This window comes from Rosa rugosa, chromosome 2, assembly GCF_958449725.1.
Source record: "Rosa rugosa chromosome 2, drRosRugo1.1, whole genome shotgun sequence".
In the NCBI taxonomy this organism is placed as follows: domain Eukaryota; kingdom Viridiplantae; phylum Streptophyta; class Magnoliopsida; order Rosales; family Rosaceae; genus Rosa; species Rosa rugosa.
This window is the reverse complement of record NC_084821.1, coordinates 26,804,477-26,876,565: the sequence shown is the minus strand read 5'-3', so window position 1 is coordinate 26,876,565 and position 72,089 is coordinate 26,804,477. Positions and strand designations below refer to the sequence as shown.

General features: G+C 39.4%; 3 protein-coding genes and 1 long non-coding RNA gene across 9 annotated transcripts in view; 2 read left to right on the top strand and 2 right to left on the bottom strand.

The window, feature by feature from the left end:
• The first annotated feature begins 21,756 nt into the window (after nucleotides 1-21,756).
• On the top strand, nucleotides 21,757-41,473 carry LOC133731550 (uncharacterized). Of its 5 annotated transcripts, XM_062158918.1 has the most exons (4): nucleotides 21,757-21,990; nucleotides 22,083-23,497; nucleotides 23,587-24,773; nucleotides 25,480-28,959. In XM_062158918.1, exon 4 carries the CDS (start codon nucleotides 27,826-27,828, stop codon nucleotides 28,726-28,728), a length of 903 nt encoding a protein of 300 aa, XP_062014902.1. In that variant the 5' UTR covers nucleotides 21,757-21,990; nucleotides 22,083-23,497; nucleotides 23,587-24,773; nucleotides 25,480-27,825; the 3' UTR covers nucleotides 28,729-28,959. The 5 variants fall into 5 exon arrangements, 3 of the variants coding, with proteins under 3 accessions (XP_062014902.1, XP_062014901.1, XP_062014900.1); XR_009856711.1 differs by lacking the exon at nucleotides 25,480-28,959 and adding an exon at nucleotides 41,126-41,473 and having other exon boundaries at nucleotides 22,083-23,878; XR_009856710.1 differs by lacking the exon at nucleotides 25,480-28,959 and adding an exon at nucleotides 41,086-41,473 and having other exon boundaries at nucleotides 22,083-24,314.
• Nucleotides 41,474-41,569: 96 nt separating this feature from the next.
• LOC133731549 (uncharacterized) lies at nucleotides 41,570-45,937 on the bottom strand. 2 transcript variants are annotated; one of them, XM_062158914.1, is made up of 5 exons: nucleotides 45,794-45,937; nucleotides 44,990-45,051; nucleotides 42,901-44,892; nucleotides 42,688-42,784; nucleotides 41,570-42,428 (listed from the first exon to the last, which is right to left on the bottom strand). In XM_062158914.1, the coding sequence occupies exons 1-5, from the start codon at nucleotides 45,903-45,905 to the stop codon at nucleotides 41,776-41,778; spliced, it is 2,916 nt and encodes a 971-aa protein (XP_062014898.1). In that variant the 5' UTR covers nucleotides 45,906-45,937; the 3' UTR covers nucleotides 41,570-41,775. The 2 variants fall into 2 exon arrangements, with proteins under 2 accessions (XP_062014898.1, XP_062014899.1); XM_062158915.1 differs by having other exon boundaries at nucleotides 41,570-42,422.
• A 627-nt stretch (nucleotides 45,938-46,564) lies between these two features.
• LOC133731551 (uncharacterized) lies at nucleotides 46,565-47,187 on the top strand. Its single transcript, XR_009856712.1, has 2 exons — nucleotides 46,565-46,663; nucleotides 46,737-47,187. It is a non-coding gene; the product is annotated as an uncharacterized LOC133731551 (long non-coding RNA).
• Nucleotides 47,188-67,654: 20,467 nt separating this feature from the next.
• Nucleotides 67,655-72,089, bottom strand: part of LOC133731181 (nuclear transcription factor Y subunit A-1) — a 5,333-nt gene continuing 898 nt past the window's right edge. The window contains exons 2-6 of the mRNA XM_062158617.1: nucleotides 71,517-71,806; nucleotides 71,334-71,440; nucleotides 71,124-71,195; nucleotides 69,413-69,577; nucleotides 67,655-68,421 (exon numbers count right to left, since the gene is read on the bottom strand). Coding sequence (XP_062014601.1) covers nucleotides 68,005-68,421; nucleotides 69,413-69,577; nucleotides 71,124-71,195; nucleotides 71,334-71,440; nucleotides 71,517-71,787 — 1,032 coding nt within the window. The 5' untranslated portion in view covers nucleotides 71,788-71,806 and the 3' untranslated portion in view covers nucleotides 67,655-68,004. The remainder of the gene's footprint in view (nucleotides 68,422-69,412; nucleotides 69,578-71,123; nucleotides 71,196-71,333; nucleotides 71,441-71,516; nucleotides 71,807-72,089) is intronic.

Below are 72,089 nucleotides of genomic sequence, written 5' to 3'. Positions count from 1 at the left end.
TTTTTCTTAAGAACAATTTTTGAGGCATTATATAATTGCTTGCATTTTTCATTTGTTTCTTCATCAAAAGTATCATCTTCTAAATCAGAAACATCAGATAATTCAGAATTAAAGGAGGAAGTAAGAGCAAGATTTACCTCTTCGCCATCGGATTGAGTGTTTTCATCACTATCACTCCAAGTAGACTTTAAAGCCTTATTTCCACGCAAATTGTACCTCTTGTTGCCACAATCGGCAGCAAGATGTCCAATTCCACCACACTCAAAGCATTTAGGTTTGTTAGGAAAATTTTTCGATGGGTTTCCAGAAGAGTTTTTGTTTTTTAAAATTTTTTTGAACTCTTTAGTCAACAAAGCTAAATCCACAGAATCATCAACAATATAATCTTTCTTTTTAAGAGAAGAGAAAGCAATATTTTTTACCTTTTTCTCGGGCTTGATCCTCATCTCAAATGTTTTCAGATTACCTATCAGTTCGTCAAGAGAATAGGTGTCCAGGTCTTGAGTCTCCTCTATAGCTGTCTGTTTGGATTGAAACTTCGATGAAAGAGACCTAAAATTTTTTTTGACAATCCGATGCTCTTCAAAAGGATCACCAAGACTGTGACACTAACTTGTCACGTTCATAAGACGAGCATGAAAGTCATCTATTGATTCATCCTCCTCCATTTGCATGTTCTCAAACTCCAAGATAAGTCTCTGAAGCTTCTGACCTCTAACTTTTTTATTTCCTTCATAAGTGACCTGAAGAAGATCCCATGCTTGTTTAGCGGTGTCACAATGGCTGATTCTCACCCTTTGTTTCTTGGATAAAGCTGTGTATAATGAATTTTTAGCCTTAAAATCACAATTTCGGTCATGAACTTCCACTTCAGTCCACTCCTTCCTAGGTTTAAGAATTCTTGCAGATGACCCTTCCACTTTCTTTGATTCTTCTGCCTTTGTTGGGTGTTCCCATCCATTCTCAACAACATTCCACATGTTTTCATCGTGAGAGTAGAGAAAAGCCCTCATCATAATTTTCCATTGTGAATAGTCTACACCATCAAACAAAGGCGGGCAATTTATAGAACTAGAGGCTCTGTTATATTCACGTTCCATCCTTGACCACGGATCAACTAAAAAAAACTTTAGAACCCGCTCTGATGCCAAGTGAAAATACAAGGACAGAATGTGATTTTCTGGAGAACGGGGATTGCAGTATATGGATCAATCCCTACTGGGCAGAAATCAGAAATAACGAACCAAACTCCAGATTTTTGGTTACGCAGTGAAAATCTCAAATATGAGATTAAAAACACTGCGGGGCTCTTACTCTTGAGAACCCAAAATAATAATGATCTTATTCAAAAGGATATGTTCTTGTACAAACTTGTATAGCACTTGCTCGGCTATAAGATTTAGACAAAAGCTAACTCTAAGTTTGTCTTCCTTCTAGAACTCCTTCCCTTGAATGATCTTCAATTCTTGTTCTTCTTTCTTCACAGTCTCTCTACTGATCTCGAGAGAGTATTATGCATATGAAACTATGATCATAAACACTTATACATGGACCAAGTGTTTTGACCCTTTGTGAAGACACAAACTCAAACAAATATGCAAGACCCTATCACCAATTCTTGCATTTCTGAATCCCCCTTTTTGCCGTGCATATTTTCTGAATATATATCAAGCACCAACGGCAAAACCTCTATCCCAAGATTCTGACCTAATTCCTCTTTAATTAAGAAATAGACTTTCCATATAAGAAATACAATAAATCTTAAAGGAAATCAATTAGGAGTAGACAAATCCTAAAAACCCTAGGGAATCAATTACACAATAGAAAGTTAAACCTCAAAGATATTTTCCCGTTTTGTATGGGAATGCCAACACACCAAGTTGATCAAAACTTGTACCTACAAAAACCTTGGTAGAGCCAGTTGCTTTTGTTCTTCACCATCTTCATCTTCGTCTAGCAATGTGATCCGACTTTTCCTTTGGGAGGTGGTCTGTGATGCCCCGGAAATTTGTAACTATTTTCCGAGGAATTTCCGGAATTTATTTTATGTTTATTGGACGGTTTCGTGGCTCGTGGATGGAGCGGACGTGTTTCGAACGAATTTCTATTCAGAAAATGGGACTTTAGGGGTGGCGTAAAGGTTGACTTTTTATTCGTTGGGATTCTCCGGAAACTTCCTTCACAAAAGTTGTAGAGCGCGTCGATACGAGTTCGTGGATATGTGGAACGCGGAAATCGGAGTTAGTATGAGAAAGTTATGGCCATTGGAAGGAATTTCCATTTTGGTATAAATAGAAGTTTCCCGAAGGAGAAACTTACTATTTTCATAAGTTTCCTTTTCCGGAAAAACCATTTCCTTCCTCTCTCTTTTCTCTCGGCTGCTACCTTCAGAATCGAAGATATCCGGCTGACCCGACCCGGACCCGGTCGATCCGACCCGACTTTTCCGGCGAGCTCCGGCCATCTCCGGCGACGAGACTTTCCAGATCAGTTCGCCTCCTCCGTGCGCTCCTCCCTGTGGTGTTCTCTAGCGCCGATTCTCGGTGGTGACGGCGATAGAAGGCAGTGCAGATTGGAGTTTTCGGACCCGACCGGAAATCCCTATTCCGACGTCGGCAAGGCTTCGAGTTTTCTTGGTTGAGCTCAGAGCAGCCTCGCCGATCGATCCTTGGTGTTTTTTTGGATCGATTCACGTGAAACTTCGATCAACTCAGTTGGGATTACTGTTCACGGCTTGTGAGGTAGTTTTCGATCCCTTAAGCTTGTTTTCTGACTTCGAGCTAGTTATGAGAATCCACAAGCATGCTTAGATGAAGCTTTTTGATGTTGGGAGTTTTGTGAAATAATGAGTTTTGGCCGGTGGCGGTGCTCCACCGTCTGTGATGGCGTTCTGGCTGTGTTCCGGCCACTTAAGGAACTGTTTGTGGTATTATATATGCTCTACTCGTTGATACGAGCGTTTCGATATATAATATGCAAATTTTGGAGTTCGTATGGAATTGTTATGATTTTTGCAGTTTCATACCGATCGATTTATTCGATCCGTGAGGATTCGAGCGTCCGGTCGACATGTGGTTTGGTCACATCGATCATGGACGTATTCCGGAGACTTTGGGAGGTCTCGGATGTGGTTTTGCCTCGATTGGCACCACTTTGGGGATTTTAGTTCAAAACAGGGGTTTCGGACTTAAATCGTTTGTGAATCGTTACTGATTTGAGGTCATTGGTGATTAGGTGCTTCTAAAGGTGAATTGGACGAGTTGTTGGTGATAGTTTTGGTTCGGTTCTGAATAGAAGACGCAGCGGGAGTTTCGAGGTGAGTAATCTCACAAGGTTCATTTTGGAACGGAACACCTTATCGTTTTGTGAGTTATTGATTTAACTGCAAATTATATGTTTTAGTGGGTTGTGGATTTATGGAAACAATAGGCATGAATGATGCGTTTTATTGTTTTAGGTTGTGGCTTTTGGAAAACAAATGACTTGGAATTGTTGATTCGATTTGTTTTGAAAAGCGTTGAGATTTGTGTATGAAAACAATATATTGTTTTGTGGCTTTTCGGAAAACAATGATTATGGAAATGTCGATTTCGATTGTTTTGAAAAGCGTGAGATTTGTGTAATGTTTTTGAGTCCTGTGCGACTGTTTTAATGATTTGCTCCAAGGGACTGTGCGGCCCGAGGAACGAAGGTCTATGACCTTGGGCATAATATCAGGTAATCACGTCTTTGGCCGGGCGAGTGGTTACGTTCAGTTAGAGCTCTAGTCTGTCTGCCATCTAGGTAATTCATGGGGTAACGGGAATTGGTTATTGATAACTCATGACATTACGTGTTTTTAGGGAATAAAGTGTGAGTTGCTTCCTTATTAACGGTTTTAAGGGGACAAGGTGTAAGTTGTTTTCCTTATTAACGACTTGGTACGAATTGGTACGTTTTGGTACGTTATGGTACGATTGATAGAAATCAAGGTGTGAGTTGCTTTCTATGTTATTTTGATAGAATTCAAGTGTGAGTTGTTTTCTATGGTACGTTATGGTACGATTGATAGAAATTAAGGTGTGAGTTGCTTTCTATGTTATTTTGATAGAATTCAAGTGTGAGTTGTTTTCTATGGTACGTTATGGTACGATTGATAGAAATCAAGGTGTGAGTTGCTTTCTATGTTATTTTGATAGAATTCAAGTGTGAGTAGTTTTGAGAATAATGTTTAAACTGAGATTGTTTGTTTTAATGTAATCTCCTGAACTAAATTTCTATGCAGGGATTACTATGATTTTATCGATTGTTTTGATGTGATCTCCTGAACTAAGTTTCAATGCAGGGATTATTGATTTTACTTAATTTGATTTTTTTAAGTGTGGTTGTGGTTGTGATTTGGTGTGAGTTGTTTCGAGTTACTCATACGGGCTTGCAAAAGCTTACCAGGTTTGTTGTGTGACAACCCGGTGCACCATTCCAACGGTGTAGGGGTTAATCCTGCAGGGTAGGATAATCGGGGCTGAAGCTGAGGTAGCTTGTTGGCAGCAGAACTGGTAGGAAGCAAACTTGTTTGGTTTTGCCATTGTTATGACTTCCGCTATGTAGTAAACTCTGAGGAGCTTTTGCGTTTTATCTTGTTGTTGACAATTTAATTCGCAAGCTTATGTAATATATGACTCTGTGGGCGGGTCAATATTGACATAGTGGGTTCAGGGCATCAATATGTATGTTGTATAAAGAAAAAAAAAGTTTTCCAGGTATTTGGTATTGATGGCTGAACGTTCACGAATGTATAATTATGGGGTTATATATCGATTTTTAAATGTGTTAAAAATCAGGGGCGTGACAGAATGGTATCAGAGCGTAAGGTGCATATTTGGTGACAATCAATACTCCTCGAGTGATGGCCCGTCTGCAGCGGATCCCCATCTGATGCTCTTCGGTATTGATATAGTCATTGGGTATGCAGTGAGAGTTGGAATGTGAGTCTTCAGGGTAGTGTTGGCTCAGTGAACAAAGTGTAGGAGCTTAGAGTAGCTTCTAGGAGTTAGAATCTTTTGAGGATTAAGGACCTTTAGATTTAACTCTGGTTTGACATGAGGGATGGGATTGTTCCTCTGACGTGGTGTTGTGGTTGATTTAGTCATAGCGTTGACTTATACTTGCGTTTGGAGATTTTGCAAGTATTAACCAAGTGTGCTATGCTCCTTGGGTGATGGATTACCAGGAGGCAAAGCTAGGGGTCGAGGTAGACCCAGAGGTAGGGGTAGGGCCCGAGGTAGGGGCAGGATTCTTCCTCTTGTTGAGGAGATTTTTGAGGATGAGGTGGAGGCATCGCACGTTGTGCAGCCTACTACACCTATTGTGAATGATCAGTGTGATGACAGCTCGGTAGCGGAGCTGAATTGTTATTAAGTTAACAATAATCGAGATGACTGCTGTGATGGTCGGGGCTACCTACAGACGTCAGAGTGTGGGATTACGATGACTACTTTGACTTGAATTGTTTGACCTAATGTGACTTCCTGAACTAAATTTGCACGCAGGGGTTACTAGGAATTGTTTTGCTTGTTTTGCTGTGACTTCCTGAACTAAATTATACGCAGGGGTTACTATGAATTGTTTTGCTTGTTTTGCTGTGACTTCCTGAACTAAATTTGCACGCAGGGGTTACTATGAATTGTTTTGCTTGTTTTGAATTGTGATTGCCTTGTTTTCTTCTTGATTTGATTGATTGTTGGCTTGACTTATCTTGAAGATCATAGTGATGACGATTGTACTCTGTGTGAGGATAGGAAGGTGATTTATTGTTTTCACCTTTGATGTCATGTTGATGACAAAGGCTCTTAGTGGGGAGGAAATGAGCGTGGATTGGGATTCGCCGTAGGGCGTTAGAATGGCATCAAACATTGCTTGAGGAAGTCTTGTTTGATTTAAATTGTGTAATGGAACGCTAGTTGAGAATCTAAGCATGAGGTTGTAGTCACCAGTCGACTTATGTAGGCACGATATGGAAGATTATGGAATTGATGGCCGTAGGTGTGAGCTATGTGTATATCGTGTCTAGGTTGAGGTGACTGATCACAGATGGTGATATATTGAGTCACAGATGGTGACTGATCACAGATGGTGATCGATATTGAGTCACAGATGGTGATTGATCACAGATGGTGATATATTGAGTCACAGATGGTGACTGATCACAGATGGTGATCGATATTGAGTCACAGATGGTGACTGATCACATACTGATCACAGATGGTGATATATTGAGTCACAGATGGTGACTGATCACAGATGGTGATCGATATTGAGTCACAGATGGTGACTGATCACATACTGATCACAGATGGTGATCGATATTGAGTCACAGATGGTGACTGATCACATACTGATCACAGATGGTGATATATTGAGTCACAGATGGTGATCGATATTGAGTCACAGATGGTGACTGATCACATACTGATCACAGATGGTGATATATTGAGTCACAGATGGTGACTGATCACAGATGGTGATATATTGAGTCACAGATGGTGACTGATCACAGATGGTGATCGATATTGAGTCACAGATGGTGACTGATCACATACTGATCACAGATGGTGATATATTGAGTCACAGATGGTGACTGATCACAGATGGTGATCGATATTGAGTCACAGATGGTGACTGATCACAGATGGTGATATATTGAGTCACAGATAGTGGCTGATCACAGATGGTGATATATTGAGTCATAGACGGTGACTGATCTCAGATGGTGATCGAGATTGAATCACAGATGGTCACAAATGGTGACAAAGGCATGTTATCGGTAATCACGTCCTTGGCCGGACGAGTGGTTACAATGTCAGTCAGAGTTATTGTCTGTCTGCCATGATAGTTTATGGGAGTAACGGTCGAGGTTGCTGGGGACTCATAAGTATGTAATTATAGGAGAATATCGAGAGTATTCTTCCTTTATTGTCTAGATGAGACTTGAATTGCTTCTTGATGGTTAAGTTAGCAAATAGAACATTGTCACAGCGGTGACTTATGTTGTCCTTTCGGTGGAAAGGATATGGAGGGTTAGAAGGTACCTTATCTATTTCTACTTGGGTTGCTAGAATGATGTGTGATAGTTGTGTACTTCTTTCCTTGTGTTGGGTTTTCCCTGATGTCTATAGTTAGACTTTTGTGTGTGGCTTCCTTTTGTAAAGTACTGTTTTATGTGGTAGGTTGCATGATGCATTTTTCATTGTTGTAATAGAGAAGTCTTTTACAACTTTGTTTGTATGTTCAATACTATGTGACAATTGATGAGTAGTTCGGCTGAGGCTGAATCTCATTTTGTTGTGTTTGGAGATGGTTGGAATGCTTATTGTGATTTTGCAAATAGTTGACTATGGCAAGACCTAGAGTTTATCGATTGATTTGAAATGAAATGTCATTTTAAATTTAGCAATGAGAGTGTTGCAATAGATGATATATCGATGCAGATACTGTGAGGACAGAACTTTGGACTCTTAGGTGGTTGTGCATAGTGCTGTAGTTGTGCAGAATTGTTGTTGCATTGGTTTGTGATTGAAGCAGGTGAGATGTTTGGATTATCTCCAAGTGGGATGGTATGGTGCATTTGAATTGCGATATTAGGTAAGGTACCTATATAATTTGTTGAGCGAGATGCATGTTGTACCTTGGGGTGTGGAGAGTCGATGTTTAGGTCAGCTTTATCTCCAAGATGTTATGTGGTGCGGCATATTTTATTTTGTTTATGCCGATGATGAAGTTTACGATGAGTCCAGTGTGGTTGATCGTAGTGTTGTTGAAACAGAAGATGTGGAGATCATGGTTAGTGTTTGGATTGTTTTTGTATGGAGTACAGGGAAACTTTGATCGGGGATAATTGACTAGTTCAATACCCTATGGAGGCTTGGAATGAGTTATTCGTACTTGTTGGTTTTGTACGTTTAAATTTCGGGACGAAATTTCTTTAAGGGGGGTGGAATGTGATGCCCCGGAAATTCGTAATTATTTTCCGAGGAATTTCCGGAATTTATTTTATGTTTATTGGACGGTTTCGTGGCTCGTGGATGGAGCGGACGTGTTTCGAACGAATTTCTATTCAGAAAATGGGACTTTAGGGGTGGCGTAAAGGTTGACTTTTTATTCGTTGGGATTCTCCGGAAACTTCCTTCACAAAAGTTGTAGAGCGCGTCGATACGAGTTCGTGGATATGTGGAACGCGGAAATCGGAGTTAGTATGAGAAAGTTATGGCCATTGGAAGGAATTTCCATTTTGGTATAAATAGAAGTTTCCCGAAGGAGAAACTTACTATTTTCATAAGTTTCCTTTTCCGGAAAAACCATTTCCTTCCTCTCTCTTTTCTCTCCGCTGCTACCTTCAGAATCGAAGATATCCGGCTGACCCGACCCGGACCCGGTCGATCCGACCCGACTTTTCCGGCGAGCTCCGGCCATCTCCGGCGACGAGACTTTCCAGATCAGTTCGCCTCCTCCGTGCGCTCCTCCCTGTGGTGTTCTCTAGCGCCGATTCTCGGTGGTGACGGCGATAGAAGGCAGTGCAGATTGGAGTTTTCGGACCCGACCGGAAATCCCTATTCCGACGTCGGCAAGGCTTCGAGTTTTCTTGGTTGAGCTCAGAGCAGCCTCGCCGATCGATCCTTGGTGTTTTTTTGGATCGATTCACGTGAAACTTCGATCAACTCAGTTGGGATTACTGTTCACGGCTTGTGAGGTAGTTTTCGATCCCTTAAGCTTGTTTTCTGACTTCGAGCTAGTTATGAGAATCCACAAGCATGCTTAGATGAAGCTTTTTGATGTTGGGAGTTTTGTGAAATAATGAGTTTTGGCCGGTGGCGGTGCTCCACCGTCTGTGATGGCGTTCTGGCTGTGTTCCGGCCACTTAAGGAACTGTTTGTGGTATTATATATGCTCTACTCGTTGATACGAGCGTTTCGATATATAATATGCAAATTTTGGAGTTCGTATGGAATTGTTATGATTTTTGCAGTTTCATACCGATCGATTTATTCGATCCGTGAGGATTCGAGCGTCCGGTCGACATGTGGTTTGGTCACATCGATCATGGACGTATTCCGGAGACTTTGGGAGGTCTCGGATGTGGTTTTGCCTCGATTGGCACCACTTTGGGGATTTTAGTTCAAAACAGGGGTTTCGGACTTAAATCGTTTGTGAATCGTTACTGATTTGAGGTCATTGGTGATTAGGTGCTTCTAAAGGTGAATTGGACGAGTTGTTGGTGATAGTTTTGGTTCGGTTCTGAATAGAAGACGCAGCGGGAGTTTCGAGGTGAGTAATCTCACAAGGTTCATTTTGGAACGGAACACCTTATCGTTTTGTGAGTTATTGATTTAACTGCAAATTATATGTTTTAGTGGGTTGTGGATTTATGGAAACAATAGGCATGAATGATGCGTTTTATTGTTTTGGGTTGTGGCTTTTGGAAAACAAATGACTTGGAATTGTTGATTCGATTTGTTTTGAAAAGCGTTGAGATTTGTGTATGAAAACAATATATTGTTTTGTGGCTTTTCGGAAAACAATGATTATGGAAATGTCGATTTCGATTGTTTTGAAAAGCGTGAGATTTGTGTAATGTTTTTGAGTCCTGTGCGACTGTTTTAATGATTTGCTCCAAGGGACTGTGCGGCCCGAGGAACGAAGGTCTATGACCTTGGGCATAATATCAGGTAATCACGTCTTTGGCCGGGCGAGTGGTTACGTTCAGTTAGAGCTCTAGTCTGTCTGCCATCTAGGTAATTCATGGGGTAACGGGAATTGGTTATTGATAACTCATGACATTACGTGTTTTTAGGGAATAAAGTGTGAGTTGCTTCCTTATTAACGGTTTTAAGGGGACAAGGTGTAAGTTGTTTTCCTTATTAACGACTTGGTACGAATTGGTACGTTTTGGTACGTTATGGTACGATTGATAGAAATCAAGGTGTGAGTTGCTTTCTATGTTATTTTGATAGAATTCAAGTGTGAGTTGTTTTCTATGGTACGTTATGGTACGATTGATAGAAATTAAGGTGTGAGTTGCTTTCTATGTTATTTTGATAGAATTCAAGTGTGAGTTGTTTTCTATGGTACGTTATGGTACGATTGATAGAAATCAAGGTGTGAGTTGCTTTCTATGTTATTTTGATAGAATTCAAGTGTGAGTAGTTTTGAGAATAATGTTTAAACTGAGATTGTTTGTTTTAATGTAATCTCCTGAACTAAATTTCTATGCAGGGATTACTATGATTTTATCGATTGTTTTGATGTGATCTCCTGAACTAAGTTTCAATGCAGGGATTATTGATTTTACTTAATTTGATTTTTTTAAGTGTGGTTGTGGTTGTGATTTGGTGTGAGTTGTTTCGAGTTACTCATACGGGCTTGCAAAAGCTTACCAGGTTTGTTGTGTGACAACCCGGTGCACCATTCCAACGGTGTAGGGGTTAATCCTGCAGGGTAGGATAATCGGGGCTGAAGCTGAGGTAGCTTGTTGGCAGCAGAACTGGTAGGAAGCAAACTTGTTTGGTTTTGCCATTGTTATGACTTCCGCTATGTAGTAAACTCTGAGGAGCTTTTGCGTTTTATCTTGTTGTTGACAATTTAATTCGCAAGCTTATGTAATATATGACTCTGTGGGCGGGTCAATATTGACATAGTGGGTTCAGGGCATCAATATGTATGTTGTATAAAGAAAAAAAAAGTTTTCCAGGTATTTGGTATTGATGGCTGAACGTTCACGAATGTATAATTATGGGGTTATATATCGATTTTTAAATGTGTTAAAAATCAGGGGCGTGACAGAATGGTATCAGAGCGTAAGGTGCATATTTGGTGACAATCAATACTCCTCGAGTGATGGCCCGTCTGCAGCGGATCCCCATCTGATGCTCTTCGGTATTGATATAGTCATTGGGTATGCAGTGAGAGTTGGAATGTGAGTCTTCAGGGTAGTGTTGGCTCAGTGAACAAAGTGTAGGAGCTTAGAGTAGCTTCTAGGAGTTAGAATCTTTTGAGGATTAAGGACCTTTAGATTTAACTCTGGTTTGACATGAGGGATGGGATTGTTCCTCTGACGTGGTGTTGTGGTTGATTTAGTCATAGCGTTGACTTATACTTGCGTTTGGAGATTTTGCAAGTATTAACCAAGTGTGCTATGCTCCTTGGGTGATGGATTACCAGGAGGCAAAGCTAGGGGTCGAGGTAGACCCAGAGGTAGGGGTAGGGCCCGAGGTAGGGGCAGGATTCTTCCTCTTGTTGAGGAGATTTTTGAGGATGAGGTGGAGGCATCGCACGTTGTGCAGCCTACTACACCTATTGTGAATGATCAGTGTGATGACAGCTCGGTAGCGGAGCTGAATTGTTATTAAGTTAACAATAATCGAGATGACTGCTGTGATGGTCGGGGCTACCTACAGACGTCAGAGTGTGGGATTACGATGACTACTTTGACTTGAATTGTTTGACCTAATGTGACTTCCTGAACTAAATTTGCACGCAGGGGTTACTAGGAATTGTTTTGCTTGTTTTGCTGTGACTTCCTGAACTAAATTATACGCAGGGGTTACTATGAATTGTTTTGCTTGTTTTGCTGTGACTTCCTGAACTAAATTTGCACGCAGGGGTTACTATGAATTGTTTTGCTTGTTTTGAATTGTGATTGCCTTGTTTTCTTCTTGATTTGATTGATTGTTGGCTTGACTTATCTTGAAGATCATAGTGATGACGATTGTACTCTGTGTGAGGATAGGAAGGTGATTTATTGTTTTCACCTTTGATGTCATGTTGATGACAAAGGCTCTTAGTGGGGAGGAAATGAGCGTGGATTGGGATTCGCCGTAGGGCGTTAGAATGGCATCAAACATTGCTTGAGGAAGTCTTGTTTGATTTAAATTGTGTAATGGAACGCTAGTTGAGAATCTAAGCATGAGGTTGTAGTCACCAGTCGACTTATGTAGGCACGATATGGAAGATTATGGAATTGATGGCCGTAGGTGTGAGCTATGTGTATATCGTGTCTAGGTTGAGGTGACTGATCACAGATGGTGATATATTGAGTCACAGATGGTGACTGATCACAGATGGTGATCGATATTGAGTCACAGATGGTGATTGATCACAGATGGTGATATATTGAGTCACAGATGGTGACTGATCACAGATGGTGATCGATATTGAGTCACAGATGGTGACTGATCACATACTGATCACAGATGGTGATATATTGAGTCACAGATGGTGACTGATCACAGATGGTGATCGATATTGAGTCACAGATGGTGACTGATCACATACTGATCACAGATGGTGATCGATATTGAGTCACAGATGGTGATATATTGAGTCACAGATGGTGATCGATATTGAGTCACAGATGGTGACTGATCACATACTGATCACAGATGGTGATATATTGAGTCACAGATGGTGACTGATCACAGATGGTGATATATTGAGTCACAGATGGTGACTGATCACAGATGGTGATCGATATTGAGTCACAGATGGTGACTGATCACATACTGATCACAGATGGTGATATATTGAGTCACAGATGGTGACTGATCACAGATGGTGATCGATATTGAGTCACAGATGGTGACTGATCACAGATGGTGATATATTGAGTCACAGATAGTGGCTGATCACAGATGGTGATATATTGAGTCATAGACGGTGACTGATCTCAGATGGTGATCGAGATTGAATCACAGATGGTCACAAATGGTGACAAAGGCATGTTATCGGTAATCACGTCCTTGGCCGGACGAGTGGTTACAATGTCAGTCAGAGTTATTGTCTGTCTGCCATGATAGTTTATGGGAGTAACGGTCGAGGTTGCTGGGGACTCATAAGTATGTAATTATAGGAGAATATCGAGAGTATTCTTCCTTTATTGTCTAGATGAGACTTGAATTGCTTCTTGATGGTTAAGTTAGCAAATAGAACATTGTCACAGCGGTGACTTATGTTGTCCTTTCGGTGGAAAGGATATGGAGGGTTAGAAGGTACCTTATCTATTTCTACTTGGGTTGCTAGAATGATGTGTGATAGTTGTGTACTTCTTTCCTTGTGTTGGGTTTTCCCTGATGTCTATAGTTAGACTTTTGTGTGTGGCTTCCTTTTGTAAAGTACTGTTTTATGTGGTAGGTTGCATGATGCATTTTTCATTGTTGTAATAGAGAAGTCTTTTACAACTTTGTTTGTATGTTCAATACTATGTGACAATTGATGAGTAGTTCGGCTGAGGCTGAATCTCATTTTGTTGTGTTTGGAGATGGTTGGAATGCTTATTGTGATTTTGCAAATAGTTGACTATGGCAAGACCTAGAGTTTATCGATTGATTTGAAATGAAATGTCATTTTAAATTTAGCAATGAGAGTGTTGCAATAGATGATATATCGATGCAGATACTGTGAGGACAGAACTTTGGACTCTTAGGTGGTTGTGCATAGTGCTGTAGTTGTGCAGAATTGTTGTTGCATTGGTTTGTGATTGAAGCAGGTGAGATGTTTGGATTATCTCCAAGTGGGATGGTATGGTGCATTTGAATTGCGATATTAGGTAAGGTACCTATATAATTTGTTGAGCGAGATGCATGTTGTACCTTGGGGTGTGGAGAGTCGATGTTTAGGTCAGCTTTATCTCCAAGATGTTATGTGGTGCGGCATATTTTATTTTGTTTATGCCGATGATGAAGTTTACGATGAGTCCAGTGTGGTTGATCGTAGTGTTGTTGAAACAGAAGATGTGGAGATCATGGTTAGTGTTTGGATTGTTTTTGTATGGAGTACAGGGAAACTTTGATCGGGGATAATTGACTAGTTCAATACCCTATGGAGGCTTGGAATGAGTTATTCGTACTTGTTGGTTTTGTACGTTTAAATTTCGGGACGAAATTTCTTTAAGGGGGGTGGAATGTGATGCCCCGGAAATTCGTAATTATTTTCCGAGGAATTTCCGGAATTTATTTTATGTTTATTGGACGGTTTCGTGGCTCGTGGATGGAGCGGACGTGTTTCGAACGAATTTCTATTCAGAAAATGGGACTTTAGGGGTGGCGTAAAGGTTGACTTTTTATTCGTTGGGATTCTCCGGAAACTTCCTTCACAAAAGTTGTAGAGCGCGTCGATACGAGTTCGTGGATATGTGGAACGCGGAAATCGGAGTTAGTATGAGAAAGTTATGGCCATTGGAAGGAATTTCCATTTTGGTATAAATAGAAGTTTCCCGAAGGAGAAACTTACTATTTTCATAAGTTTCCTTTTCCGGAAAAACCATTTCCTTCCTCTCTCTTTTCTCTCCGCTGCTACCTTCAGAATCGAAGATATCCGGCTGACCCGACCCGGACCCGGTCGATCCGACCCGACTTTTCCGGCGAGCTCCGGCCATCTCCGGCGACGAGACTTTCCAGATCAGTTCGCCTCCTCCGTGCGCTCCTCCCTGTGGTGTTCTCTAGCGCCGATTCTCGGTGGTGACGGCGATAGAAGGCAGTGCAGATTGGAGTTTTCGGACCCGACCGGAAATCCCTATTCCGACGTCGGCAAGGCTTCGAGTTTTCTTGGTTGAGCTCAGAGCAGCCTCGCCGATCGATCCTTGGTGTTTTTTTGGATCGATTCACGTGAAACTTCGATCAACTCAGTTGGGATTACTGTTCACGGCTTGTGAGGTAGTTTTCGATCCCTTAAGCTTGTTTTCTGACTTCGAGCTAGTTATGAGAATCCACAAGCATGCTTAGATGAAGCTTTTTGATGTTGGGAGTTTTGTGAAATAATGAGTTTTGGCCGGTGGCGGTGCTCCACCGTCTGTGATGGCGTTCTGGCTGTGTTCCGGCCACTTAAGGAACTGTTTGTGGTATTATATATGCTCTACTCGTTGATACGAGCGTTTCGATATATAATATGCAAATTTTGGAGTTCGTATGGAATTGTTATGATTTTTGCAGTTTCATACCGATCGATTTATTCGATCCGTGAGGATTCGAGCGTCCGGTCGACATGTGGTTTGGTCACATCGATCATGGACGTATTCCGGAGACTTTGGGAGGTCTCGGATGTGGTTTTGCCTCGATTGGCACCACTTTGGGGATTTTAGTTCAAAACAGGGGTTTCGGACTTAAATCGTTTGTGAATCGTTACTGATTTGAGGTCATTGGTGATTAGGTGCTTCTAAAGGTGAATTGGACGAGTTGTTGGTGATAGTTTTGGTTCGGTTCTGAATAGAAGACGCAGCGGGAGTTTCGAGGTGAGTAATCTCACAAGGTTCATTTTGGAACGGAACACCTTATCGTTTTGTGAGTTATTGATTTAACTGCAAATTATATGTTTTAGTGGGTTGTGGATTTATGGAAACAATAGGCATGAATGATGCGTTTTATTGTTTTGGGTTGTGGCTTTTGGAAAACAAATGACTTGGAATTGTTGATTCGATTTGTTTTGAAAAGCGTTGAGATTTGTGTATGAAAACAATATATTGTTTTGTGGCTTTTCGGAAAACAATGATTATGGAAATGTCGATTTCGATTGTTTTGAAAAGCGTGAGATTTGTGTAATGTTTTTGAGTCCTGTGCGACTGTTTTAATGATTTGCTCCAAGGGACTGTGCGGCCCGAGGAACGAAGGTCTATGACCTTGGGCATAATATCAGGTAATCACGTCTTTGGCCGGGCGAGTGGTTACGTTCAGTTAGAGCTCTAGTCTGTCTGCCATCTAGGTAATTCATGGGGTAACGGGAATTGGTTATTGATAACTCATGACATTACGTGTTTTTAGGGAATAAAGTGTGAGTTGCTTCCTTATTAACGGTTTTAAGGGGACAAGGTGTAAGTTGTTTTCCTTATTAACGACTTGGTACGAATTGGTACGTTTTGGTACGTTATGGTACGATTGATAGAAATCAAGGTGTGAGTTGCTTTCTATGTTATTTTGATAGAATTCAAGTGTGAGTTGTTTTCTATGGTACGTTATGGTACGATTGATAGAAATTAAGGTGTGAGTTGCTTTCTATGTTATTTTGATAGAATTCAAGTGTGAGTTGTTTTCTATGGTACGTTATGGTACGATTGATAGAAATCAAGGTGTGAGTTGCTTTCTATGTTATTTTGATAGAATTCAAGTGTGAGTTGTTTTGAGAATAATGTTTAAACTGAGATTGTTTGTTTTAATGTAATCTCCTGAACTAAATTTCTATGCAGGGATTACTATGATTTTATCGATTGTTTTGATGTGATCTCCTGAACTAAGTTTCAATGCAGGGATTATTGATTTTACTTAATTTGATTTTTTTAAGTGTGGTTGTGGTTGTGATTTGGTGTGAGTTGTTTCGAGTTACTCATACGGGCTTGCAAAAGCTTACCGGGTTTGTTGTGTGACAACCCGGTGCACCATTCCAACGGTGTAGGGGTTAATCCTGCAGGGTAGGATAATCGGGGCTGAAGCTGAGGTAGCTTGTTGGCAGCAGAACTGGTAGGAAGCAAACTTGTTTGGTTTTGCCATTGTTATGACTTCCGCTATGTAGTAAACTCTGAGGAGCTTTTGCGTTTTATCTTGTTGTTGACAATTTAATTCGCAAGCTTATGTAATATATGACTCTGTGGGCGGGTCAATATTGACATAGTGGGTTCAGGGCATCAATATGTATGTTGTATAAAGAAAAAAAAAGTTTTCCAGGTATTTAGTATTAATGGCTGAACGTTCACGCATGTATAATTATGGGGTTATATATCGATTTTTAAATGTGTTAAAAATCAGGGGCGTGACATGGTCATATGTTCTGAAGCTTCCTGCAGGTTCACAAGCATTCTCAAGGACTCTTCCAAATCCATGGCCCCTTTAAACAGTTCCTTCCCGATCTCTATTTTAAACTTATCAACATTAACACCATTGGAGCAAGCTCTAAGGATCTGGTTTAGTTTCTGTGCCCCTCTGGATATTTCTTCTATATGGAAATTTGAAAGGTTAGGGAACTGACTACTTGAACCCCAGTACATGTTGACATTTCCCTTTCTTTCAATTTTTTTGAAGTCCATGGATCCCAGTACTTGAAATTGTGGTTGAGGTGATTCTTTCAAAGTTGGTTGAGGTGGGAAGTCCATTCCAAAACTAAAGTAAACAGTGTTGGAAGATTCTTTTATCATATCATAGAAAGATTGAAGTGAACGTTTAGCTCTCATTCTCTCTATGTTTGTGATCGTGTGCCTGACTCACATTTCAATCTAAGTAAGGGCAGGGTTTTCAAAGTGCTTCTCTTCCAAGCTTGTCTATGCGCAACTTTTGCTTAGTTTTCAATGAGTATCTTCGTCTTTCGATGGACAGAAGTCTCTGCCCATTTTGTGTTTCCCTCACGATTTATGATGATTCATACAATCCACATTTCAAGTTATCGGTAAAAGATGATTGGAAGACCTGCTCCAAATGACTGATAGTAAAAATGTTGACTCTATTTTTAAATATTTTTAATGATTTCTTGGTTTTTAAATTTTAAAAATTATGAGAAATAAAAAATTCAGTTGAGATTTTTGAGTTGTGTCAGTCAGTCAGTGTCAGTTCTAAAATTATTTAAAATCTTCATTTTTTTTAAATAATCATTTAGTGGTGGGGAGATTTTTATGAGAAAATAAGTACATTCCATATTTTGAGTAGGGAATCAGGGTCTTAGACAATTTTTGTTTTTAGAGAAACATCCGAGGTTTGAAACAACATACGATATCTTTTGGTGTGTTTAATCACTCTTAAGGAGGTAGCGTTAACCTCATTAGACATGAATATTATGAGTCTTGCTTGCATAGATGTGAGCATACTCACTATTAGCCTCACTTGCCATGCGGCCCATGCCCATGTTAGTCTCGATCACATGATTTGCCCACATTTAGCCTCTCTTGCCTTTCCCACCGTATTTCGTCAATAATGTAAATGTCTTTACCCTACTACCTCTACGGAGTCTACGGTGTCCAAAAACTAATAAATAAATAAAAGTTAACGTGGGCCTGTATAGAAACTTGCTGGGAGGCCCAGCCCACGAAATTTTTGAGAAAAATATTTGTCTAATATCCAGAACGTTCTTCGCATAAGATCCGTCGATATTTCTTAGGCCAAGTCACAATCAAGGTTTTAAATATCTGCGATATTTCCGATATCTCCTTTTTTCGACGGACCGATATATTTATGGGGGTAAATATCTTATCTTTTATCGTTTCTGCGAAATTTCTCCGACATCGTCAAATATCCCCGATATATTAGATATTTGCGATATATTCCCGATAAAGTGAAGAAATATATATAAAATTTGAGATAAAAATAATAAAAAAAACTTAGTAATTCTCTAAATGAAAATCTGTGTGAAGAGAGATCTCCTAAAGGCAAATCTGAGTGAGGAGAAATCCCCTAAAGGTGAATCTAGGTGAGTAGAAAATCTCCTCAAGGCGAATCTAGGTGAGGAAAAAAAATCTCCTCAAGGCGAATTTAGGTGAGGAGAAATACCCTCAAGGCGATTTTGGGTGAGAAGTAATTCTCTAAAAGTCTAAATGCAAATCTGTGTGAGGAGAGATTTGGTACTGTGTAGTCTGTGACTATGTCTATAACTCTGTATGTAATTTGTAACTCTGTAGTTGAATAATAGAAAGAAGATAAAGCCATAAAGGTTCAATTATTCAAATGATCAGGCCAAATGACATTGCAGAAGGAAGCTGCGGCTGCGAGATAAACAGGCAAAAAATAATATGGTCAATGAAAACAACTATATAGATCTACTTCATGTTGCAAGCGAGCCGCTTGATAATGGCATTGATCCACTTCATGATTGGATTATGCATGCACACCTCGATGATGAAGCTGGAAGACCTCTTCCACAAGTTGTAGAAACTGCAACTAATGCTGGAATCAACGTAGAGAGAGTCTTATCTGAAGAAGTTGTTAAAAACCCAAAAGATAATTCAGATAGTGATGATGCATGGGGTGGTACAGCAACTCCAGATAGTTCTGATGGTGGTGGAGAGGGTGGAAGCGGAACAGGTGGTGGAGGTGAAAGATATGAATATGGACAATCTTCTATGGATGGAGGATTTCAATTTACCTGTGAAGGTAATTTTGATCATACCACCCAAGATGAAGACCACGGAGTGAGAACAGCTGGTCATGGTGCTCAAGAGAGGACTCGATATGGGAGGAGGACTAGAGGTGCAACTGATGATCAAAGTACCCCATTTGATGTTTCTTCAATTGCCTTAAGTTTTGACTCTATCAGTTTAGACACAGAGCGCAGTAGGATCTCAAATGAATCTCATGAAGCCAACAATCAATTTGGTTACGATGCTTATGGATATAATCAATCTGGAGAAGTATATGATCAGTCATCCAGTTGGGTTCATCCTTATTATCCGCTTATAGGGGAAACAGTAGTCGGCAGCTCTAAAGAGATCTATAACTATCATGTTCATCACTACAATTCGCACTATATGGGTCATATGTCTTGGTCTGATTATTGCATTTTCGTAGACCAGCGAGCGGCTTTTCAACCGCCTAGAGTCTCTTTTTGGATGTGGATTGATGTAGGACGAGATTTTAGCCAATTTCAACCAAAAATCTCGAAAAGAAAGAAGCGTCTTTACATTCAGAAGTATAATTTGAATATTGGAAATTGGTATTCAAATAGGCTTCTTAATGATGAAGTTAATCATAAATTACTCTTTTGGATATATCGGGATTCTCGAGCAAAATCTTGATTGGGATTCCAAGCGTAATATTATTTAGTATCTAGGATTTTATTTTCGATTTTTATTTAATCAGGTTTAATTGGGTTTCCTAGTTTTAGTTTACAATAAATTCTTCTTTATGTTTTCTAGTTGTATTAGGTTTATGCTTTGTGCCCTATATATGGCACCTCTTTGATTGTAATTTTGATTCAAGTTATCAATAAAAAAACCAAATATTAGAGAAGTTTCTCTATGTTTCTTACGGCTGTGCCAGTAATTGCTAGTGGATTCTAGCTCATCTCATATGGCTTTCGACGCTTGACGGAGCCTCTTACTATCGTGTTCACGCTTCCCGCATCATTTGGTATCAGAGCGGGTATCGCCCGCTCCTTAGCAGACGACGATCCAAGGGAGAAGTTCACTACCACCAACCTCAACGACGCTGGTCGTAGAGTATCTATCAAAGAAAGTTTCATTGAAGAGGAACATGCCAAGGGATTCGCCCTAGGACAACCTCATCAATCCAAAAAAAAGAAGAAGAAGAAGAAGAAGACACATGGAATGTTGGATCTTCACAACACCAGATTACGACGACTTCCGAACTACATGTGTCATCAAAGACAAGGTATGCTCTGTAATAATTGACAGTGGTCTACGAGAGAACTTTGTAGCAAACAAAGTTGTGGATTATTTTCAATTACCGACAGTGAAGCTGAGTGATCCATACTGGATTCCATTTGGGGAGGATGAATATGCACAAGTAACAGAGGTTTGTAAAGTTCCTGTCTCTATGGGAAAATTTTATAAAGAAGAGATTACTTGTCATGTGATTGACATGGACGACACTAATGTGCTTTTTGGAAGATCATGGCATGAAAGCGTCAAAGGTGGTTATTGCAAAGACAACACATATTTATTCAGGTGGGAGTCACACAAAATTAAAATCAAGCCTGGAAGGAAGAACATCAAGAATGACCATCCTGAGGTATGTGAAATGGAACATGAAGAAGTTACTTTGAAGATTGAAGAGAAACTCATTAAAGACAAGGAAGCTGATTCATTCATCACATCGATATCCATGTCATGCATGCCTAATTGTGTTCAAGATCAACCCAAGGAGAAGTCAATGCCCATTCCTTTTCAAGTGGAGGAGTTCAAGTTTCAAGATGCTTATTCTAAACTTGTACGTATACGGTATTGGATTCATGGTGATACCTTTTAATTTCGAGAATATTGAAGTTGATGGCTTATCATGTTTTATTCCTACTAATGATCGAGCTGCATACAAGAGGAACTCGAGGTCGAGTTCTTTTCAAGTGGAGGAGACTGATGTAGGACGAGATTTTAGCCAATTTCAACCAAAAATCTCGAAAAGAAAGAAGCGTCTTCACATTAAGAAGTATAATTTGAATATTGGAATATTGGTATTCAAATAGGCTTCTTAATGATGAAATTAATCATAAATTACTCTTTTGGATATATCGGGATTCTCGAGCAAAATCTTGATTGGGATTCCAAGCGTAATATTATTTAGTATCTACGATTTTATTTTCGATTTTTATTTAATTAGGTTTAATTAGATTTCCTAGTTTTAGTGTACAATAAATTCTTCTTTATGTTTTCTAGTTGTATTAGGTTTATGTTTTGTGCCCTATATAAGGCACCTCTTTGATTGTAATTTTGATTCAAGTTATCAATAAAAAAACCAAATATTAGATAGAGAAACTTCTATGTTTCTTACGGCTGTGCCAGTAATTGCTAGTGGATTCTAGCTCATCTCATATGGCTTTCGACGCTTGACGGAGCCTCTTACTATCGTGTTCACGCTTCCCGCATCATAGATGAAGTTGACATTCATATGTATTTATATATAGTTCTATATTTCTAATAAATTGACTTTTTTCAAAAACTACATTTTGTTACTCTGTATCCCCGATATTTCCGATATCTCCCTTTTTCAAAATACTGATACATATAAAGATACCGATATTTAAAACCTTGGTCACAAATAACAGTCGATTTTTTCAATATAAATAGATCAACCCCGCCCTTCTCAAACCAACCCGCTTCTTTTTCAGGCTCATCTAACCTTCATCGCCTTCTCGTTTCTACATCTCTTCTTCTTGCAGCCAGCTATTTCCTTCTCCAATTCTCCCATTAGAATTCGACCCGACCCTCTTGTCTCAGGCTTGGAGTTTCGGTACCGGATCTCTTCTGATCCAATCGTCGTCCTCGTCTCGTTGTTTCAGGCCAGAAAGAATCAAGAATCTTCACCTCATGAAATCCACAAGGTAATGGAAATCTCATTACTTTTCTTGTATTCAAATTGATTCTTAAGCTTGTTGATCTCGTTCTTAATTTTTCGCATCGTTTTTAATTTCAGACAATTAGCCTTCGCTAATCGCCTGCGTTCGTTTAATTGGATCGGCGCGGCGGAGCAACGGTGGATGTTGATTGATATGATGACTGGTTTGTAGAATTGTATGGTTGTTGCAAAATCTTGTTTCAATCATGTAATCTTGAAGATGATGGAGGTAGGATAATCGAAGGAAGGTGTAGGAGACCTTTGCCATGACAGGTGCGCTTGCATGGCAGGTCCTAATAAATTTACTTTTTTCAGGTTTTAGGGGAGGGAGATGGCACGGAGTTGTTGATTTTTTTGGCTCCTCTTCTGCGTGCTCTCTCTCTCTCTCACACACACACACCACATTTTAGTCTATGGTTGCCTTAGTATATGAGAAGCCAAATAGGATATCAATTTGGCTATTGAACCGGCGGCACTAACTGCAGAATTTGACTGGCCATCTCGATTTCAATGCAGGAGGTATTAAGTTTCATTTGTTACTCCATTGAAAACCGGTTAAGATTCTTTGAACGCCTGGCATTTAAGATATTAATTCTATACTTGTAAACCCTGTGTGAAGCTATAGGAATTGGTTTGATCACTGCAAATGCTGCATTGGTAACTAGCATTCCAATGTCACCTTATAAAGTTCTTGCGCAGAAAGATCACATAGTTTTTCCCCTCCAATGACATGAGAAAGAAAACATTTGACTCTACCAGCATTTTAACTTGCTTGCTTTCGTATCCAATAATACAATATAGTGAACCTGCTACCATGCGCTCGAGCGCCTTTTCCCCATTCTCAGCTCTATCACTTGTTCACGATCAACAGAGAATCATAGTTGAGATCCATTTGATTCTAGTTTGCAATTCTTTCATCAATGATAGTTAATTGATTGGTATCTGAGCTAGAGTGCCTTTGTCAATTATTTGCATTTTGATGAGTAATTACTGTAGCTGGTAGTTTTTGTTTTGTTGTGAGGATGTGGAGGCACTAGGTGTTGATGTGTAGAGAGTAGTACTCAGAGTAGTGATATGTTCCATGTTATTTGGGAAGGTAGGGTTGTAGTTTGTTTCATATGTTTGTATCTGAAGCGATACTCTTATCAGCCAATTTGAAGCATCAATGTCTGTAAGCACAGAAGAAATGGTTGATGGAATATTGAAGTAATATGGATGTGCAAGATTCTGTTCTCATACTTGCTGTTGGTTCTTGTATGTTCCTCCTGTCAATACCCCTTTTTTTGTGTGGTTTGTATTGAGTGAGGATGAAGAATTATAAATTGGAAGGTTAGACAGTTGTAGAATTTCGCTGTACAGTTTTGTTTTGATGATTTGTGAAATCTTCATTAAATGGGTCCTGCAGGCAGACACAAGGACTAGAAATGTAATTGTTCATGTTTGCGTCGTTTCTTGATCTGAGGCTATCTCAGTTGTTGGACGTTATGTAATCGGTAGGTAAACTGCTAGTTTATTCTATTTGGAACGGCATCCCGATTTTCATATTGATCTATACTAAGTTTTGCCGCATTCTACTTGTCAGTCCTGCAATTGCTCTGTTATTGAGATATATTACGGAAGTATATGCTACAATTGCACTGGTGCGAGTGACCCTTATAGTTGGTTTTGAGCAAACATTTTGGGGAAGGTTCAGGGCGAGAAAATCTTTTCTATATCTTCTGAAGTCGTTTCAGTCTGCAATGTGGTCTCTGGGGGAGATTGCTTAGAGTTTTTGAGATCTCAATGTAAATGGCAATAAGTTGTAGCTGTACTCATGTGTACTCATGTGGCTTGTCACTTTATCCATCTGAAGGTTTTCTCATGCTTCATATAAGGTGCTTGCAATATCAGAATAATAATCACCAAGTAATTAGAGTACTATTTAGTTTGAATGACTTGTCCCTAATAAATTTCCAGAATAGATTTTGACTGACAGCATTCTTACTGTGGCTGTTATAAGAATTTTGAAGTAATATCAACATTCTTACTGTCATTGTTATTACATACAAACTGATATTACATACAAACTGATTTTGACTGCCTACATTTTTGGGTGGTTATTGCGTATGCTGAGTTATTTGCTTGTGTTCAAATTGTTTGGCTTGTTACTGCTGTTTTCAATCCATGGATCCAAAAGCTTATCCTGAACTTAGAGCATTGGGCGTGTGGTGGTTCGAGTCCACGTGGATCCCTTTATTGCTATGAGCATTACTGAATTGTTCCAAGAATGATTTGAATTGTCAATTTTCTGAAGAATTTATTGAAATGTGGGTGTTGTAAATCATTATGGCTATATCATGTAAATAGATATAGGGTAAATCATTATGTTGTTATAGGCTTACCCTTTCCATGTTTTATGGATGACTTTAGGAATCCTTGTTTTATGGAGGACTTTAGGGGTCCTTGTTTTATGGAGGACTTTAGGCTACATGTTCCCTATCTTCCACTATATGTAGTCCATTTCTCATCCATGTTATGAGGAGAATACAGAAAATACTACACTCCTTCTCTGCATCTAAACTCTCTCTCTCTCTCAAGTTCTTTGAAGCAAAGCTCTCTCCATTTTCTGCATGAAACACTTTCTATGTTCGTTTTACAACACGTTATCAGCACGACTAGCTCTAGGATTCGGATTGCCGATCGACAAGAGAAGAGGTGAATAACTCTTGGGTTGCAGAAAAGAAGAGGTTCATCATTCAATCAACATCAATCTACCAGCTCTACAACCAAGTATGTTTTTCCAAGCAAAAACAGATTTTACTGTTTCAGTTTACCTTCTGTCCTCTGTGTTCCCGTATTTATTTAAACTAGTAATTCAACTCCAAAATTCACCAAATTTTGTATGTTAGAGCCTCTGTGTGTTTACTGCATCTCTATAATTTTTCATATTTTTCTGGGTTGTTTTAGTTGGGATTTTGGTTTGTTTTTCGACTGCTATTCAGTAGAAGCTGCAATCACGATTTATGACTTTTATTGAAGCATCTAGTTTAACTTAATCATCTATGAGAGACACTTATTTCTCTTGCACTATAATTGGCATAATGGAATGAGTAAAAGGAAAATCAATAGCTTTTTAATTTAGCTATTAATTCATGTATATTGTGACAAATATCTATAAATACTTGTTTGGACTTTGTGATAATGATACATCTTTCCTTCATTATTTATTATGATAATGTTTTGTGGTGTTACCTGCTCATATTAAATTTAAATATTTTACCCGCTTAAATTCTTTGCATTAGAATATATATGTGCGGAATGCAGGTACTTAACGAACCGGAAGTTCACACACAGTCACACATAAACATTGAACCAAAATTTCATACATAAATATTGAACCAGAAGTTCACATATAGTATCGAACCTGTAGTTTTGACAACACTGAAATATTATGAATCTTTCTAAGTAGGCTCACCCAATTCGATGTGATGTCTAGGCAAGATACAATGAGGCTGTGTACTTAAGAGAGCCTCGCTCCACCCAAACCTCATACTCTTACCTGGTCGTATTTAATTGGAGTTACCAAAAGGGTTGAGTAATAACTTTTCATTCCTTGGCAGACCAGCTTGAGCCCAGCAGGCCCACTCTCCCTCTGCGGGACCTAGCAGCCTAGCAGGTCTCACACACCATTTGAATTACGCATGAAAGGTCGGGTCACAAGCCCGCAGACTAAGCCCGATAGGCTTCACTATGAAGCCCACTCCTTTGGTCCAGCAGAATCAAATAAAAGGAAAAATGATTTGATATTGTAAATAGATTCACCATATTTAATATGTGTAATTAATTGCCAGAAGCATTTATTCACATAATTGTGTGATAATTAATATGTTATTTTACTAGCATGCAATTAATATCTCAATTGATTTGTGATTTCCATTTATCCAATTTGTGAGATTATTTCAATTTGCTCAATTCAATATTATTGTGTTACTTGTCTAAATTTTCGCACTAGAATATATGTGTAGAAAATGCAGGTACCTAATGAACTAGAAGTTCTAAATGAACCAGTAGTTCATTCACATATCGAACCTGTAGTTTCGATAATGCCATTTAAGAAACTTGAAGTTTCCTTCATAAATTCACCACACATGATAAAACCAGTAGATTTTACATGTTTAATCCGATTTTCCATACCATGTTATAGAACCTGAAATTCCTATTAGTTGCTTATGGACGATACTACCCAAAGCACTAAGATTATTTGTTCTTTTCCTGTAAGAAATGCCAAATCTCAACAAACTTGACTTTGTTGCTTTGGAGGTTTCCAGAAGAAACTATCTAAAGTGAACTCAAGATGTGAAAATTCATCTGATTGCAAAGAAGATGAGATCAACAATCAATGCTAACAATGTCGTCATTGAGGCTTTTAATATGAGTGCCATAATTTTCAAAGGAAACATATGGAGAAAACACTCCAAGTTGAGTATCCGATGAAGAGGATACACAGACTCTTTGGGTCGCTCTAGAAGAGCACTTTCACCATCAAATGACCATTTTCTTGCTTGAAGCAAGACATGATTGGCAGAACGAAATTAGCCCATATGACCGTCTGCCACTTGGCCAAAGCCCAAGAGGCCATGTAATCAGGCTCCACGTGGCCAAGGCCCACGTGGTAGGAACCATGATTCCATAACTCAGCAAGCCCAAGTTGAAAGGAACACTGGTCCGGCCCGCTGCCACCAGAATCAGCATGATCTTTGTTATCAATGTGGAGGAATTGACTGCTGGTCCCGCACCTGTTGTGCGATAGCCTAAGCAGAAGATGAGTATTACGCCGGTCGCGGAACTCGAAATACCAACTTTATTAAAGGGTCATTTTCTATCGATTCCACACTAGAGATCACGGATTTTCAGGCAGTTACTGAACATACCGAGGATTAGAACTCAAAGACATGGGTATAATTGGCCCCTTGTGCCATATCTATTTCATCTTAATGAATGAAACATCTTCGGATTTTGGTGATTTATGTTTTCAATTATTTTGGATTATAGAAATGTGGTTATGTTCGAATATATTTAATTCAATAAACTTATTCATACATGTGATCCATTGAATTAAATAAATGAATAGGCATATTCTGTGGGGAAGTTTGTTGTCTGGTTAAAACTGCTATTACGCACACCATACTCCCAGATCGGAGATATTTTTCAAACTTATTATCTATTCATACCTCTGTGACAACCGTATCAGGCCAATCCAACCTGATAGAGGGTTATGGCAAAACCCACTATATGTTGTCCAATGGTACTGAACCTACCATTAATGAGGCCTTATAATCTCCACGTTCCAGAAGAACGTTATTGAGTATTAAGGATATTCGAACCAACGGTTATCACGCTGAAACCACTGAGAAAAATGAGTGTAATATCTTTGCATAACCTCCAAAGTGTGTGGCCAGAAGCGTACATTGGAGAAATTGGAATCTGTTAGCTAGATGCTAACTAATTTAAGCAACTACTTGCTATGGCATGACCGTTTGGGACACCCAGGTCAAAGTATGATGCACCGTATCCTCAATTCATTGCAGGTGCATCCCCTTCTGAATAAGGGTCTTGTATATAATGACACGCTATGCCATACTAGACCGTCATATGCAAAGACTAGTACATACACCACCATTTTTCTGCACAGAATGCAAGGGAAATTTGTGGACATATATATCCAACCACCATGTGGACCAGTTAAATATTAATGGTTTTGGTTGATGTATCGACAAAGTGATCACATGTTACACTATTGTCCACAGGAAAACGCTGCTTTTGCTAAACTCTCACCCATATCATGAAATTGAGGGTTCACCACTCGGATTATCCCATAAAGTCTATAAGACTTGATAATACCGGAGAGTTTACATCGAAGTCTTTCGATGATTATTGCATATCCCTTGGGATTGATGCTGAACATATAGTTCCCTATGTTCACACCCAAGATGGTCTCGCAAATAGAATCTTGGTAATGCGCACCAAGCTTCTAATTTTTGCGTGGGGCTATGCAATCTTGCATGCAGCTATGTTGGTCCCGTTGAGGCCCACTGCTACCCAACCTTACTCCACGTTACAGTTGGTAACTGGGTACGAACCTGATGTTTCGCACTTACTCGCATTTGGGTATGCAGTCCGCGTGCCAATTGTGCCGTCACAACGTACAAAATTGGGTCCTCAACGAAGGATGGGCATATATGTCGGTTATGAATCCCCATCCATTATACGCTTTTTAGAGCCCTTGACAGGCGATCTCTTTACCGCTAGATTTGCGGATTGTCACTTTGATGAGACAGTCTTCCCGCCGTTAGGGGGAGATAAGAACGTTACCGTTCCTGATGAACGACGTGAATTGACGTGGAATGTCCCCACTATGTCTCATCTTAATCCCCGAACCGCACAATGTGATAATGAAGTGCGGAGAATTCTAGATCTACAGAGTGTAGCCCAAAATATGCCAGACGCTTTCTCTGATCTAGCTAAAGTGACGAGATCACATATACCTGCTGCAAATGTGCCTGCAAGGATAGATGTCCCTGTAGGACGCGTCGTCCCAGATGGACGAGGTACGACCATGGCGGCTAACCAGTCACATATCCCTGCCCAGAAGCTAGATAGACCACTAGGTTCGAAGGATTCTTATCCCCAGAAGAGGGTAAACTCGGCACAAATGAATCTTCTTGACATCGCAATCTCAAACTGATTCATCTCACGAGATAAATCCGGATTATGGGTCCGTCCTAGAAGAGACGACGTTGGGGGACGCTCCAACATTTGAACCCACTCCCGAGAATAGAGAAATCTCGGTAAATTTTGTGAGATTTGGAATTTGAATGAGATTATCATCGATGATATATTAGTATTTGCGGTGGCCACCGAAACTATAATATGCGATGATCTCGAACCTTGCTTTGTTGATCAATATCAACGAAGAGACGACTGGCCAAAAAAAAAAGGGAAATAAACAATCCAGGTCAAATTAGATTCCTTGACAAAGAGAAAGGTGCTTTGAGCCTGTTGTTCCTACACCTTCCCATGTTAAACCTGTAGAATTTAAATGGGTATTTTGATAGAAGCATTTTAATGTGATATTTTAATAGTTAATTCCTCACATTTTGCTTAGTTAATTCCTTAACGAATCGATTTTTAATTCAATTTTTATTTTTAGGTACATTGGAGTAGATGATGATGAAATAAGTGTTAGGTCCATAAAATGATGGAGAAAAATGGAAATGCACTAAAAAGGTCAACTTTACACATTTTCCTACTCCGGCTAGGAGAAACCAAGCCAAGCAAGGAAGAAGGAGCGACCACCTGACCAAATGAACTTCAAATGAGCTGAAACCTTCCAGATCCATTCTAGACATCCTAAGAAACATTTCTTATGAAGAGTGCAAGAGCCAAAAAGAAGTGGAAGGCCTTCAAACAGTCAGCCCAATGTTCTGCAGAAGCAAAACTGGAAAACTGGACCTGTAAGGAGTCCAGCAGAAATTCCGGCCCAAACACATGGAGATAAATTCTGAAAATTTTACAGAATGATCTACACTCATGATGGATCATTTCATATGAAGAAGTCACGGGCAAAATCTGAAGTCTTGGTGGAGAATTAATTGAAGGAAAAATGAGTAGAAAGTGACTCAAACCTAACAAATTCCATTAGTGTTTAAATATTCAAACCTAATAAATTCCATTAATGTTTAAATGCTCAAACCTAACATATCATCATTTGTTTAAATCCAAATAGTTTTGCTTGGTAGCCTATAAATAGAGGTTACAACAAAGAAGAAAGACATTCCTTCATCCATTCCATTTTCTTTGTCTCTCCATTTCCTTTCCATTTTCCTTTCCATCCTCTAGTTTCAAGTTTAGTCATCTCCACGAGTTCAAGCAAGGCCAAAGAAGAAGAAGAGAAGCCGTGAGCACTTCCATCCATAGCCATCCTTGAAGCTTGCTTTCGAGTTTCAAGAATCCACAACGTGAATCATCCATCTCATCTTCATCCACGGTGTAATCCTATTCTCCTTTGTAACCTTTGCTTTGAATTTCGTTGGTTATGAACTAGTTGACATATATGTTTGAACAAAGTATTATTTCTGGAATTTTTATGATTAATTGAGAATTTTCAGATTCATATATTGTGATTCGAGAGTTGCTTATGTGGGTTTGTTTAATTAAATTTGCGTTATAGATAACTTTTGTATTTTAATCTTATGTGGTTGCAAACACTTAGGGTTTCGATATGAATGGTGCTAGGTTTAAGAACATGAAATCGACTTTTCGTTTTGTGTAAACTTGAATCAAAGTAGTAAAGGTTTTGTACAAAGATCGAATTTAATTAAAGAGAATTGCAATTAGGTGGACTTTTCCATACTAAGTTGTACACTTGAGTTGATAGCCTTTCTCTATGTGTAATGCGTTAAACATGACATGATTGACTAGCTTTCTAGGGTTTGATTGCATGTTTGATAGGATTAATCTAGGTGCTTTCGCTTAGGTTAATTAGCATTGAAAAGTAAAAAATGGGAATTCATTTGCTTTCGAATGTTTCACATGATCAACTCCTTTCTCATGACTTAGATGAACAATATTAGGGTTTGAATCAATTTTAATCATAAGTTTCGGTTTTGATCTTTGTTCCTTCATTCCATTCGTATTTTTATGTTTTTGCATTTTAATTGTTTTTGTTAACTTAGTTTCATTTTCGAAAAAACCAAAAACAAAATCCCCCCTTTTCGTGTAAAATGTTTATATTTTGTGAATACATTTGTGAATATTATACTTTGTTTTAATTTTAATTGTTTAATTGTTTGACAATGACAGGTGTACCCTCAATCCCCGGAATAGAACGATCCCTATTTGCTTATACTACTAACGATCTTTTCAGGGTTAAATTATGCGCTTGCTTTGAGGATTAATGCTTGTAGTTAGTTTTTGTCATAAAAAGAAAACAAAATAAAAAATCAGAAAAATCAGAAAATTAAAAAAATTAAATTAAAAAAAAAAAAAAAAAAAAAAAAAATCGTTAACTTTGTTTTAGGTTTTATATTCATGTTTTGGTTTTTGTTTATCTTTGTTCTTTAGTTTGTTTGTTTTGTTTGTTTGTTGTTAGAGTCAAAATGAATTTTGGGTAAATATCTTCTTCATCGTAGGCGCATCCAATGGGATGTGATGTCTAAAGGTCTAGTTTGGATATGAGAAGTGCTGACAAAGGGTCTCATCCCCTGTCAATCAAGTGAGCTGAGCTCCGCCAAAATCGTTCCTCTCTTCACCTGGTCATGTTCCAAAGGAGTTACCGAAAGTATCAATTTTTGGCGCCGTTGCTGGGGATTGAAAAATCACTTGTTTTTGTTTATAATTGTTGTATATAAACTGTTTGATACTTAGTTTAAATTAACTAGGTTGTTTTTTTTTATTGTTGAATACGAGTTTAATTGTGAGTTGTAAATTAAAGAAGGAATAGGTGAAGTCGTGTTTATTAATATTGGCCTAAACCCCTTATTGGTACCTAGTTCAGGTCCCTTAAGGTTGAGGGCGGTCTTTATTAACATTCATTGAACTGTCTAACACACTTAGGACCTTTTACATCCTAGTAAGAATATCCTATGTGAGATGGTGTCTAGGAAGGGGACAACGTTCATGACGGGTTTTTGAATCCAGAAGTGCTTATAAATGGGCTTAGCTCATGCCAAAATGGATTTTTCCTCTCGTGTTCACCCTCCCCTACCTGGCCATTTCAGTAAGGTTGCCCAACGGATGTAGGAGGGACTTTGTGTCTAGACGACTATACTTGGGCCGCACGTCCACTTGATTTACCGCTTGGAATTAGATTTGATATCAATAATGTTTATAACAAAAGAAATACTTGTGCATACTCTTTACGTGTAAATTATTTTGTTGTTTCACACTTTATACTTGTAAAAATACTTTTTACGTTTTATACTCACTTGTGTACTTAACTTGTGTCTTATGTACAAAATACTTGTTAATTATACTTGTAGTTTGTAATTCATAGTTACTTGTTTATTATTTTTTTTTTTTTTTGTATTTCTTTGTTAATATTAAGTTACTAACTTTATTTAATGTAGGTACCGTCTGGCTGCAAGACGTAAAATACAAGCGCTGCTTGGGAGGCAACCCAATTCAGAATATAATCAGATTTGCTTTCTCTTCCCCTTTTACTCCTCCATTTTCTTTTTGTTTTAGTAGTTATTTTCGTAAATTCCATCCCTATATGCTTACTTATTTCATTGCATGCTTTTAATTGATTACATTGAGGATAATGCAATATTTAAGTGTGGGGGAAGGGATTTATATTTTTGTCTTTCATTTTGAATCCTATAAATATTTTTGTCTTTATTTTTGAGTCCTATATTTTTTAATAATAATAAAAAAAAAATTAAAAAAAATAAAAATAAAAATAAAATAAAATGCATTCATTCAGTCTTATTAAATTCAGCTTTTTACAAAAAAAAAAAAAAAATAATAATAATAAAAAAAAAAAAATTAAAAAAAAAAAAAATAATAATAATAAAAAAAAAAAAAAAAATGCATTCATTCAGTCTTATTAATTTCAGCTATTTACAAAAAAAAAAAAAAATAAAAAAAAAAAATAAAATAATAATAATAATAATAATAATAATACTCTATACTAAGCCATGTCTGCATCTCTGTAGGAGTTAAGGCTGAGCTCAAGGGAAATGTGAGAGCCACCGCCATAACCGCTACCTCTCTCGGAAGTAGTCTTCATGATGCCCAAGATGTCCTCACCATGCATGGGGAACAATGGAAGGGTTTCAATCTCCTGGTGATCTCCTCCTCGTTGTTGCAGGGATGTTTGTCCTCCTGTTGTGCCAAAAGAGTTGTACTGGTATTAGTGTTGAAGTGTGAGGAAGAATATGAAACAAAATTTAAATCAAGAAATCCTTCATTACCAGTAGAATCAGTGGAACCAAAGTTGAGATTAATGGATCTACCATCATCAGTAGAACTAGTGGACCCAAAATTGATGTCAATGGATCCACCAGCTGGCCCAAAATTGATGTCGATGGATCCACCAGCACCAGTAGAACCAGCTGGCCCAAAATTGAGATCAATGGATCCACCAGTACCAGGAGAACTAGTTCCCATGGGCACTTGAGCAGCCTGATTGCACCTCTTCATCTGCTTCTCTCGAGCCCTGACATTCTGGAACCAAAAATAAATGTTCTTGCCCTCAACATGTCCATACTGGTTCAGCTGGAGACAGATCTCGTGAATATGCTCTGTAGTTGGGCGCTTAACTCCCTTGTCGTAGTAAAGATCCTTGAGGATCCTTATTTGATCTGGAGTAGGAACCCACCTGGCACGGCTTCGCCAGAAATCTGTGTTGGCACTACTCCCGGCTGCTTGGTTGTTTCCTCCATCCTCGATTTGTTGCTGGGTTTGTAGCTCCATCAGTTGCAGAGTTCGTGGTTCCATGGTGATGGGTTGAGGGGATGTGAAGATCGAAGAGTAAAGTTGTCAAGTGTTTGAAGGAGTTGTTGTTAAAGGGATTAAGGATGATGATGGTGTGTTGGAGATCTGAAAGTTCAGAGGAAAGATGAGATTGAATCAACTAGATGGGAGAGAAGATCAGAAGAGAAGGATTGAATCGAAGAAGAAATATTTTGAGTTTTGAAAGAAGAGGAAAAGCTGAAGAGTTGGGAGAGAGGGGCTGGAACTCAGGAGAGATTTTCGTTCCTTTGGAGTGAACAGTTGCGCCCTCAGAATGCACCTATTTATAGAGCGAGGTGAGCAGATCTCCACCGTTGGATGGACGATTCCTGTGATTCATTCTACGCGTTGGATTAAAGTCGCCCTGAAACCCGGAAAAGTTGTTGGCGCGTGGAGAGCGTGTAAGGGGACCGAGGGAATCTCGAGGCGCTGTGGCAGACAGCTGTAGCCGAAAGCAGATTTGACTGCCATAAATCACGGAAGGGATAAGCCGTGACACAAGTGGGCCGTACTTGGGCCTGTCTCGGATCAAGGCATCACTGTAGCTGTGGGTGGAGGCCTGATGGGCCGAGTTTCAGAAACAGTTTTGGATGAGTTGGGCTGGGTTTCTGCAACAGTCTTGGATGTTTTGTGCCGAATTGTTGAAACAGTTGAAACAGTTGGTTTAAATAAAAGGATTGGTATGGATAATAACGTGAGCAGCCGTGCTCGAGTGGTTGAGTGTAAAGTTCGTGTACAAGAGGTCTGAGGTTCGAACCTCGCCTCTCGTTTATTTTTATTATGTTCGTTTATGACATAATAAGTATAAAATTTGTACACATTATATTAAGCACAGCTTGTGCTCCAGTGGTTGGGGACAAAGGTTTCGTGCAGCAAGTTAAGGTTTCGAACCTTGCCTCCCCCGTTTTTTTTTATTTATGTCACTCCATCAGAACCCTCCTCCGAAGGCTGAAACCAGCAAGAAGGCTGCCACTCGCCCGCATACCGCTCCTCCAAAGGAGTAAATGGAGGTACAAGTCTAGGCTGAAAGACTTTAAACATTAAGCGCTGCATGGGAGGCAACCCATTTGAACCGTAGCTGTGGAGGAGCCATCAACGCAGATTTGCTCTCTTAAACTCTATCTCCTCTATTACTATTTTCTGATTGTATCTTTGTTATTTGCATTTTTAGTTTTTGTTTTTAGGTTTTCTTGAGTTAATCATTCCATTCACATGATAATTGTTCATTGCATGCTCTAACTTGTTTAACATTGAGGACAATGTATGATTTAAGTGTGGGGGGAAGGATTAATGCTTGTAGTTAGTTTTTGTCATAAAAAGAAAACAAAATAAAAAATCAGAAAAATCAGAAAATTAAAAAAATTAAATTAAAAAAAAAAAAAAAAAAAAAAAAATCGTTAACTTTGTTTTAGGTTTTATATTCATGTTTTGGTTTTTGTTTATCTTTGTTCTTTAGTTTGTTTGTTTTGTTTGTTTGTTGTTAGAGTCAAAATGAATTTTGGGTAAATATCTTCTTCATCGTAGGCGCATCCAATGGGATGTGATGTCTAAAGGTCTAGTTTGGATATGAGAAGTGCTGACAAAGGGTCTCATCCCCTGTCAATCAAGTGAGCTGAGCTCCGCCAAAATCGTTCCTCTCTTCACCTGGTCATGTTCCAAAGGAGTTACCGAAAGGAGAAGAGAAATATCCCTAAGTCCAAAACGTTTTTTTTTTTTTTTTTTTTTTTTTTTTTTTTTTTTCTTGTATGTTGCGTCACTTTATGTGTTGTTCTTGTTTTTGTTTTGTTTTGAGTCATAGGATGCCTTTCAACTGTCTGGGATGATTCTATATCTCTGAAATCATGACTAAAAGAGGATCACAATATTGAGATGATTTTAACATGGTATTCTTTGGTTAATTGAGATATATGAAAAATATGTGCTTTGTAGTGGATATGGATTGCATGACCTTGGTACAGAATATAAGCATGTTAAGATGAGTTGTGATTCATAAAGCCCATGTGAGATAATTGAGCCATGTCCCTTTTTCTTGGAGTGAAATGAAAATATATTCTTAATTTCTTGGCGATGTTTTGATGATCTCATTATTCTTTCATCTTGATTGACTGCTTGCCATAGATTAAGTTTAATGGACTAGAGAATGCTAGAATTCGCTCTTGTGCTTGTTGAGACGTGATATCAATACATGGCCCTGATTCTGGAAGGGATAGAGGTTCTCTAGGAATTACCACCATTGCCAAATAAACTTGTGTCCCCAATTGTGCCCGTCGTGGGACCCCTCTAGTTAAGCCCCTTTGAGCCTACATTAAGCCTTTTCGTTCATCACCCTTAAAATCCTTAACCATGAAGCTTAGTATAGTTACAACTCTACCCTTTGTTCTAAGAACTTAGTGGAGCTAACTTTTGAGACATATTACATGGGTTTGGTGTTAAAGATGAAGATTGAGAAGAGGTGAAAGTTCAAGTGTGGGGGTAGAATTGTCCATAAAGAAAAGATATGTGAAAGCCGTGAAAAATGAAAATAAAGAAAAAAATATATATATATATATATACGGCTAAAAAGAAATAAAAAGAAAAGTATATGGACTTTAATACCCCATACTTAGTGATTTTGGAGTTTGCTTTGAATTGAAGGCCCACTACAGAAAAATTTGGCCTTTGTCCATTTCACTAGATTCAAGGGAAGTTTACATTGAAGATTGGGCCCAACATGAAGACATTTGGCCCTCTTATATTACCACTATGGGGAAGTGACGTTTTTGCAATGCCTTGGTGGAATATTTCGAAATCTCTACATTCATATGAGCTCTACTAGGTTTTTAGGACACTTTGATAAATCCTTACCTTTCGTTTCTTTAAACCTTGAGCCTGAGCCCCATTACAACCCTTGAGAGAGGACCTTCTTGATCCTTAAGATGGGACAGCCATTGATGTGGAGATAAGTTACAAGAGTTGAACCTATGGCAGTCCATTCGTGCAAGTAGTTGATATCCTTCATGAGATCTTTAAAAGAAAAATTATGTGCTTTTGTTTCTATACATATGTGATCTACTTTGTTTATCTTTCACATGTACTTGAGTGAATAAGCTTTTAAGCATTGCCATGATCTGAGAGAAGAAAGAGGGATATACTTGTGAGATTTGAATCATACTTGTCTGAAGCATGCTAAGCTTAAACCCATCACCATTGTTACAACCAAGTCCTACTTGTGTATGTGTGGATTACATGTTTTAATTAACTCTCGAATGCCTAAACATTAATTCTTGGTTGAGTGCTAATCTTGGTGTGGTGAAAGTAAGAGATTGCTGAGACAAAAAGTTGAAGGGCAATAGAGTCATTGTATTTGTAGAGTCTTTAAATTTTCGTTGAGTCTTAGTTGTGTCTGTGTTTTGATTTTGCTAAGGGACTAGCAAAAGCTAAGTGTGGGGGAATTTGATAGAAGCATTTTAATGTGATATTTTAATAGTTAATTCCTCACATTTTGCTTAGTTAATTCCTTAACGAATCGATTTTTAATTCAATTTTTATTTTTAGGTACATTGGAGTAGATGATGATGAAATAAGTGTTAGGTCCATAAAATGATGGAGAAAAATGGAAATGCACTAAAAAGGTCAACTTTACACATTTTCCTACTCCGGCTAGGAGAAACCAAGCCAAGCAAGGAAGAAGGAGCGACCACCTGACCAAATGAACTTCAAATGAGCTGAAACCTTCCAGATCCATTCTAGACATCCTAAGAAACATTTCTTATGAAGAGTGCAAGAGCCAAAAAGAAGTGGAAGGCCTTCAAACAGTCAGCCCAATGTTCTGCAGAAGCAAAACTGGAAAACTGGACCTGTAAGGAGTCCAGCAGAAATTCCGGCCCAAACACATGGAGATAAATTCTGAAAATTTTACAGAATGATCTACACTCATGATGGATCATTTCATATGAAGAAGTCACGGGCAAAATCTGAAGTCTTGGTGGAGAATTAATTGAAGGAAAAATGAGTAGAAAGTGACTCAAACCTAACAAATTCCATTAGTGTTTAAATATTCAAACCTAATAAATTCCATTAATGTTTAAATGCTCAAACCTAACATATCATCATTTGTTTAAATCCAAATAGTTTTGCTTGGTAGCCTATAAATAGAGGTTACAACAAAGAAGAAAGACATTCCTTCATCCATTCCATTTTCTTTGTCTCTCCATTTCCTTTCCATTTTCCTTTCCATCCTCTAGTTTCAAGTTTAGTCATCTCCACGAGTTCAAGCAAGGCCAAAGAAGAAGAAGAGAAGCCGTGAGCACTTCCATCCATAGCCATCCTTGAAGCTTGCTTTCGAGTTTCAAGAATCCACAACGTGAATCATCCATCTCATCTTCATCCACGGTGTAATCCTATTCTCCTTTGTAACCTTTGCTTTGAATTTCGTTGGTTATGAACTAGTTGACATATATGTTTGAACAAAGTATTATTTCTGGAATTTTTATGATTAATTGAGAATTTTCAGATTCATATATTGTGATTCGAGAGTTGCTTATGTGGGTTTGTTTAATTAAATTTGCGTTATAGATAACTTTTGTATTTTAATCTTATGTGGTTGCAAACACTTAGGGTTTCGATATGAATGGTGCTAGGTTTAAGAACATGAAATCGACTTTTCGTTTTGTGTAAACTTGAATCAAAGTAGTAAAGGTTTTGTACAAAGATCGAATTTAATTAAAGAGAATTGCAATTAGGTGGACTTTTCCATACTAAGTTGTACACTTGAGTTGATAGCCTTTCTCTATGTGTAATGCGTTAAACATGACATGATTGACTAGCTTTCTAGGGTTTGATTGCATGTTTGATAGGATTAATCTAGGTGCTTTCGCTTAGGTTAATTAGCATTGAAAAGTAAAAAATGGGAATTCATTTGCTTTCGAATGTTTCACATGATCAACTCCTTTCTCATGACTTAGATGAACAATATTAGGGTTTGAATCAATTTTAATCATAAGTTTCGGTTTTGATCTTTGTTCCTTCATTCCATTCGTATTTTTATGTTTTTGCATTTTAATTGTTTTTGTTAACTTAGTTTCATTTTCGAAAAAACCAAAAACAAAATCCCCCCTTTTCGTGTAAAATGTTTATATTTTGTGAATACATTTGTGAATATTATACTTTGTTTTAATTTTAATTGTTTAATTGTTTGACAATGACAGGTGTACCCTCAATCCCCGGAATAGAACGATCCCTATTTGCTTATACTACTAACGATCTTTTCAGGGTTAAATTATGCGCTTGCTTTGAGCGTATCATATTTGTAAGGAAGCGTTATGAGAAAAACGAGATTGTGATACACAAGGCTCGTCTAGTGGCGCAAGAATTTTCTCAACGCCCTGTGATTGATTACGAGAAGGCGTATTCTCCCGTAATGGACGTCATAACGTTCCGCTACCTTTTCAGTTTGGTAGTTTCTGAAAAACTGAATATGCAGCTTATGAATGTGGTCATAGCTTATCTCCATAGGGATCACAATACAGAGATATACATGAAAGTTCCTGAAGGACTTATGATACCCGATGCAAATAGTTCTAGACCACGGAACACGCTCTCCATTAGTTTTGAGGCGTTCACTTTATAGATTGAAAAAATCTAGACGGAGATGGTATAACTGTCTAAGTGAATATTTGATCGGGATGAGATATGTGAATAATAAACTATGCCCATGCGTGTTTATGAAGGAAACAAGTTCCGGGTTTGCAATTGTGCGGTCTATGTCAATGACATGAATTTGATTGATATTCCTGAAGAAATCAAAGAAACCGCAAAGCACCTGAAGTCAGAATTTGAGATGAAAGACCTTGGGAGAACAAATCATTGTCTCGGAGCCCGAGCACAGTGCAGATGAATTTTTGGTCCATCAACCAAATTACATCCAGAAGATGTTAAGACGCTTTAATGAAGATAAAAGCAAGCACACCCATGGTCGTCTGAAGTCTAGAGAGAACCGTATCATCCTGCAGATGATAACGAAGAGATATTGGTGTCAGAAGTCCCATATCTAAGTACAATAGACCATGGGTACTTGGCTCAATGCCCTAGACAGGACATCCCATTCGATGTGAACTTGTTAGCTAGATATAGCTCTGCGCCAACACGCCGCCACTGGAATGGCCTAAAAAGACATTTTTCGCTACCTTAGAGGTACGGCGGATATGAGCTTATTCTATCCCTATGCATCAAGGAATGGATCAAACCCACTTGATCCTCAGAATGATGCTCGCCTTGTTGTATATGCTGATACAGACTATCTATCAGACCCGCACAAGGCGCGTTCCCCAACTGGTTATGTCTTTGCCATTAGGAATACTGCAATTTTCTTGGAGGTCTACAAAACAGACCCTTGTTGCTATCTCTTTGAATCATGCTGAGATTCTAGCTCTTCACGAAGCAGTACGTGAATGTATATGGTTGAGAGCCATCACAAAGCACATGTGGGCTGCATTCCACCATTGATGAACCAACCACTATCCACGAGGATAATGCTGCTTGCATCAAGCAAATGAAGACGGGTTTCATTAAAGGAGACAACACCAAACATATTGCACCAAAGTTCTTCTTCAATCAGCAACAATAGGAGCATCAGAAAATTAAAGTCAAGCAGATTCGATCTGAAGACAATCGTGCAGACCTCTTCACTAAGTCACTACCAAAGTCTACATTCCAGAAGCATGTATAAGGTATTGGTCTACGTAAATTATCTGAATTACCTAACATGTAATTTTCAGGGGGAGTTGAAATCAGGGGGAGTATCCAGAAGCATACCCACTTGACCATCGTGTACTCTTTTTGTCCTTCGTCCAGGGTTATTTTGTCCCACTGGGTTTTGTTACCTGGCAAGGTTTTAACGAGGCACATCTTTAGCATGGTCGCTCCACTTATACTACATCCTGAAGATGTTTTGATTCAATATATATGCATTTGCTCATCTTTTCCCTTCGACCACGGGTTTTTCCCACTGGGTTTACCGGGCAAGGTTTTGGTGTAGCAAATCTAAATGCATCCCTCTCGTAGACATACTACCTACTTATGATGCTAATAAGAAGACTCCACTTATCTCCGAAGCTGTGATATTACTACTCCACACTCATGCGCGTTGTGCTCTTTTTCTCCTTCGACCAAGGTTGTTTTTTTCCCACAGGGTTTTTATTACTTGGCAAGGTTTTTGATGAGACAACTTAGAAGCGCACAACCCATGCAACACTATTGACATGAAATATCCAAGGGGGAGTGTTGTAAATCATTATGGCTATATCATGTAAATAGATATAGGGTAAATCATTATGTTGTTATAGGCTTACCCTTTCCATGTTTTATGGATGACTTTAGGAATCCTTGTTTTATGGAGGACTTTAGGGGTCCTTGTTTTATGGAGGACTTTAGGCTACATGTTCCCTATCTTCCACTATATGTAGTCCATTTCTCATCCATGTTATGAGGAGAATACAGAAAATACTACACTCCTTCTCTGCATCTAAACTCTCTCTCTCTCTCAAGTTCTTTGAAGCAAAGCTCTCTCCATTTTCTGCATGAAACACTTTCTATGTTCGTTTTACAACAGGTTTTAGTTTTTGTTAAATGGTTTCTTTTGCTGTTAACAGCCTGGTTACTCAGTCTCTTTGCTCTGCAGCCTCTGCCCTGCTATGCTCCTCATTTCCTCTTTGTGGTACAAGCTGTGTCAATGCCAGTCGCATGAATCTTCGTGTTCTTCATTACAGCCAAAGCCAAGCCTTCGATCATCAGTTCAGTGGCAGCACGAATTCTGTTATAGTAGATACTTTGAGTTGATTCTGAGTAGTGTAGACCCAAATCAAGATTAGAAGATTGTTTCAGGGACAAAGCAGCCTAGAATTCTGGTGCTTAGTTTACGTAAGGGATATACTTTGCTACCTCTTTCCCGTTTCTATTTGCAGCAAGGCTGTTGTATTCTGTTGAGAAAGGAATCCTTTTCTGGTCATGTGGGTTTCTCTTCACTGTTGCTACCTCTATTATTTCCAAGTTGCCGTGAGGAGGAGAAATCAAAGTCATCCATATAAATAAATATATGAATCAAAGATTTCTCATTTTTAATTTATGTCGACTAACATGTACATGAACCCAATAGCAGGGTTACAAAATCAATGTATATGAACCAGAATTCCAGCAAACTGAGGATTTTGAAATCCTTACTGCTATCGACAATTACAAAATCAATGTATCCGTTACAAAACCAAATGCATTGCTGCTGCTCATTTTGCAGTAATGGAAATTCTCACATATGAAAGAGGTCTCTGGTAAGCTCATCAACAAGTACACTGAGCACACCCCTCTCCAAATCCCTAACAACTTCATCCACTTCAACAAACCCAAACATGGTCACATCCCAACCCAAATCCCACATACAATTCAGCTCAGGCTCCCTGTTATTCACGTCGAATTCAAGCATTCTAGGCACATACTCTTCAGCCCCACATTCCAGTTTTCCATTCTTCCCATACAGTTTCAGCTTATCAATGTCTTTACTCAACTGCTTAACCAGCTCATCCAGAGACTGGACTTGAGTGAAGCTTATGGATACCTTCACAAAATTGGGATGCACAGCGAGCTCTTGCCTTTTACCTTTTCTTTTCATTATCTCGTAGCTGCAGTCTAATGTGAGCTTAATGTCTTCGGGATGAGTGATGTACTTGTACTCATGATCGTAGTCGCTACTACTAGCGTGGAGAATTCCGAAAGGGATTTCGAGTCTGAAAAGTGCCTCTGCTGTGTTGAGGAACAGTTGGCTCTGGATCACTATCTGCTTGAGAAGGATTTCAGTTTCTGTAAGTGGCTCTTGTTTTCTCCATTTGAAAGGCTTCTGTTGCTCCAATTGCAATGTGGATGAAATATCCAAGGTGTCTTCATGGGTTGATTGGGTTCCTGCAACTTTAATTATTAACTTACTGAACCATTTGTTGCCACTTGCATTGATTTATAGGTTCATATGTAGAAATGTAGTAACTTTTGTTGATGAACTGCATGGATTGACACTTGGGTTTTGAAATAGATATAGAAAAATCTGTAATCTCTCTATGGAGGTATAACTGTTCTTGAAAAAAAAAAATGGTTTTTTTGAAAGGGAAAAAGAAATTGTTTTTGTTTATGTGAGATGGGGAATTCAGTTGAAAGCAGAGGTTCTACTTACCATTAAGTGCATTTGGTGATGTAATGCACTCATCAGCTCCAAAGATTGGTACTTGATCATGTTGATCGTTAGGTACTACTGAGACTGAATTTTGACGCTGCATAACAATCAACAAAATTTTGAGTTGGTTCCCACCAAGGTTGAATTGATGAACAGAATCTTGCTTAACTCTAATAGTTAGAACCTTTCGGGTTTTATGGAAGATGAACTTACACTGTCATGTGGGACTAGAGTTTTTGGTTCTCGGAGGCTTCGGAATTCGTCTTCATTGTGACCATAGAAAGTAGGAGCCTCAGCTTCTTTCTGTAGGTTCTGTACCAAATGTAGTGGTCGAGTGCTTTCTGTTGATTTGTTGGACTTGACTATGCGTGGCTCTGCTTGTTTCAACCTGCTGGCTCTACCCTTTTCTGCTCCACTGTGGCCACTGACTTTATCATGGGTTCTATGTGTCACTTGCTCCAAAATAGATTGTTTTGGTGGCCTTGTCAACTTATTCAGCGTTCCATTTCTTCTGGTCACTACTTCATCCACTCTTCGAGGAATTTCACTTTTATTCACTCTTCTAGTTTTTGCCTTCTGTAAGGGTGCTACATGATGAACAGCTTTCTCTTTCATAGCTGGTGGAATGCCTAAATTTTCTTGATCTGAGTCCTTTTGAGGAAAATCATTCATATGGATGTTCAATTCAGCTGAACTTTTTCTTCTCACCAGATTCTCGTGGTAAGTGCCATTTGGAACTCCTCTGGGTTGCACGGCATTAACAACTTCTATCATACTGTTTCTATTTACCCTGGCTTGGCTTGTGTGAGGCTGCTTTGCTGCCTTGTTGGATGTACTCTTGGATACCATCTCAGTATCTTGTTGTTTTCTTACCTGCAACTTTTGTTCCCCATACCTCATAGTATCTTGCTTTCTTTCTCTTTCGTGATTATCCTTACTGCTGTTCTGTCTGAATTGGGCACTTTGCTGCTTATCTGTTTTCATGGTGGTTGTCTTTCCTGATCTTGTCACAGGTTTTATTCCCATCAAGTCTTTTGAGGATTGTTTTCCATCATGAATAACCATCTCAAGGCCAACATTGTTGTTGGCAGGCAGGACCTTTTCTGCTTGCAGAAGAAAAGCAGTGTTTTTCTGCATCAATGGATTCTTATTGCCTTCTACCACTTTCTGTCTACTTGTGGATACCAGATTCTCACCATCTTTGGTCTTAACACCAACAATCTTATTGCTTTCCTGCGTTGTGTGCCCTATTGCAGCTCCCCTTTCTCTTGGTTTCTTGGGGATGTTGTCTTTCTGTGTGGTAGTGGATTTTGCGTTTTCATTTTTGGGAAGCTCATCCAGGCCCATCAGCTTTGCAATAACATTTGGAATCCTATCTTTTTCTAGTTTAGACACTTTCTGGTCTGACTGTTTTGATGGATTTTTGACATCAGGGATATAGCTGACTGAATGCCTGCGAGAAACTGAGGTTGCTGTCTCTCTGCCTTGCTTCTCATCCGTACTACCTCCTGTGGGGTAAGTCAAAGCTGCCATCTTAGGCTTGAGGGCCATCCTTCCTACTTCTTGGATTTTACGAGCATGTCTTGTTGATTTGTCAAAGGAAAACCTTGGCAGAGCCAGTTGCTTTTGTTCTTCTATTTGGTCTTCACCATCTTCATCTTCGTCTAGCAATGTGATCCGACTTTTCCTTTGGGAGGTGGTCATATGTTCTGAAGCTTCCTGCAGGTTCACAAGCATTCTCAAGGACTCTTCCAAATCCATGGCCCCTTTAAACAGTTCCTTCCCGATCTCTATTGAAAACTTATCAACATTAACACCATTGGAGCAAGCTCTAAGGATCTGGTTTAGTTTCTGTGCCCCTCTGGATATTTCTTCTATATGGAAATTTGAAAGGTTAGGGAACTGACTACTTGAACCCCAGTACATGTTGACATTTCCCTTTCTTTCCATTTTTTTGAAGTCCATGGATCCCCTACCAATTTGATTCAGAAACCCCATCACTGAACTTTTGCTTGATGAACTTGTTCTGGTGAGTTTTGTGGCTCCATTCTCAAGTGCAAAAGCCAAGGCCATGGAAAGATCTACTATTTGTCCTGAGTTACCACCTCTCCCATAAGCAACCATCTGGTTTGAAGCTTCTTGACGAATAGGTGTTCTACTACTTCTAGTTGACCTGCTCTGGGGGTTCCCAGTTCTGGAACTAGTCTACAAGAGTGGAAAAAACATTTTGAGACAAAATTAATTTCATTCCATCTGCTTTAATAATAATCATATTGCAGCAATTTCAGGTATGATCACTTACTATTCCATGGGTTTTTGTATCCCTTGATCCTCTATAAGTTTGCTTGGAATAAGCATATGCATCTGTATGAAGACATCATAGAGTGCGATAGGAATCAATTTAAGTATATGTATATTCTCTAGCTATAAATCATACATAACTGTTTGACCTCCGCAGATGTCAGTTCAAGTGTACTGTTTTGCGCCTTCATCGGTCCTAAAGTGGAAATATATCTCATTTGATCAAAACAAAACAGATCATTTTTTGTCTATCCATATTTAGTTTGTGAGTAAAACAGGAGAAGCAATGGTCTACCACTATGTTCTGTCTAATCAGTTTAGATCAAACTGACCATCTGGCACCCATTTTCCTAATCGTCTTGAAGAAATTTCAATTTTCAAGTATGAAAGTTAAACAGATAATATATATGAGGGTCTTAGTTAGTGTAGTTTTAAATTTAATTTGCTGCAGGGACAAAGAACAACAAATATGTCATAGAACAACAATGCAATTTCTACAAGTGAAGGTGCTTTTGCAGTGCTTTCACATGCATACTCTTTGAATAAAAGGACAAAGAACTAGATTATTTTCTTAAATATTGTGTTTGTTCTTTCAAGTGATCCTTATACACTTCTTGCTGCTTTTTTAACCATTGCTTGCACTCAGTGCACAAGAATCATAGTTCTCATTAATTTTTGATTTCAGTCTTTAAGTGCAGCCCTAATTCATGCTCTTTGAATTGGTAATGAGGAAATTCTAAACGCTCATATCTTCTTCATTTCATAATGACCAGGACAAGTTTCAGGAGGTTAAATATATACTTACCTATAGCCATTGCGTTTGAACGGTTTGAGCTCTGCGCTGGTGCAGCCATTCGTTCCTTCCTAACCCGAAGATCATCCAGCAGCTTTTGCGCAAAATCTGATCTCTTCGCCATGTTGTGTGTGCAGCAGTGCAGACCTGCAGCTGCCACTCTGTTTCAGTATTGTCTCAACAATACATGAGCAACAAATTTGTACATTGTGTTTTTGGTAGTAAATTCTTTTGCATATAGGGAGAGAGATGAGAGGTAATGCTCTATTACTTGAAATTGTGGTTGAGGTGATTCTTTCAAAGTTGGTTGAGGTGGGAAGTCCATTCCAAAACTAAAGTAAACAGTGTTGGAAGATTCTTTTATCATATCATAGAAAGATTGAAGTGTACGTTTAGCTCTCATTCTCTCTATGTTTGTGATCGTGTGCCTGACTTACATTTCAATCTAAGCAAGGGCAGGGTTTTCAAAGTGCTTCTCTTCCAAGCTTGTCCATGCGCAACTTTTGCTCAGTTTTCAATGAGTATCTTCATCTTTCGATGTAATCGGTAGGTAAACTGCTACTTTATTGACTTTATTCTATTTGGAACGGCATCCCGATTTTCATATTGATCTATACTAAGTTTTGCCGCATTCTACTTGTCAGTCCTGCAATTGCTCTGTTATTGAGCTAGATATATTACGGAAGTATGTGCTACAATTTCACTGGTGCGAGTGACCCTTATAGTTGGTTTTCAATCCATGGATCCAAAAGCTTATCCTGAACTTAGAGGATTGGGCGTGTGGTGGTTCGAGTCCACGTGGATCCCTTTATTGCTATGAGCATTACTGAATTGTTCCAAGAATGATTTGAATTGCCAATTTTCTGAAGAATTTATTGAAATGTGGGTTTTAGTTTTTGTTAAATGGTTTCTTTCGCTGTTAACAGCCTGGTTACTCAGTCTCTTTGCTCTGCAGCCTCTGCCCTGCTATGCTCCTCATTTCCTCTTTGTGGTACAAGCTGTGTCAATGCCAGTCGCATGAATCTTCGTGCTCTTCATTACAGCCAAAGCCAAGCCTTCGATCATCAGTTCAGTGGCAGCACGAATTCTGTTATAGTAGATACTTTGAGCTGATTCTGAGTAGTGTGTAGACCCAAATCAACATTAGAAGATTGTTTCAGGGACAAAGCAGCCTAGAATTCTGGTGCTTAGTTTACGTAAGGGATATACTTTGCTACCTCTTTCCCGTTTCTATTTGCAGCAAGGCTGTTGTATTCTGTTGAGAAAGGAATCCTTTTCTGGTCATGTGGGTTTCTCTTCACTGTTGCTACCTCTATTATTTCCAAGTTGGTAGAATATGTGAGGAGGAGAAATCAAAGTCATCCATATAAATAAATATATGAATCAAAGATTTCTCATTTTTAATTTATGTTGACTAACATGTACGTTTTGATTATTGTATCAAAGTCATCCATATAAATAAATATATGAATCAAAGATTTCTCATTTTTAATTTATGTCTACTAACATGTACGTTTTGATTATTGTTGTACCAAACTTTTGATGGGTGGTGGTTATCAAAATCCTTCGTTTTGTTTTTTTTGTTTTTTTTTTGTTTTTTTTTGGTAAATGAATGAATATATAGAAGAAACCTGGCTTTAAACAAAGCCAGACAAGCAACAAGGAACAGTAGCTAAAAAAGCTAACAAGGCAACACCCTCAGCAAAGAGGGAACAGAAAAACAAAGGGAAACAAACACCATCAACCTAACAGCTATACATCCCAGAGATGGCCCCATTAAGAAGGGAGTCTCCATTCATGAATAATATAACTGTTAGAAGGAGAAGGAGGGATCTTCCAAGACAATAAGCATAACCGCATGGACTCCACAATTGCCTTGAACACAACAGTAGAAGGGAGGCTTTCGTTACGGAACTTGCGGTTATTTCTCTCGCGCCAGATAGCATAAACTGCAGCTTGCAATGCCAACTTTTTTATTACAACATATAAAGATTTACCCTTCCAGTTAGCAGCAGCCCAAGGAATGAAATGCTGCCAAGAGAGGAGAGGATTACTCACATCATATTTAGACAAAATGTGAGTCCAAATGCCAGAGGTATAAACACACTCAAAGAAAAGATGGTTGTGAGTCTCATCAGCAGCAAGACAAAAAGCACAGTCATGGGCAGCAAGAGGAGAAAAAATTCTTACACGATCCATAGTTGATAACCTTCCTCTAATAGCAAGCCATAAGATGAAGCTCCATCTAGGAACACAACTACCAAACCAGACTAAATGATACCAAGGAACAATAGGCCTAGAAAAACGAAGAGCATTCCATGCAGAAGAAGTTGAATAAACCCCATTCGAAGAAAGAGTCCATCGAATAGAATCACTAACCTCAGAGTTAGGAATGATTTGGGTCAATGAAACACGAATCTCTAGTAACTCGTGAGAGAGAGAAGGCCATCTCCAATTATTATTATAGATAATATCACTGACCATGGCAGAGGTAGAGAGAGCAGAATCAGCAATGATATTAGATGACCATCTAAGAGTAAGAGGTCCAAGAGGGTGCCAATTATCAAACCACAAAGAAGTAGTACAACCATCACCAATGATATTAGCAAAGAAAGATCGACAAAGCTCCCTAATTTTAAGCATTTTTCTCCAATTCCAAGAACACACGGCAGGATGAGGAGCATTCCAGAAAGAATTATTCCTTAGTAAATAAACTTTCACCCAATTGGTCCATAAGTTGGAGGAACCTGAAACAAGATTCCAAATGTGGCGAATCATCAAAGCTTTGTTCCAACAATGTAAATCTTTAATGCCAAGCCCTCCTTCAGATTTAGGGAGGCAAATATCAGACCAAGAAACTTTAGCAGCAGCCTTACCTGAGCAATTACCAGCCCATAAAAAACAACGAAGCCTTTTTTCGATATCCTTCAGAACTTTTTTAGGAAGAATTAAATGAGACGCCCAGTACACTTGGATGCTAGATAAAACAGATTGAATAAGCTGCAATCTTCCAGCGAAAGAGAGCACCTTATTCTCCCAACTTTTGATACGAGTCTCTATTCGATCAATCAAGGGAGAGCAGTCCTGCATTCTCAATTTGGTAGTAATTAGAGGAATACCCAAGTAACGAACAGGGCAAGTCCCCACATGAAAGTTCATAATTCGAAGAATAGATTCAATTGAGTTCACATCCACACCAGATGGAAAGATTTTACTCTTAGAAACACTTGCAGTAAGGCCAGATAACGATTCAAAATCAGAGAGCGCATCATGGAGAGTAAGAACAGAATTTTCATCACCATTACAGAACATGAGCAGATCATCAGCAAAGCATGAGTGAGATAAATTCAACTGATCACACCGCCAATGATACCGGAAACACGGCGAGCAATTTATTCTTCGATGAATACAAAGAGAGAGGACTTCCATAGCAATAACAAAGAGGTAGGGCGACAAGGGGTCGCCTTGTCTTAAACCCCGCTTGCTAGCAAAGAAACCTGCCAATTCACCATTAACAGCCACATAAAATCTCAGGGAAGAAATGCAGCTCTTGATCCATCTAATCAAAGTGGGAGGAATATTAAAAGCTTCAAGGGTCGCAAGAATGAAATCCCATTCAACAGTGTCATAAGCTTTCATAATGTCCACCATAAGAGTACATCTAGGATGACCAGTAGCTTTATGGTAATCACGAAGGAGTTCTTGAGCAAGAAGGATATTGTCTCCAATTCTGCGCCCAGGAATGAAGGCAGATTGGGAAGGCCCAACAATAAGATGAAGAACACCCTTTAGCCTGTTTGCCAACAACTTGGCAATAATTTTATATAAAGTGTTACAGCAGGATATAGGTCTAAAATCACTCATAGTAGTGGGGTCAGCCACTTTAGGAACAAGAGTAATGATGGTGGAATTTAACTCCTTTAAGAGGAGACCTGAAGAGAAAAATTCCTTAATAGCAGCAACAACATCTTCACCAATAATCGACCAAGCTTTTTGAAAGAAGCAACAGTTAAAACCATCTGGGCCCGGAGCCTTATTAGGATTCATAGAGAAATAGACTGCCTTAATATCATCATACGTGAACTCGTGGCATAAAGAATTTGCAAGATCAGGACTAATAAGACTAAACCCCAATAAATGCAAATTATCCAAAGAGAACCTTGAACGATGAAAACTTTGACCAAGGAGATTCTGAAAGAAGTTTATAGCTTCATCTTTGATCTCAATATCCGAAGAAGCAACAGACCCATCACTGCGATTAATAGAAACAATCTGATTCCTGTTTCTATGCTTTGTCAAGGTCTTGAAGAAAAAAGCAGAGTTTTTGTCCCCATGCTTGAGCCATTGCACTCTAGACTTTTGTTTCAACAACTTTTCTTCAGTAGCAAGAGCACTAGCATAAGATTTACAGAGAGCTTTTTCTTGGATTCGCAAAGAGCCATCAAAAGGATCAGTATCCAGCAAATGCTGGCAGTTATCTAAGGCTACTTTGGAATTAGAAACTAAGGTCGAAACATTGCCAATAGAGTTGCGGTTGAGGAGCTTGAATTGGTCCTTTACAAGTTTCAGCTTCCAACAGACTTGGAATTGTTTAGATCCCCGAACATTGGTAGCCCACACACCGGAGACAATTGTAAGGAAATCTTCCCTATCAGCTAAGAAGTTAAAGAACTTAAAGGGAGCTCTGTGGGTTCTGATAGGTAAACCAAATTTAACCACCAAAGCAGCATGGTCAGAAATACCAGGGGGCAAGAACACAATACTACAATTGGGAAAAGAGTTCATCCAATACTGATTAACCAAGGCACGGTCCAACTTTCTGGAAATAAAATTACCATCAACTTGCTTATTACTCCAAGAATAGTAAATACCAGAGTAGTTAAGATCATCAAGCTCAGAATTATGAAGACAAGAGTTGAACTCATTCATAGCGTTACTAAAACGATTATTGCCACCAACAGTTTCCTCACATCTTCTAGTAACATTAAAGTCACCAATAACTAACCAAGGAGAACTACTACAGACACCAGCAAAGTTTTCCATGCTATGCCAAAGCTCTCTCCTAGTTGAGTCATCATTCGAACCATAGACAAAAGAGGCAAAGTCATCGACCTGAAGGTCTAAAAGTCTAAGCTTGCAGTGAACAACCTGACTAGAAGCATCCAGTTTGTCAAGAGAAATTTTGGTGGAGTTCCAAAAAATCCAGATTCTTCCATTAGGATGACTGCAAAAGTTATTAATAAAGCTCCAATTAGGAAAAATAGATCTTGATAAGGAGTCAGCATTTACCTCCCTTACACGCGTTTCCACAAGACAGAAAAGATCAAGGTGATGCATAGAAACAAGATTTAACACTTCCAGATGCTTTGAAGGGTCATTGAGACCACAAACATTCCAACAACCAAAATTAATCATTGGGAAATAGAAGCAGTGGGAGATGCCTGGGCATTAACAATCTTGCCCCCAGAAGAGTTTTTCTTTTTAGTCCAACTTGGACAAACGTACCCAGTAATCGTAAGTAACCTACTTAGATTCATGAGGTACCATAGCAGACAGACTAGAGCTCTAACTGAATATATCTTAACCTGTCACCTCATCCAAGGTTCAACCTTACGATATACATTGCCTGAGGATGCAACCTGCAACCCCGGATCCTTAGGCCAACCTGACCTTCAGATCAAAACATTAAACGAGTCGCACCGGACCCTAAATGTCAAATCAAATCAAACGGAGAAATCACAACCTGTGACTCTCACATCCTCAGACCACCGGTCGTCCGATCAAAACGTTAAATCAAATCAAAAGGAGAAATCACAACCTGTGACTCTCACATCCTCAGACCACCAGTCGTCAGATCAAAACATTAAATCAAATCAAAAGGAGAAATCACAACCTGTGACTCTCAATTTCTCAAACACTTTTCAAAACAATAGAAATACCATTTCCCACCATTTGTTTTCTGAAAAACCACAACCCACCAAAACATATATATTTCATGTAAATATATATATATATATATATATATATATATATATATATATATATATATATATATATATATATACGTAGTCATTCACTCAGGAATACCACTAATACCAACTATAGTTCATTTCGAAAGCTAATCAAAATCAACCAATTAAATCCACTCATAATTGAACCTTGTGAGATTACTCACCTCGAAACTCCCGCTGCGTCTTCAATACAGAACAAAGCAGCCAAACCACAAAACAACCGTCCAAGAATACTTCCCAAGTACCTAATCACATACGGTTTCAACTTAGTAACGATTCACAAACGATTTAAGTTTGAAACCCCTGTTTTGAACTAAAATCTCCAAAGTGGCGCCAATCGAGGCGAAACCACATCCGAGACCTCCCAAAGTCTCCGGAATACATCCACGATCGATACGTCCCAACCACAAGTCGATCGGACGCTCAGATCCTCATGGATCGAATAAATCAACCGGTATGAAACCGTAAAAATCATAACAATTTCATACGAACTCCAAAATATGCGTATTATATATCAAAACGCTCGTATCGACGAGTAGAAGACATATAATACCAGAAACAATCCCATACATGGCCGGAACACCGCCAGAACGCCGCCACAGGCGGTGGCGCACCGTCGCTGGTCAAAACTCAATATTTCCCAAAACTCCCAACATCAAAAAGCTTCATCAAAGCATGCTTGTGAATTCTCATAACTAGCTCGAAGTCAGAAAACAAGCATAAAGGGTTGAAAACTACCTTACAAGCTTTGGATTTTTGCTCAATCTGAGTTGAACCGATTTCCACGTAAATCGATCCAAACAAACACCATAGATCGACTCAGACGACCCCCACGAAGCCAAGGAAGGAAACTTGAAGCCGTGCCGTCGTCGGAGCTACAATTTCCGGTCGGGTCGAAAAACCTCAAACTGCACCGCCTTGCTGCGCCGCACACGGTGGATATCGTCGCTAGAGGACACCACAGGTACCACCAGACGGAGGAGGCGAACCAGCTGTCCAAATTTCACGTCCAGAGGTCGCCGGAGCTGCGAGTTCCGGCCGGGTCAGATCTCCGGGTTCGGGTCGGGCCAGTCGGATATTTTCGATTCTGAAGGTGCAGCCGAGAGAGAAGAGAGAGAAATGAGATATTTCCGGAAATGGAAATATGGAATTATGAAAGAATTTCTGATTTTTCTCAATTTAAACTAAAACAGAAACTTCTTCCGCTAGCCATAACTTCTTCATACAAACTCCAATTTCCACGTTCCGCATGTCCACGAACTCGTATCGACGCGTGAAAGAAGTTTTCGGAGAATCCCAACGTATCAAAAGTCAACCTTTGCGCCCCCCTAAATCCACACTTTTCGAATAAAAATTCGTCCAAAACACTTCCGCTCCGTCCACGAGCCATGAAACCGTCAAATAATCACAAATTAGATTCCAGAAAATCCTCGGAAAATAATAACGAATTTCCGGGGCATCACAGATTTGGTTAATAGCACCGGCAATAGAGAATACAGTTAGCCAATTTGTGGCTGCACCGTCCCCTTTACCTATTAGACACTGTTATTAGTGTGTATTGCCTTAATTGATACGGATAAAAAATAGTGTGCTATGGGACAATTTTTAGTTGTGGCCATCTAATATTTTAACAATATGCTTGGGAGATTCACACCTAATGAGATAGGTGATAAACATGGGAGCATAGAAGGCAATGAAGGTCACCCTGATACCCTTCAGTAGAAAGTTTGACTCTTGTAGGAAAAAGATTTGAGCATGCACGCCAAATACAAATCTGAACCTTCCCAGGCACCCTTGCCTTCCAAATCCGCCGCCATAATTCTTTATACAGATCACCCTGAGATGTAGAAGTCAAAACATGTTCCAATACTTTTGTTCTAGCAATCCAATATGCAGTTTTAGCAAAATAAAACCCTTTTTTTTTCTGGACTCCAACAAGGTTTATCACATATGTTCAGTCTGCTAAGAGGGATACAAAGTACATTTTGAGCCACCTCAAGTCGGAATATTGCATGAACCGCAGCTAGGATCCACTGCCTTGTGCTTGAATCAATCAAGTCTGAAACCAACTCAAACACACAATTCGGAGGTTTCTGAATCAAAAATTGCTGGCAATTGGGGATCCATTTGTCCTTCCAAATATTAACATGAGTCCCATTTCCAATGCACCATTGTACCCTAGCTTTGAGTATCGGCCTTCCACTTAAAATGCTTCGCCAAGAGAAAGAGGGGGAGTCTCCCAACTCAGCCTCCCAGAAAGAGCAGTGCGGATAGTACCTGGCCTTATATAGTCTGGCAATTAAAGAGTGAGGGTTGGAAAGCAGTCTCCATCCCTGTTTGCCAAGCATAGCAAGATTGTATGCATAAATGTTTTTGAACCCCATTCCTCCTTCTTGCTTTGTAAGACACAATTTCTCCCTACTCCTCCAATGTATCTTTCTTTTGTCATCAGTGTCTCCCCAAAAGAATGAAGCACAAAGTTGATGAATATCATCACAAAGAGACTTTGGCAATAAGTAACAGTTCATTGCATACAACGGCATTGTTTGGGCAACTGCCTTGATGAGAATCTCTTTGCCAGCTGCGCTTAAGATCTTTGCTTTCCAACTGACCAATTTCTTTGTCAACTTCTCTTTGATATAAGCAAAGATAGCTGACTTGGATCTGCCCACTCTCATAGGTAAACCCAGATACTTGTCATGTTCTCTAACACATTGCACCCCAAGAATAGAAGCTAATTCTTGTTGTCGATCCTCTTGGACATTGTTACTAAACACAACACTGCTTTTCAGGAAATTCACTTTCTGCCCTGAAGCTCTTTCATAAGTATCCAGAATCAATTTGTACTGTACACATTCCTCATTTGTCGCAGACCCAAATAGAATACTGTCATCGGCAAAGAGAAGGTGATGCAAAGTGGGGGCTTGAGGGCACATAGTGAGCCCCTGAATGGTTTGTTGTTGCACAACTTGGGAGATTAGTGATGAAAGCCCCTCACTACATAGTATGAACAGATACGGTGATAAAGGATCACCTTGTCTGATGTCCCTCGTAGGAGTAATTAGAGAAGAAGGCTCACCCTGAATGAGAATAGAGTAGGTCACAGATGTTACACATTTCATGATTATTTGAATCCACTGAGAAGCAAAACCCAACTTTGTCAGAATGGCAAAAATAAAAGACCAATCTAGCCTGTCATAGGCTTTTGAGATATCAAGCTTCAACGAGAAAAAACCTGTGTCTTTTTTTTTTTTTGAAAAAAAAGAGAATATTATTAGATACGATTAAAATCGTACATGAGGGCATCCAGTACAAACTCTGGAGCATGAACAAACCACTCAAGATGACAATCTGTCTCAAAACTATTACTAGCTAAACGGTGAGCAACTGTGTTAGCTTGCCTAGGTGCAAAACTAACAGTTACCTCCCCCACTGCAGCCAGAAGGCCTTTAATTTCAGAGATTAGGGCGCCTAAATCAGACATATCCTTCACCACCGAGTTGATGGCCTGTACAGCTGATAGGCAGTCACTCTCCAAGATTACCTGAGTGACATCCAATGCTTGTAAAAGTTCCAAACCATACTTTATAGCTAAGAGTTCCGCATGTAGAGCAGAGCTAACAAAGGCAACTCTATACGAAAAGCCAACAATGAAGACACCCAAAGTATTCCTCAAGACACCACCTGTGCCTCCAAACTGGACCGAGGGAAGGTAAGCCCCATCTACATTCAGTTTATAAAAATCTGACCTCAGAGCATGCCATTGTTTCCGGAAAGTAGGTCCATTACGTTCTACTACTGCTGACACCATATTGGCTTGAGAATATTCCTCATACCAAGCCATCGCCGAGGCCACAATACCAGAACTTGTTTGAGACCGGTCCCTCCAGAGCTTTTCATTCCTATTCCGCCAAAGACTCCATAGTAGAACGAGTAGTTTATCAAAAAAAGTTGCTGACAGCGAAGTGACTCTTTCTAAGAACCAATCTTTCCAAGAGGTGGAGGACGGAGGAATGGAGAAAGGAGGAGCTCCTACAATCTCACGAGTCAGACTGCATTGACTAAACAAGTGTTCCACAGTCTCAACTGCATTAGAACAAACCACACACCTCAAATCACCAGAATAACCTTTCCTAGCTAAAGCAGCCCGAGTGGGAAGGAGATTTTGAACCACTCTCCATCCAAATATAGCCACTTTACCAGGAACTTTAGCCTTCCACAAAGCTCTCCAAATCGGACCATAAACATCCCCGTTAGAAGAGGAAGCGAAAACATTACCAATCGAAATGTCTCTAGCTATTGCATACGCTGATTTAACAGTGAAGAAACCCTTCTTATGGAGCTTCCAGGCCACACGATCATGACCAAAACGACGACTGAGAGGGATGGAGAGAACTCGGGCCTCCACCTGGGGTTCAAAACAAGTATGAACAGCTGCTTCATCCCATGACCAAGTATTCGAATCAATTAAATCAGCGACTCTGTCAAAAACAGTCTCCGGGGGTTTGATCAAAGAATGGTGAGAAATAGTAGGGATCCAGTCATTGTCCCATATGCTCACAGAAGCCCCATTACCAATCCTCCAGTGTAAACCAGCCTCCAACACAAGTCTAGCTTCCATGATGCTCCTCCATGAGTATGAAGGTCTCTCCCCTATGTCAGCGGTGAGAAAAGATCCATACGGGTAATACACCGCTTTGAATACTTAAGCCACAAGTGAGTTTGGGCGGGTCAAAAAACGCCAGCCCTGCTTAGCTAACATGGCAAGATTATGAGCGTGTAAATGTTTAAAACCCATACCTTCTTGAGCTTTAGGGAGACACATTCTCTCCCAGGACCTCCAATGAATACTACGCTTTCCATCTGAGTTGCCCCAGAAAAACTGACAACGCATCTGTTGAAGATCATCACAAAGCGATTTGGATAAAGCATAGCAATTCATAACGTAGTTTGGTAATGTTTGAGCAACCACCTTAATAAGCAACTCCCTGCTCCCAACACTCAGGATCTTAGTTCTCCAACTAATAAGTTTTTTGGTGAGACGTTCCTTCAAGTAGGCAAAAATAGCAGTCTTATTATGCCCTACATGTATCGGAATCCCGAGATATAAACCATGCTCCTTAACACATTCAACTCCCAAAATAGTAGCTAAATGGTTCCTCTGATCCAAGCTAACATTACCACTGAACACCACACTAGACTTTTGAAGGTTGACATGTTGTCCGGAGGCCTGAGCATAAATGGTTAGAATGTTCTTGAAGGATTGACGCTTCCCCAAACAGGAAGCTATCATCAACGAACAGTAGATGATGGATAGTGGGAGCAAAAGGAGCTAAGGTAATTCCCTTAACAATTCCACGTTGAACAGATGAAGATATCAAAGCCGAGAGACCCTCTGCACAAAGAATGAAAAGATATGGGGAAAGTGGATCGCCCTGCCGGATTCCCCTAGTCGGTAACACAAAACCTGTAGGAGAGCCATTGATCAATACAGAATAACTAACCGATTTCACCATAGCCAACACAACCTTGACCCAACTCTGACAAAAACCCAGCTTAAGAAGGACTGCCTCGAGATAATGCCATTCTAATCGATCATAAGCTTTAGAAATATCCAATTTGAGAGAGAAAAAGCCATCAACCTGGCTCCGGAGCTTCTTCATAAAGTGAGCTATTTCCGTAGCCACTAAGGTATTATCAGAGATCAAGCGCCCAGGAACAAAAGAGCTTTGCAGAGGAGAGATAACCTGAGGAAGGATAGTCTTCAATCTGTTTTCCATGACCTTGGAAGCAACCTTGTAGACAACGTTACACAAGGCAATAGGTCTCAAATCAGAGACTAACTTAGGTTCTATAATCTTTGGAATCAAAGTAAGGTGGGTGAAATTGGATTCTTGTGAAATCTGACCCGTACTGAGAATCTCTCTAACAGCCATACACACATCCTTCTCAACAACGTTCCAGAACTTCTGAAAGAAACACGGGAACATACCATCTGGCCCCGGAGACTTAGAGGGATGCATTTGGAATAGGGCTTTTTTTATCTCCCCATCCGAGAAAGGTGTGATAAGCTGTTCATTCATGACATGAGAAACCTTAGGCTGCAAGTTATCCAATACTACGTCCATGGCCGTTGGATCCGAGACGTTTGCCCTAAAGATAGACTCGTAGTACTTAATAATCAGTTCATTAATTTCTCCCGAGTTGGTAGTCCACTGCCCATCATCCTTTACAAGACCCTTGATCCGGTTTCGGGCTCTTCTATTAGAAGCTCGTCTGTGGAAGAAGGCCGTATTCCGATCCCCGTCCTTAAGCCACTGAACTCGTGATCTCTGCCTCCAGAATGTTTCATTCGCAGAGAGTAACTCATTTAGACGAAACTGCAATGCTTTTTGCAATTCAAAATGACTCAGTGCAAAACCTTGCTGCATCAGATCCTCCAGCTTTCTTTGAATCAACCTCATCTCTGTTTGTCTTTGTTGGAAAACTTCAGAATGCCAACGCATAAGAAGTTGACATGTCTGCTTTATCTTTCGACCCACTTGCATCATTGGTTCCCCTATAGTGGGGAGCATCCAACCCTGTTGGACCACATTCGAACAATCTCCATGCTGCAGCCACATCTCCTCAAAGCGAAATTGCTTTGGAGTTCGATACCGAACAGCTACATCTGGTGTAACTTCAATAAGAATGGGACAATGATCAGACCGACTAAGGGGAAGAGTAAAGCATCTAGAGAACGGATACAAATCTCGCCAGTGCACATTTTGGCAAGCTCTATCAAGTCGCTCCTTTGTGAAACGATTCGACCACGTAAACCGGGGACCAATGAAACCCATATCGAATAACTCGCAATCAACCAGGGCTTGACGAAATCGATCCATTTGGGCTACAGAACGAGGAGGACCCCCAGACTTATCCATGTGGGAGAGGATCTCATTGAAGTCACCAGCAACAAGCCAAGGAAGACTAACCTGCGCCGCTAGGGTTCGTAATAGATTCCAAGTAGTAGTACGATTCGCTGCTGTAGCAACCCCATAAATACCTGTAAAACGAAACTCTCCTGCAGAGCCTCTGACACCCACCTCTGCATCAATATGGTTAGCAGAATAATGCCTGAGACGAACAGGAACTTCATTACGCCAGAAGAGTGCCAAACCACGACAATCGTCCTCTTTCGGGGCACATACTACGCCATCAAAACCGATTCGTCCACGAACTGTTGTGAGCAGATCCGGAGATGCGAGGGTTTCAGAGAGAAAGACCAAACTAAGGGTTCTGTTGCCTAACAATACTCACCAGGGCATCCTGAGTTTCAATGTTATTCAGGCCCCGACAATTCCAAGCAATAATCTTAAAAGCTTGCATGGAAAATTCGGAAGAGTGGTGACCGTCACCGGCCAGTAGATGGGCTAGACGAGAGGGAGAGCTCTCCTGATAAAATTCTAAATGCCTTTAGGCAGTATGATGAAAAAACCTGTGTCTTGATGTTTCAGCTTATGCATAAAGTGGGCAGCCTCATTTGCCACCAACGTATTATCATAAATTAATCTACCTGGAACATAAGCACTTTGTAATGGGGAAACAATGTCGGGGAGCCATATCTTGAGCCTGTTTGCAATAACCTTTGAGCTAAGTCTGCAAATCACATTACATAGAGCGATAGGTCGAAAGTGTATTGCCTCCTTGGGGTCACTGATCTTTGGTATTAAACACAAGTACGTATAGTTCGATTCTAGCCACATATCACCATAAGTAAGCAAGTTTCTCACTGCCAGACAAACATCAGTTCCAGACCAGAATGTTTCCCTGAAGCATTCCAACAGATTTGATGCCGCCTTTGTTCGACGACTTTGGTGGCAGCGCACAGGGGCAGCGACGCTTTTCAGATCACTAGACACTGCCCATGTTTTTTGTAAATGCCCTATTGCTGCTGCCATACTCACTGCATCCCCTTTTAATTTGGGAAGTAGCTTACTGCCTTCTTTGGAGTTTAAAGATTGGTTACTGGACCATGCTAGGAATCTTCAAAACGACTTGTTTGCTAAACTCCTCATGATCCTATGGGCCTTGAGGAAAAACAGAAATAATATGTTGTGGAATCATACTAAACAATCTGCTGCGGAATTGGTCCTTAGCTCGTTCGCATGGCTGGAGGAGTTTGGGAAAGCACAACAAATAAACAAACCTGCTCATCCAAAACAGAAGCAAGTGTGGAAGCCAGCAGCTCCTGGTAAATGGAAACTCAATGTTGCTCATGGAGGTGTAGGGGGTGTCTTGCGTGATGATGCAGGACAGTTTCGAGCTGCCTTTGCAGCTCCAATCCCTGCTGTTGCGTCTGCAAGACAAGTCGAACTATATGCCATCAAGGAAGGCTTGAAACTGGTGGCCACAATGCAGGTTGGCAATATCATTATCGAGACCGACTGCTTAGAAGCTGTTTCTAGTATTGCAGACACCCAATTTACTTATGTTAGTGATGAAGGGATAATTGATGACATTCGTCAGGAGCTAAACCACAGAACTGACATTAGTGTGCAGCATACTTCACGAGTCTGCAACCGTGTTGCCCATTGTTTAGCTAATTTCGCTTTTGAAGCTCGGCGTAGCTCTATTTGGTTTGTGAAACCTCCAGACTTCATTGTGGGGGTACTAAACGATGATTGTAAACATTTGAGGCAGTTTTTACCTCCATGAATGAAACTTCTTTTGATTCAAAAAATGAGATAGGTGATAAAGGAATATGAAACGACCATGTGAATTATTAGCTAACAACAATCATGGGAAATATAAGGCGCAATTGCCGCATATACCATGATGAACAGAAGATCGATTTACATTCCAACATCTCCGAAGTGATGCTATATTCTAAAAAGAAGCCAAATGGTTAAAAACATTATCCATTGTCCACTTGGTCGCTATTCTTCTTATTTAGCTAGTTTGTGTTGTAAATCATTATGGCTATATCATGTAAATAGATATAGGGTAAATCATTATGTTGTTATAGGCTTACCCTTTCCATGTTTTATGGATGACTTTAGGAATCCTTGTTTTATGGAGGACTTTAGGCTACATGTTCCCTATCTTCCACTATATGTAGTCCATTTCTCATCCATGTTATGAGAGAATACAGAAAATACTACACTCCTTCTCTGCATCTAAACTCTCTCTCTCTCTCAAGTTCTTTGAAGCAAAGCTCTCTCCATTTTCTGCATGAAACACTTTCTATGTTCGTTTTACAACACGTTATCAGCACGAATAGCTCTACGATTTGGATTGCAGATTGACAAGAGGAGAGGTGAATAACTCTTGGGTTGCAGAGAAGAGGCAGTTCATCATTCAATCAACTTCACTCTACCAGCTCTACAACCAAGTAGGTTTTTCCAAACAAAAACCGATTTTGCTGTTTCATTTTACCTTCTGTTCTCTGTGTTCCAGTATTTATTTGAAATAGTAAATCAACTCCAAAACTCACCAAATTTTGTATGCTGGAACCCCTGTGTGTTTACTGCATCTCTGTAAATTTTCATATTTTTCTGGGTAGTTTTGCTTAGTGTTTCAGTTCGTCTTTCGACTGTTGTTCAGTAAGAACTGCAGTCATGATTTATGACTTTTGTTGAAGCATCTAGTTTAACCTAATCCTCTATGAGAGACACTTATTTCTCTTGCACTATAATTGGCATAATTGAATGAGAAAAAAGGAAAATCAGTAGCTTTTAATTTAGCTATCAACTTCTTCAGTTCATGTATATTGTGGCAAATATTTATATATACTTGTTTGGACTTTGTGATAATGATACATCTTTCCTTCATTATTCATTATGATAATGTTTTGTGGTGTTACCTGCTCATATTAAATTTAAATATTTTACCCGCTTAAATTCTTTGCATTAGAATATATATGTGCGGAATGCAGGTACTTAACGAACCGGAAGTTCACACACATAAACATTGAACCAAAATTTCATACATAAATATTGAACCAGAAGTTCACATATAGTATCGAACCTGTAGTTTTGACAACACTGAAATATTATGAATCTTTCCAAGTAGGCTCACCCAATTCGATGTGATGTCTAGGCAAGATACAATGAGGCTGTGTACTTAAGAGAGCCTCGCTCCACCCAAACCTCATACTCTTACCTGGTCGTATTTAATTGGAGTTACCAAAAGGGTTGAGTAATAACTTTTCATTCCTTGGCAGACCAGCTTGAGCCCAGCAGGCCCACTCTCCCTCTGCGGGACCTAGCAGCCTAGCAGGCCTCACACACCATTTGAATTACGCATGAAAGGCCGGGTCACAAGCTCGCAGACTAAGCCCGATAGGCTTCACTATCAAGCCCACTCCTTTGGTCCAGCAGAATCAAATAAAAGGAAAAATGATTTGATATTGTAAATAGATTCACCATATTTAATATGTGTAATTAATTGCCAGAAGCATTTATTCACATAATTGTGTGATAATTAATATGTTATTTTACTAGCATGCAATTAATATCTCAATTGATTTGTGATTTCCATTTATCCAATTTGTGAGATATTATTTCAATTTGCTCTATTCAATATTATTGTGTTACTTGTCTAAATTTTCGCACTAGAATATATGTGTAGAAAATGCAGGTACCTAATGAACTAGAAGTTCTAAATGAACCAGTAGTTCATACACATATCGAACTTGTAGTTTCGATAATGCCATTTAAGAAACTTGAAGTTTCCTTCATAAATTCACCACACATGATAAAACCAGTAGATTTTACATGTTTAATCCGATTTTTCATACCATGTTATAGAACCTGAAGTTCCTATTAGTTGCTTATGGACGATATTACCCAAAGCACTAAGATTATTTGTTCCTTTCCTGTAAGAAATACCAAATCTCAACAAACTTGACTTTGTTTCTTTGGAGGTTTCCGGAAGAAACTATCTAAAGTGGTTCAAGATGTGATAATTCATCTAACTGCAAAGAAGATGAGATCAACAATCAATGCTAACAATGTCGTCATTGAGGCTTTTAATATGAGTGCCATAATTTTCAAAGGAAACATATGGAGAAAACACTCCAAGTTGAGTATCCGATGAAGAGGATACACAGACTCTTTGGGTCGCTCTAGAAGAGCACTTTCACCATCAAATGACCATTTTCTTGCTTGAAGCAAGACATGATTGGCAGAACGAAATTAGCCCATATGACCGTCTGCCACTTGGCCAAAGCCCAAGAGGCCATGTAATCAGGCTCCACGTGGCCAAGGCCCACGTGGTAGGAACCATGATGCCATAACTCAGCAAGCCCAAGTTGAAAGGAACACTGGTCCGGCCCGCTGCCACCAGAATCAGCATGATCTTTGTTATCAATGTGGAGGAATTGACTGCTGGTCCCGCACCTGTTGTGCGATAGCCTAAGCAGTAGATGAGTATTACGCCAGTCGCAGAACTCGAAATACCAACTTTATTAAAGGGTCATTTTCTATCGATTCCACACTAGAGATCATGGATTTTCAGGCAGTTACTGAACATACCGAGGATTAGAACTCGAAGACATGGGTATAATTGGCCCCTTGTGCCATATCTATTTCATCTTAATGAATGAAACATCTTCGGATTTTGGTGATTTATGTTTTCAATTATTTTGGATTATAGAAATGTGGTTATGTTCGAATATATTTAATTCAATAAACTTATTCATACATGTGATCCATTGAATTAAATAAATGAATAGGCATATTCTGTGGGGAAGTTTGTTGTCCGGTTAAAAGTGCTATTACGCACACCATACTCCGAGATCGGAGATATGTTTCAAACTTATTACCCATGTATACCTCTGTGACAACCATATCAGGCCAATCCAACTTGATAGAGGGCTATGGCAAAGCCCACTTTATGTTGTCCAATGGTACTGAATTTACCATTAATGAGGCCTTATATTCTCCACGTTCCAGAAGAACGTTATTGAGTATTAAGGATATTCGAACCAACATTTATCACGTTGAAACCCCTAAGAAAAATGAGTGTAATATCTTTGCATAACCTCTGAATGTGCGGCCAGAAGCGTATATTGGAGAAATTGAAATTTGTTAGCCAGAAGCTAACCAATTCGAGCAACTACTTGCTATGGCATGACCATTTGGGACACCCAGGTCAAAGTATGATGCACCGTATCCTCAACTTATCACACGGGCATCCCCTTCTGAATAAGGGTCCTGTGTTTAGTAACACATTACGCCAAACTTGCTCGTTAGGAATGTTAAACTCTAGACCATCATGTGCAAAGACTAGTATATACACACACCATTTTTCTGCACAGAATGCAAGGAAAATTTGTGGACCTTTCCAACCACCATGCGGACAATTTAAATATTTCATGGTTGTGGTTGATGTATCGACAAAGTGATCACATGTTACACTATTGTCCACAAGAAAATGCTGCTTTTGCTAAACTCTCGCCCAGATCATGAAATTGTGGATCACCACTCGGATTATCCCATAAAGTCCATAAGACCTGATAATGCCGGAGAGTTTACAGATTGTCACTTTGATGAGACAGTCTTCCCGCCGTTAGGGGGAGATAAGAACGTTACCGTTCCTGATGAACGACGTGAATTGACGTGGAATGTCCCCACTATGTCTCATCTCGATCCCCGAACCGCACAATGCGATAGTGAAGTGCGGAGAATTCTAGATCTACAAAGTGTAGCCCAAAATATGCCAGACGCTTTCTCTGATCTAGCTAAAGTGACGAGATCACATATACCTGCTGCAAATGTGCCTGCAAGAATAGATGTCCCTGTAGGACGCATTGTCCCGGATGGACGAGGTACGACCATGGCGGCTAACCAGTCACATGTCCCTGCCCAGAAGCGAGGTAGACCACTAGGTTCGAAGGATTCCTATCCCCGGAAGAGGGTAAAACCAGCACAAACGAATCCACTAGACATCGCGATCTCAACTGATCCATCTCACGAGATAATTCCAGATTATGGGTCCGTCCTAGAAGAGACAACGTTGGGGGACGCTCCAACGTTTGAACCCACTCTCGAGAATAGAGAAATCTCGATAAATTATGCATGCTTAAGTGAGATTTGGAATCGAAATGAGATTATCATCGATGATATATTTGTATTCGCGGTAGCTACCGAAATTATAACTAGCGATGACATCGAACCTCGCTCCGTTGATAATGTCAACGTAGAGACGACTGGCCAAAATGGAAAGAAGCAATCCAGGTCAAATTAGATTCCTTGACAAAGAGAAAGGTGTTTTGGACCTGTTGTTCCTACACCTCCCCATGTTAAACCTGTAGAATTTAAATGGGTATTTATAAGGAAGCGTAATGAGAAAAATGAGATTGTGATACACAAAGCTCGTCTAGTGGCGCAAGAATTTTCTCAACGCCTTGTGATTGATTACGAGGACGCGTATTCTCCCGTAATGAACGTCATAACGTTCCACTACCTTATCAATTTGGTAGTTTCCGAAAAAACTGAATATGCAGCTTATGAATGTGGTCATAACTTATCTCTAGGGGGATCATAATACAGAAATATACCTGAAAGTTCCTGAAGAACTTAATATACCCGATGCAAATAGTTCTAGACCACGGAACACGCTCTCCATTAGTTTTGAGGCGTTCACTTTATGGATTGAAACAATCCAGACGGAGGTGGTATAACCGTCTAAGTGAATATTTAATCAGGATGGGATATGTGAATAATAAACTATGCCCATGCGTGTTTATTAAGGAAACAAGTTCCTAGTTTAGAATTGTGGCGGTCTATGTCAATGACATGAATTTGATCGATACTCCTGAAGAGATCAAGGAAACCGCAAAGCACCTGAAGTTGGAATTTGAGATGAAAGGCCTTGGGAGAACAAATTATTGTCTCGACCTGGAGCCCGAGCACAGTGCAGATGAAATTTTGGTCCATCAACCAAATTACATCCAGAAGATGTTAAGATGCTTTAATGAGGATAAAAGCAAGCACACCCATGGTCGTCTGAAGTCTAGAGAGAACCGTATCGTCCTGCAGATGATAACGAAGAGATATTGGTACCAGAAGTCTCATATCTAAGTGCAATAGGCGCATTATTGTACTTGGCTCAATGCCCTAGATAGGACATCTCATTCGATGTGAACTTGTTAGCTAGATATAGCTCTGCGCCAACACGCCGCCACTGGAATGGCATGAAAGACATTTTTCCGCTACCTTAGAGGTACAACGGATATGGGCTTATTCTATCCCTACGCATCAAGGAATGGATCAAACCCCCTTGATCCTCAGAATGATGCTCGCCTTGTTGGATATGCTGATATAGACTATCTATCAGACCCGCACAAGGCACGTTCCCAAACTGGTTATGTCTTTACCATTGGGAATACTGCAATTTCTTGGAGGTCTACGAAATAGACACTTGTTGCTACCTCTTCGAATCATGCTGAGATACTAGCTCTTCAAGAAGCAGTATGTGAATGTACATGGCTAAGAGCCGTTACAAAGCATGTTCGAAGCACATGTGGACTGCATTCCACCACTGATGAACCAACCATTATCTACGAGGATAATGCTGCTTACATAGAGCAGATGAAGACGGGTTTCATCAAAGGAGACAACACCAAACATATTGCACCGAAGTTCTTCTTCAATCAGCAACAACAGGAGCATCAGAAGATTGAAGTCAAGCAGATTCGATCTGAAGATAATCGTGCAGACCTCTTTACCAAGTCACTACCAAAGTCTACATTCCAGAAGCATGTTCAAGGTATTGGTCTACGTAAACTATCTGAATTACCTAACATGTAATTTTCAGGGGGAGTCGAAATCAGGGGGAGTATCCCGAAGCATATACACTTGACCATCGTGTACTCTTTTCGTCCTTCGTCCAGGGTTATTTTGTCCCACTGGGTTTTGTTACCTGGCAAGGTTTTAACGAGGCACATCTTTAGAATGGTCACCCCACTTATACTACATCCTGAAGATGCTTTGATTTGACATATATGCATTTGCTCATCTTTTCCCTTCGACCACGGGTTTCTCCCACTGGGTTTACCGGGCAAGGTTTTGGTGTAGCAAATCTAAATGCATCCCTCTCGTAGACATACTACCTACTTATGATGCTAATAAGAAGACTCCACTTATCTCCGAAGCTGTGATATTACTACTCCACACTCATACGCGTTGTGCTCTTTTTCTCCTTCGACCAAGGTTGTTTTTTTCCCACAGGGTTTTTATTACTTGGCAAGGTTTTTGATGAGACAACTTAGAAGCGCACAACCCATGCAACACTATTGACATGAAATATCCAAGGGGGAGTGTTGTAAATCATTATGGCTATATCATGTAAATAGATATAGGGTAAATCATTATGTTGTTATAGGCTTACCCTTTCCATGTTTTATGGATGACTTTAGGAATCCTTGTTTTATGGAGGACTTTAGGCTACATGTTCCCTATCTTCCACTATATGTAGTCCATTTCTCATCCATGTTATGAGAGAATACAGAAAATACTACACTCCTTCTCTGCATCTAAACTCTCTCTCTCTCTCAAGTTCTTTGAAGCAAAGCTCTCTCCATTTTCTGCATGAAACACTTTCTATGTTCGTTTTACAACAGTTTGATGGTGCATTTATGATTTATTGAAGTCTAGTAACAGAAATGGATTAAAAATCAGTCTTCCTCATGGTACAATTTTTTGTTTTAGGCAGCTGCAGATGTCAATATCATGTCATCAGTGCAATTTGGAATCCAATGATTTTCAAAAGTTACGAGAGAACACGAGGGGGGGCAGCAAATTTACCAAGGCATAGATTCCGCTTTTCAGATCACTAGTAGCTACCTTACCTTTTCAATACCAGTAAACCACAGATGAACAAGGAACATTGAAAATTCAATTTCAGGCCTTCGTCCTATCAGAAAATAATTGTGGCAAACATAATACACAAGATGGTTTGACCATTAGCCTGAGATACTATTACTTTAGACTTTTCGTCTTTGCTATGTACTTGAATTACTGAAAACTAATCTGTACACTAGGCAAAAATGGGAAGAAGGACGTAGTGAAGCATCAAACAACTTCACAGAATCATCTCTTCTTTCATTTTTATCCACGCCACAAGAAAAAAGCCAAGAATGAATTGCCTTGTGTGAAGATAACCAGGGGCATCACCCCACTCTGGCAGGGGTCAAATCCTCGATCCCAGCATCCACCTCCCAGGGTTTCACTGGATGGCAAGACGCCTCTGTGAACCCTGATTTGAAGACATACTTCCCCGTTGCTGGCCTGTACAGTCTCCTTCGTCCCTTCTTTTTCCCGAGTACGAACGATACAATGAAGCCTGCAAGCCACCATGAGTCTGGTAGCAGCCACTACCATTTACATAATTGTTAGTGGCATATGCATCATGTACTTGGGGTCGACTAGCTTCCGGTTGACTACATGTTTCTGCAGAATCTGAGGGTAAGGGTTCTGAGCCTGATGAACTGGCAGACTGTGATGAATGGGCTGGACCAGAAATTGATGCCTTTTCTTGGCCGGTGGTCTTTGAAGTATCACCATTTGTTTTCCTTGCAAAACGTCCTCCAGTACCTCTTGCCCTTCTCATAGCATGTTGATGTCGTGATTCATGAAGATATGGCTGTAGAAAGTAAGACTTCACATATCAACAAAACCAGCAAGTTTACCTTATCAACAAATACACTCGCTCATATTTCACACCCGTATTAACACCAACAAATTGCCCAATAATAACATTACCTTACCAGTACACACAGTAGAGTCTCAATCTTTTATATCAATTTCAAGGTGAGTGACTGCATAACATATTTATATACACACATATAGACACTACAGATCAGTAATAACACACCCAAATCCAAACCTCCATATAGTTATCCTGTGACTCGCAAAATAAACCTATATTTATTGCAAAATCACTGAATAAGCTGATTTACATATAAAACAGAAAAGAACATTCCAGAAGACAGAGTAAATGTGTAATCTGACAGTTCTCAGAGTTCATTCTATAATTGGCTCCTTTGAAATAACACAAGTAGGACAACTTGCAATGGACAAGATTTATGTCAAATATCATTCCACTACCCCAAAAAAGAAATCCTCAGGTAACTCGACTTTCAGCAGAACCTACTCTCTCTCAATTTAGGCATAAGCTATTTTGTTATAGATTTGACTAACATTCTAAAGCATCTAAAAACATTTTTACAAGAGCAACTTCTAGGCCATTATTTTATTTTCAGGCCTGGCAGATTACTGGTCTGGTTTGTATTTCATGATTTCTCTTCACGCTGCGCTGATCTAGGGCTGATGATGGATAAAAAACTGGTGCCAAGTCAGTGAATTGAATAGAAAAGTGAGGGCTTTACCAGGTTTGGATTTAGTCTTGTTTGCTTCAATTGGGGAAAATGATTAGGAAGGAGAAAAAAAGGACCGAGACACAGGGTTTTAGCATAAATTTAAATTACCTCATTGAGAAAGAAACTACAAATTTTGTTTACCTAATTAGAACATTCATGTAGCAGTTTATTTTAAGGTCTAATAACATATGTCAAAATTTGTGTTGGTGGAATTCATGACAGAGAACAGGTATGTCAGTGCAATCAAATTTTTACCTTTCTGACTTTAATTAGCTTCTTTTCAAGTTCTGCTTTTGCACGTGCCTGTCTTCGCCGTAGAATCCCTTGGTATTGTTTTGCATTGACATATACAGGCTCCTGTGCCATCTCAAGAGGCAAAGGCATTCTAGCATGTGGCACTCCAACAAAAGGAGGATAACCCTGAGCAATTCAGATAGCATTAGATATTAAGAGATTTAGAATGTGCAGCTTTCAAATCCACCCTGTTAAACTCATAGCAAACTAATTACTAATTACTGTTATTATCACTCACCACCAAAATGATGTAGGACAGCAGAAGGGAAAAACATTGCCTAAGGCAGCAATAGACTTTATATGGTAAAGCCTTTCGTACTTAAAAGAGGAAGAGAAAATGAAAAAGGGAAAGAAAAAAAAAAGGTTGTAGAGAATACAGGAAAAGTAGCAACTACAAACATGTTGCATTATTATCAAATATAATCATTATATTTCAACTCTGCCATCATTATCACTAATGAAACGTAACAACTACAAATATGTAAATATGTTGCATTATTAGCAAATATAATGGAATTTCAACTCTGAGAAGTAACGAGAAGACATCTAGGAAGAAAAACTGTGGCCTCTAACTCACATACCATCTGGACTTCCTGGATTAATAGTTACCTCTCATAGGGTAGAAGTGTGTGGAAAAACAACGAAATCCTACAGAGCTGTCAATGCAGATTTCCCCTTATCTCCTTTTAAATATTAAAATTATGCAAGTATAAATACAAAGAGTGATCCTCCTGCAAGATAATCAAATCCTTTACAGCAATATTGCTGACTAGACAATTTTACTCCAAAAAAAGAACAATACTTGCTACCCTACGATTAATCTATAAAACCATTTCGCCATTGAAATTCCAACCAAAAGAACATTCCCGCAAATTCCTAACTGTCTCACTTAATATGGGATATTCCAAAGGGTGGAGAACTCTGCCTATGCAGAGAATGCACAAAGACCAAAACAAAAAGACTTTGAATTATATTACAATAATAAAGCTACAAACTTATCATTGATGGGCACCGAACACATATACAAAAACAATAAAGATAAAAGATGATAAAATTGAAAAATAAGAGAAAGAAAAGTATTTGAGATAAATGGATCTAAAACATGTAAAGAAAAAATTCTGAGGGAAGGCATCTGTACTGAATGCTCAGTTTTTTTTTTTTCTTTTTGGTTGTTAAAATGCAGAAATTACAATCAGTCCATATATACAGGCTCTCTATTGGGTATACATCATTAGATGAGCAAACCACAACTTATCTATCATGGTTCTAAATAAACCTTTTCTCTCATCTACCCATTCAGAAAGTATCCTTCCAAAAAAAAAACAATGACAGAATTTCTATTAACCTCAGTTTGAAATCCAGATAAAGCTCTATTGTCATCCTACCCATTCCCTACCATAAGTCAACTGTGTGATACAGCAATGCAACTAATTCAACTCCTACCAATAAGCAACATTGGATCTTTCTGTTCCATTACATGCTGAAAAGACTGACATACATATATACAATACAAATTGTTGTGTGTGTGCGCGCGCACGCGTGTGTGTGTGCGCGCGCACGCGTGTGCGTGTGTCTAACATTTTCAAAAACTGGTTCATTAATTGTAGATAACATATAATCTCAAATTGCAAATAAGATGCTATATAGATAATGATAGCATTTATTCACATACCAAAGGCTGATGTCCATAAGCCGCCATCATTCCTGCATAATATGGATCCTGGTAAGGATTTGAGGCACAAGCCTGAAAAAGAATTGCAAGAACATTAGAAATGCAGGAATATGTTCTCAACTTTTAAACACTACACTATCATGCCATATTCATGAGCCATCAGCACATTAGTAGGAGGCAAATCAGTGTTAATAAATATAGGAGACTTACAATAGAGTGACCAATAAGTTCAAGCTGTGGTGGCTGAGCAACGCCTTCATCATGCACTGTAGGAACAGTGGACGAAACAAGCTGCAAATCCTGGTTTTTATTTCCAACTGGAATTGAAAACAAGATTGTCATAACTGAATCCTTCAAAAAGCAAGGTGAATTAACAATCAATGAAAGTGCTACCTGACTGAGGAGATGTCATTTGTGACTTTTTGGTGGCATTATCATCATCCTCATTTGATCCATCATCAGAAACAGATTTGTCATCACTGGATTCTGAACGACTCTTTGGGCGTTCAAAAGAAGATGAATTGGATGCATTTATCCCTGCCACGGCTGGGGAGGTGGGGTTATACCCAACAGTACGCCACCAAGGTTCTGAAGAAACAGTGGATGGTGGAATGGAATGACGATCAGCAGGTATTCGGTTTTCAGTATCAGACTTTGGCTGCATGCCTCAAATATCCGAAGTTCTATACACAAGAAACAGTATTCCAAAGTCAGTAATCACAAATAGGAGAAAGATAAAATTGCTTAATTCTATTTCCAAGTACATACGAAACGGTAGTCCAAGTCAGTAATTAAAAATAGGAGAAACTACATATGCAACATAAAGACAGTCAGCCATAGACAAAACCATAAAGGGTAACGGGAAACCTGAAGTACCATAAACTGGAGAAACTTTTGTGCTTGATTATTCAGTTATAAATAGTCTTATTCTGCCTAGGCGTGAAACTACAGGTAATTAAAAGCAAC

Coding starts and splice junctions, on each gene's coding strand:
- LOC133731549 (XM_062158914.1), bottom strand. CDS start 45,905: ATGGCGAAGAGATCAGATTTTGCGCAAAAGCTGCTGGATGATCTTCGG. Junction 45,052..45,793: donor TTCAAACGCAATGGCTATAG/GTAAGTATATAT, acceptor GTCTTCATACAG/ATGCATATGCTTATTCCAAG. Junction 44,893..44,989: donor ATACAAAAACCCATGGAATA/GTAAGTGATCAT, acceptor CCACTCTTGTAG/ACTAGTTCCAGAACTGGGAA.
- LOC133731550 (XM_062158918.1), top strand. CDS start 27,826: ATGAAATTGAGGGTTCACCACTCGGATTATCCCATAAAGTCTATAAGA.